Below are 71,872 nucleotides of genomic sequence, written 5' to 3' on the forward strand. Positions count from 1 at the left end.
CGTAACGTGAGAGAGAGAAAGTATGCAGAAAATGTAGCATTTTAATGTTGGTAACAGTTTTAGACCTTGCTGAAGGTCTTTGGACCTGTTCAGCTAGCTGGAAGTGTTGATTTCATGCCTCAGCGGCAGTTTCATCAGCCTGCTATTGAACTTCCCATGAGTATTTCGAGCAAGTTGTGCTTCAGCTGAGCACCAGCAGCTCTGAGACCTGAACAACACAGACCCACTGCCTGGGTCGCAAGCAGGCACGCTGCTCTGCTGTCACCTTGATCAAAAGAATCATGTGTATCGGCCCCAACATGGGGGGAAAAGCACACACACAAAGGTATAACTAAAGAAATCTGCATTGTTGGGGTTTCTTTAATGTGGTTCTTTGCTGCTCTGACTGCTTTTTCCCCGTGTCCAGCCCCGGGCGGGTGCCTGGGCTCGGGCCGGGACACGCAGTGCGCCGGGGCTGTGGCGGTGCAGAAGCGCATCGACTGCCACCCCCAGCCAGGCGCTTCCCAGGACGCCTGTGAGGCACGGGGCTGCACCTGGTGTGCCACCGACGTGGCCAACGCGCCCTGGTGCTTCTTCCCTGAGGACAGTCCCTTCGGCTACTCCCTGGGTGGGAACGCCGAGAAGACGGCCAAAGGCTGGAGGTAAGCGTGCGGCGGCTCCTTCGGTGCTGCAGGCTGGCCCTGCGTGGTGACCGCGCTGACCGCAGCTGCCGCGCTGGGGGCAGCGAGCCCGAGACCTTCCCCAAGCGGCCTCGCTGCCCTGTGCTCAGCTTGCAACAAGGAGGGTGCCGGAGGTGCTTTCCTGTGTGCAAGCCACGCGGAGCCGGGGTCCCGCGCTCACGCCGTGCTGCTGGTGAGGCAAGCAGGTGTTGGCACACGGTGGTCCCTCCCTCCCTGGGATCTGTGTCTCAGGAGGCCACGAGATCTCCTTGCTTTGGTAGCACCTATTTTATCCGTTAACAGCAAGGAGAACCTACGCTAACCTCAGAGATAATTTCTCTCGATAAGCCAATGGTTTATTTGTAAAGAGCTGGCAAGGAACAGCTGAGTTGCTCCCCCCGGCTGGCGCCAGGGCGGTCGCAGGCAGCTGGCGGTTGCGGTGGGCACCAGCGCGTGTTTCCGCCGCAGGGTACCGCTGACCAAGCGCCAGGCCTCATCCCTCTTCGGAAAAGACATTTCCCCCGTCATCTTAGAAGTGGAGTTCCAGACAAGGGACAGACTTCGGTTCAGGGTGAGTTTTTGGTGGGGGGGAATCACTTAACTAAAGCAACACACACTGACAGATGAGCTAACCCGCCCCCTCCCTGCTTGGCTTTAGCTCTACGACCCCAGCAGACAGCGGTTTGAAGTCCCACTCCGGATCGACTCCCCTGGGGTTACCTCCGATGAGGCCAGCTATGATGTGGAGTTCACAGATGATTCCTCGCGTTTCAGGATCAAGAGGAAAAGCACCGGCACCGTGCTGTGAGTACCAGACATCATTCACGTTGTTTTTCACAGAAATTAAGTGTGACAGGGCAAGCACTGTTTCCCCACGCCCTATTGCTTGGGTTGGCGTCACACAGGCTGGGTGTGGCACAAACACAGATTTATGCCGTGTGTTTGGAAAACGCTCATTATTAACAACAGTGTGTACCTGTGCAACAGACATTTATCTATGTGCATGTATGAAAAGCTGTTCAGCAAATCAAACAGCTTTTGAGGCTGTGATTTCACAGCTTGGGATGCTGGTAGACTCAACTCGTGAAAGCACTGAGCTAAGATTTTGAAATTCGAGGTGTTTTACTGCTTCAGGAATTGAGCACCAGATCTCCTGACGCTCTGCAAGAGTTAGGTCTAGGAAACTAAAGCTCGGAGGCACAGGGGCCATAAGCCTCTAACTTGCGCTGATTTCAGTGAACAGCATTTGTGAGTCTAGTTTGTCACTCTGCAAAAATGCCAGTTGTATTCTTAAGCTGGTACTGGAAGTTTACCTTCAGCAAAAGCTCCCCTCACTAGCAAATGTCACCAGGTGTCATGTTTTCCCATTTTCTTGGCTTCCACCAACACATCTCCAGTGTGCAATGCCACTTAGCAAGAGTCCCAGTCAAGGCATGCTCCCGCTAGTTGCATTTGGGGATGCTACAGCGTGGCATTAGCAGCAGTCTCTGGCTGTCTATGGTGACAAAGAACAGTGTTACAGACCGCTCTGAACTATCGCTGCTTGGCTCAGGCGTACGAAGGAGCTGCGTAGGACGCAGAAATACGGGTACTCTTTGCATCAGGCTGTGGTTGGGTCTATATTAGCATTTTAATTCAGATCAGCAGCACCTTTTGTCGTGAATCTCTTGATTATACCCACCTCTCGTGCATTGGCTAACCTTGCAGTGGTCCTGAGGAGCATGGGTTAGGTCCCTTCCACAAGCCCTTCCTGGCAGGCGTGCTCTGGGAGGACGTGATCCGGCTGCTGACAGGCTGCTTCAGAGCAAGCCCCCGACACGTGTGCAGCCGCTGGGTCCTCAGCACCAGCTCTGCCCATCTTGCACCCCACCACTAGTGCAAGCACATTCCCAGAAGGTCGTTGGGATCCAAGTGGTTCATTTTACACACTAGAAAAATCTAACAACCAATCAAGAAATGAAAAAATCAGCTCAGGTTTCCCCCCTCCCAAGAAATTCTTTGTTAAACAGATTTGAAACATAAGCATTACCTTGTGAGCAATGTGAGGCTGGCTTAAATCGTGTGACGCAAGTAAGACAGTACAGCCTCTAGAATGGTTTGAGTCTGCAGATGGAACCACCACACTGGGATTTTAATTAGCTGCCCATCCTTTCAAATTACGCACTTGTGGCATCTCTTTTTGTACACAACACAGTCAATTCTGTGAAGTTTTCTTTTTGCAGGCTATTGTAAGTGAATGCATTATGCATTACTCCGATAAAAAAAATAATTTAATTCCTCATTAGACTTAATAGCTTTGCAAAAACAGTGGGCTTACATTAAAGAGCCAGTTTTCTTCTCTTTATATTAAGAGATTTTTTTAAAGGCTCATTAATTGGAATGGTGATGTAAGAGGTGAATGCATAATGAGATATGGCGAGTGACTAGCTCATAGCCCGTCCCCATCTTCACCCAAACCCCAAGGGTTTAGCCGCGTTAGTCAGGGCATCCTCAGGCTTGGAGGTCCTAGCTCAGGGAAGGGCCCTGCCGTGGGGCAGACACAGGGTTTGACCCACCGAGTTGCCAAACGCACAACTCCAGCAAGGGGCAGAGGAGCACAAGCCGATCCCCCCTGAGCAGGTTTCCAGGAGGGCACACACGCTGGCCTGCCATAAGCCCAGGGAAGGCTCCCCCATACCCCGGCAGTGGGGTGCCCCTTGTCCCCCCAAACCTGCACTCAGCAGCGGTGCAGGTGTGGGGTGCAGCAGCGATGTGCTGCAGAGCCCGGGGAGGGCACTTGTGGTTAGCAGCATCCAGCACTCGGCAGCAATGCTCTGCTGGGGAACATCAGCGCTGGAAAAGCGTAGGCTGCCTCCAGGCAGGTTGAGGAGTGCTCCTGAAACCCATCTGACCCCAAAAAGAGGAAACTGGGGGTGAATATGATGTGCAGTTATTGGGTTTTATCCTGCAAACAGTGGCAGGGCTGCTACTTAAAAGGCTTTCAGCAGTAGCGACAGAATTTTGCATATAGAAAGGGAAATGATATATTCTTGGGAATTTTTGTTTCGTGTGAAATGGCACAGCCAGTACTTATAGACTGAAGGATGACATCCCAGCAGGGAGCCATCCCTCTCACAGCTGAATCGTATTTGGAGTTAAATTCCCTGTGAGGAGCAAAAGTGCTTCCCTTTCATTTCCTTGCCTGTCCCTCCTGTCAGAGTGAGTGAATACAGATGCGAAGGGAAACCTCCCCAGCCTGACTTAGAGGGATTTGCAACATCCTGAGCCACCAGAAGAGCTGTGCAGGTTGAAGTTTTCTTTCAAAACAGGAAAGCAGGTTATATATCTTGGCCTAAAAGCTGTGGGCAGCTGTATTTGCTTGACTGGGGAGGATGAACCCTCAGCAAGCCGTGTTACAGGAGACTCCCCACCAGTGACTGCACTGGCTGGCTGGGTCTGGTGGAGCACTGGTGGCATGTGACATGTTAAGTAGATTTTCATGTTACTTCAACCTGCCCAAAGGCAGGTTTGGATGCGTGGGAGGTGGGTCTGAGCGTGCTCCACAGCTGCAGCAATGGCTCAGCAGGACCTGCTGCGGACCATCGCCTTGTCCCCATCCCTATCCCGGGTGCAGTCACAGAGAAGGTGCTAAAACTCCTCTCTTTTCCTTTGGGCTCCGTCCAGAGGCGGGAGCGGCTGCTCCAGGGCAGCCAGCACGCCTGCAGCCAGGTGCCAAGCTGCACAGCCCGTGGCCTCTGTGGCTGTGCCAGGTTGGGGCAGGCTGTGTGGGCAGGTGTCCCTGAGAAACAGGCAAGCACGTAACACCTGGAGGGACCTCACCCTCCTGTTTTAAGATGTGAACGGCCGTGGCCTTGCTGTCCTAACGAACAGCTGATGCAATTGCTAATCTTCATATGCACACAAATATTGCTCAGAACAGCAGATGTGGGCAAATAAAGCTTTTTCAACAGGTGCTGCAGTTGCACTCCCCAGGTGTGTGTGGGGGGGGTAATAACTCATGTCTACGCCAGACTGGGTCCGAGCGCTCTGCTGGGCCTTTCTAATGTCTCTGAGGAGGGCTTTCCCATTGCAAAGCAATCCCAAATCCTCAGAAATCTGTTTTACATGGTACTCCTTATCCCTCACCAGAGCTTTGCACTGCTGGATGACACACCCTCCAAAAAAAAAAAGCCTAAAACCCCTCATGATCTGTAGCGTGCTCTGTCACAGCTGGCGGTCCACGTGGGGAGGGAGCAGCCTGTCCCGAGCAGAAATGTGGTACAGGTTGTAGTTGTTCTTTCAAAGTCCATGCTTTTATTTCTCTCCCCTTCTTTCCGTGGTGTAGTCCGGCCTGCTGTCAGCATCTTTGTGCCACAGACTTGGCAGTGATGGGGTGCTTGACAGCAGGTCCCCATCTGTCTGCTTGATGTAGAACCCTATCCCAGCTATGCCACTTGTGCACAAAGCCTCCTCCTCACGAGGAATGGTTTAATACCACACTGGGAATGTTGCAGGGCAGAGGCAGCGGAGACTTTGAGGTATTCCTGAATGTGCTTTACAAGCATTTCTCCTGCTTGCTGCATGTTGAGGAGCCTTTGCCGTAGCCAAGCCACCCAAGCGCCAGCTCAAGGAGGGCAGGACAGATTCAGGGCTCCATGTAATCACAATAACAGGAGAGAGGAATGAATTATGTGAAGGAGAGGCATTAACAGCTGATTGCAAACCTCACGCAGAGCCAGGAGCAAGAATAAAAGGCTGGGTCCCACTACATTTTCAGCTTGCTCCAAGGTAATCAGGTGACAGCCACTGCTTCGCCTGCATGGGGTGAAATTTAGATGGGGTCATGCAGGGAAATGATCCAGGTGCTGCTGGGGGGTTCTGGGACCAGCAGCTCTTGGGCTGCGTCCCTTTCTCCTTCCAGTAATGTTTCTTGGCTTACTCCCTCTTACCTTTCTCGTTCTCCTCCACTGCTGTCCTTTTCTCCGTCCTACCTTGCTCCTGCTCCTCTTCTGTACCCTCTCCAATGCTCCTGCTGTTTCACTGGTGGCCAGGGAAGGTCCTTCCCCATGCCATCAGCTCTCAAAAACCATGGGGGTGAAGAGGGGCCACCTCCACGTGTTTGCTGGTGATGGGCCAAGGAGGTCAGATGAGACCCAGGGGCTGGCAGAACCCCCACTCCCACGCAGATGTCAGGTGTTTTCTGTTTTGCTGGGAAAAACAGAAACCTGCAGCTGATTTGAGGCTGCAAGTCTTAGATCTGAACCATGAGGGACGGGGACTGGGGCCTGAGCCTCCCACCCCAGAGGCAAAGCTCCCAAAGTACCAGCCTTGTGGGGCGGTGGAGGCTGCAGGGAACCTCTCCCCGCTCCCACGATGGTTGGAAAATACCTGTTTTGGCAAATCGGTGTGATCAAGTGGCAAAATGTTTTGTCAAGCAATTTGTAACTGGCTTTAGTTTCATATATCCTCTCTCATGCTATCCTAGCTGATCTTGCAGCTCTACCAGTAAACTGGCCTGTCGCTGGCCAGGGCCCTACAGGAATAAAACCAGGAGAGAAAAGACTGGGTCGTAATGAGGCAGGTGAGGGAGCAAGAGAGAGCCTCCGTGTTGTTTCATGGCACGTGCCCTCAGGTTGAGTACTGCTCTCCTTTCTGCTCCTGCCACTCGCAGCAGCAGCCACTGGAGGAGAGGCAGTGTCGAGTGTGAGCATGAAGGCTTCAAGAAAGCACAGATTTCCTCAAGAACAGAGAGTAAAAGTCTGGGAACTGTTTGCTTTAAGGCAGCGATAAATAACAAAGGCATCCTCATGTTGCAGTGTGTGGCTACTCTGTGGGACTCGTTGCCCCAGGGCAGTACTGACACAGGAGGCTTAGCAGGGTACGCGTTCATACATAATAAAAAAGTCATATGTATCCAAAAAAAAAAAGCCCAACTATTTTTGTCTCTATGTTTCACAACATGAGCTAATTCTATCAAAACGGCCAGAAACTTCCTCCATAAGGAGATTATTGCAAGACTGGCTCTGAGTGACAGCTTATGCTTTCCTCTGTGGTATCTGGCCCGGGCCATTGCTGGAGACAGGCTGCAGAGGGATGGACTATTGATTTGATTCTCCACTTCAATATCTTTTCCTTCATGATGCCATACAAATAATGGAAGGTAGAACGTTTTTTCCAAGCCAGATAAGTGCTCCTTTCTCTCTATTAAAAGTTTGGAATACCTCGTTTGTTATCACACTTGGAAAGATACGGCAGAAATAACCAAAATCTAATCAAGATTTTCCCTAATTTCCAAAAAGGCTGCTGCAGAGTTCAGCTGCCTTTTTTATTGATTGTGGTAGTAAGCACAGACACCACTTACCATGAAGATGTTTTTACATAAGCAAGGCTATTAGAATGATTTATAACGCTATTGTCTTAAACTGTAATTTTGCTGAAAGCAACAGGAGCAAATTGTGTGCATCATGGGTAGCTTGAGTTTGCTTCTAGTTTGTAACAGCCATTATTTTAGTCTTCTAATCATTAAGATTTATGTTATGTAGGCGAGAAGTATTATAGGTATATTGCAAGTGTTTTTCAGAGCAAAACCAAAGAATTGTATGTCCAGCCACTTATAGGAGATGCTCTGATACCGTGATGATGAATACAGTAGAGGTAGAGCCAAATTGTGTCAATAAATGTAAATATACCTTGTAATTCTTTTTTTAAAATGTCATGTTTGTGGAAAATCTGTTGGTTACTCATGCTGACTTTCTCCACCTATTCGATAAATCACTGTAAAAGAAAGATAAGCATATAAAAATTCATTTTTGCTGTCCCAAATCCAGTGCTACCCCCAGACTTACAGCTAATAAGGCTTGTTGTGACACAGTGTGTCATGGTTTAAGCCCAGCTGGCAACTCAGCATCACGCAGCTGCTCGCTCACTGCCCCCTCCAGCAGGATGGGGGGGAAGAGGATTGGAAGGGTAAAAGTGAGAAAACTCATGGATTGAGATAGGAACAGTTTAATAACAGAAATATTATTGTATTAATAATAATATAAATAAAAATAAATCATAATATTAATAATGATGATGGAAAGGAAAATAACACAGAAAGAGAGAGAGAAATAAAACCCAAGAAAGACAAGCGATGCGAATGAAAGTGATTGCTCATCGCCAACCGACTGATGCCCAGTCAGTCCCCGAGCAGCAGCCCCCTGGCCAGCCTTTGCCATAGTTTTATTGTTGAGCACGACACTGTATGGTCTGGGCTATCCCCTTGGTCAGCTGGGACCAGCTGTCCTGGCCGTGTCCCCTCCCAGCTCCTCGTGCCCCCCCAGCCCACCCGCTGGTGGGGTGGGGTGAGGGGCAGAAAAGCCCTTGGCTCTGTGCGAGCGCTGCTCAGCGGCACCGAAAACATCCCTGCGTTATCAACAGTTTCCAGCACAAATCCAAAGCACAGCCCCACACTGGCTACTGTGAAGGAAATCAACGCTGTCCCAGCCCAAACCAGCACACTGTGGAAACATTTTTCAGCAGTCTGAGAGCAGTGGAAAATCATGGACATCTGGGCTCTTAAGACGATGCTCCCCAGCAGCTGGAGTGAGCCGAGGCCAATTATGTCTGAGGCTCATGTGAAAACAGGACCTGTGCTCGTCAGTCCTTAAGGTGCTTTACTGCTTTATAGGTGACCTGCACATAGCCTGTGCCCTCTGAAAAGGTATGCCCGAGCTCTGCCAGGAGGCTTAGACCCACTTTTCTGATAGCCATGTGAAGTTTCCACCTGAATTTGCACACAGATACTATATTCATTGTGCTCCCTTTCACAAGGCTGTGGTTTTCGAAGGGTCTGGAGGCCGAGAAAAAGAGATGTTAAGAGAGGACATTTTCTGCAAGTGCCTGAGTGGGACAGGCGTTCACACCTTAAAGCAATGAGCTAATTTCTCCAGGATGCATTGCAAGAAGATGAACAAAAACCCTCTCCCAATCTAAAATTATTTTCAAACATCCAGATAATGCATGATTGCATGTCCTGACAACGTGTCATATATGTGTCCCAAGTCTGATTCTGGAGGTTTTCTAAGACCGCCTTTATACACACCACCAGCTGCTTGCTCACAGCAGGCGAGTCAGTGCTCCGAGCCGTGGCACACGCTGCGGTTACTGGTCTCCAATGACCTTCAGCAAAACGAACTCATTCAAGCAGGTAAATTGTCACGACCAGTTCGTATTACAAAGGACTGATAATTGCACTTCCAAAACCCATTTTATAGGGGCTTTTAGTCATCCCCCCCTCAAACTTTGTGACAATGTTAGTCATAAGCTACACCCTCAGCATGAATGGGATGTTTTTTCTATCTGCCTACCCACCTTCCTTTAATGTTAGTTATTTCCCTGGTCCATCCCAGTTCCGTTCCGTTCCGGTGGCCTGGGTGCTGACTGCTGGATGTGAGACTGGGTCACTTGCTGGCCAGAAATGTGAATTTTCATACAGACCTTTTCAATCCTGAATGATTCTTTTTCTTCTGATAGGAGGTAAAAAAATAGAGAGGCTTACTCTCAAGTATGGCGCATGGTGTTTGGAAGAGAATGCTAGCTTTTGTCGTTCAGCCTTCCCAGACAGGCAGCAGGCAACTGCTTGCAGGCAATGGGCCAGGCAGACGTGTGGGGAGGCCGGTATGTATTTCCACAGGCAGGAGTGTTCCCACCACAGAGGCACCAAAGGGTTAGGACTTTCAGCAGTCAACCCAAGTGCAGCTATTACCCCTTGGGCAAAGAAAAGCTTCTCATCTTCACAGGCTTTGCCATGTCTGCCGGCTGGTAGGGGCTGAATTTTTGACAGTGAAAACCACTCAGCTATATTTTTAGCTTTTTTTAGATCACTTCTGTTGTCCGTCCTGTGACACTGTAATGGTGCATAGGACTGTCGGAGGAGAACCACACAGATCCCTGTGTACGTGGTGGTGTTTTATGCTCCCTCCTGTTTCGTTCCTTCTATCTGCTTTAAACCAGCAGGAGGGGAGGTGGGGGAGATATAATGTTTCTTTTATTGTCTCCAAGGGTTTAAGGAATGACAGACATAATTTTTTCATTTAAATGGTTGCTCTTGGCCAACACAGCACAAGCAAACACATAAAGTAACACAACAGCTTACCACAGTGTGCTGCAGAGCACAAGGGCAGCCACTTGGGAGGGGAGGCAGAAGGGGAAAGCCTGTCCATGTTTTCCCTCAGATGGGGAAAACATAATGGTGCCCAGAAAAAAAAAGAGCGCACCTTTACCAGTCTTTTTATGTTGTAGTTAATGCTATATTTAGTGCATGGCTGCTCTTGCAAGCAGAGATCTACTGAAAGACGAGGCTGATGGAGAGCGATGGCTGGCGGCGCGGCACGGGGGGCTGAGCAGTTGGGAGGGGCAGCCCCCGGGGAACTGAGTGATGGAGGGGTGGGGAGCGGGGCGCTGTTTTGGTGATGCCATGCAGAAGCTGAGTGCGTGACCGTGGCCTGAGGGAATGTATGAGATCTAAAACGGTTTCTCTGTGCCATTTAAAGATGCGGTGGGGCAGAGGGGTTGTTCCAAGGGTAGTGGTTTGCACCACCCCAGTGACCCTCTTGGGCAGGGAGAGGACTTGCTGAGTGGAAGGAGCACTTTTAATGCCATGGTAACACTAATTGCTCCCTAGGATGGGAAATGTCAGTGCCATAATGTGGGTACCATGAATGTACAAAGCCTCATGTCCTCTGAAGAGACATCATGGAGAGTGCTCAATGAGTTAGGACAGATATTTAAGCTCTTCTCAAAGTATTTCCCCTCTGGCATCCTTTGCTTTATGCATAACCCCATGGTCTGCTCAGAGCAATGACCATGCCTGCCTTGGCACAGAGCAGAGCTACGTGACGGCGTTCCTTTGGATAGGAGCATAGCTCCAGAGCCCCTTCCCATCTGTACACAGCAGCATCCTCTTGCAGAAAGGCCTCTGTTTGCCAAGGGCTGGATCCCATTCTCAGGGATATTTTGCAAGCGTTAACCTTGCTATAAGAAAATAACCTTATTCAGTACAGTGTGTAGGTGGAGGAGATGATGGAAGGGAGGGAGGGAGGGAGGGAGGGTTGCTGCTGGCAAAGAACCAAATCAAGACTTAAATACAAATTCTTATTTTTCCTGCTTGTGAGAAAGGTCAAATAGGCTTTTTAAAGAACGCATAGACCCTTCAGTACGTGTGCTTGGCTTAGGATTTGTCTAGGACACTTTAGGGATAGACTGTGCCTGCTTTTTGCAAGGAGAAGCAGGAGGGTGCCTTGGGTCTGTCTCTGGGCATCACCGTGAGTGGCTGTCCTTGCTTCTTCATGGGAGGACAGAGCTGCCTGAGGCCAGCATGGTGGGAGCGGCGGTGCTTTCCCAGTCCTCCCAGCAGTGGGGTCTTGTCCCCCAAGCAGGGGTGCCGGTGGCACGGGTGGCAGCCAGGTCTCACCAGAGAGCACTCCCCTCCTGGGGGTGGTGCTGCTCCCTGCCAACACAGCCTGTCTTCCACTTCTCTGATTTACCGGTCAATTTAATCAACCATTTAATTTTGTCAAAATCATTGACAAAAGACCACTAAAAGGAGAGTTATGCCACTTCTATGCTCTATGGCTTTGGCTCGTTTATTTTAATTAGCTGTAACAAATTCATGGTTAAACAAGGCTCAAGAGGGTGCTATCTAAATGTGGTACTCATGGCATACACGGTACCATTAACAAAACACTTCTCCACGGCTTGACTATGCTCTCCTCCATCTAGCTTGCAGCTCATTATAGCACTAGAGATAGGAAACAGAATGTAACACCTAATTAAATGTGAGCCTGTGTCTACAGTTGATTCGATAGAAATAAAGGCATTAAGCTGGTGAGAGAAGCAGGAGAGGGCCATCACAATAAAAACATCTAATTCAAGCAGAGTCTGGAGGAAGCTATCCCTCCGCTTTGGGCACCTGCATAAAGTCGGGGATAACAAGAGTATTCAGGTCCTGATCCAGCAAAACATTAAAAAGTAAAAACTAATAACAACTAAATGTCTGCTGCTCTCATTAAGGATTCTGAACCCCACTGTGTAATAACAATTTTTAGCTGCCCTGTTGGTTGTCATAGAAATAGCACAAGCAACCACTTATTTTGGTAATAGGATTATAGATAGTGTCTTCTGTTATTTTAGTTGTTCTTTTCAAAATTATACTGATGCATTCTATTGTATAAGTAGATGAGATATCTGCAGCCATTGCAAGATGAATTTAATGTGTGATAGGTTAAGTATGTCAGAGGCATGCACAGAATTCAATGTTTTTTTAAACAGAGCTACTCTCCAAAATGCATAAATAATATAAATAGCCAAACGTGAACTTAAAATGACGCATACCAAATATAAGCAAATTAATCGTGTCTCCCTCTATTTATCACAGGTGGGACAGTCCCCTGGTTGATCTGTTTTTCTCCAACCAGTATCTCCAGATTACAACTACTGTGCCGTCCACTTCAGTGTATGGGTTTGGTGAACACGAGCACCCATCTTTCAAACACAGCATGGACTTTGTTACTTATGGCATGTTCAGCAGGGATCAGGCACCAACGGTAATTCACTTTATGTAAGGTTTTCCCAAGCTTTTATCACCAAAAGGAGGTGGCAAGGCACAGCTTTTGCCAAGGGAGCACCTCTCTCTGTATGGTAACACTGCTAACGTGAACCAATGGTGAACACAGAGTGTCACAGGTTTTGTAAGTTTTAATTAAATGACAAAACCATGAGTCATTTTGAGGGGACTTTGAAACGTTTCATCAGAATCTTTCTCACGGCGTAGTTAGTTTTCAGATAAAAGTATTTAATGTGCCAAGATCTTTGTTCAGGAAAGCGTTTAATTTCATGCTTGCATCAATCCCTGTTCATCTGTACAAGCTGGACTTCAGCAGGACTCATTAGATGTTTGGCTAAACTCTGGCCAGTGGCTGATAAATCTATTTTAGCTAGCAAAGCAGTTTTTACCGGTGCCATTTTGGAGGGTTTGGCAGAACGTGGTAGGTTTAAGTCAGGGAGACTAAAAAAGTAGCATCTTGATGAAGCAGGAAAAGTAGCTCTTTTCTATCAATCTGACTTCACACCAGTTTAGATGAAAAAATCCCCAACTTTTCAAAACGAGTCTCTAACTATGAATGAATTTATTTCCTTGAATTTGCATATGTACCTAGCTGACAAAACCTATGAAGAAGAGCCAAGTCAAGCTATACCTAAAGCACTGTTTATGTTTCAGCCACTTGCCAACCTCTATGGAGTTCATCCTTTCTACATGTGTGTAGAAGCAGACTCCAATGCCCATGGTGTTCTCCTTCTGAACTCCAATGCACAAGGTAAAAAGATGTATGGGTTCCCTATACGGGCAGAATATAGAAAGATGGTAAATTAGTAAATATAAAAAACTGTTTTACTGATTGCTTTTTCAATGTGGTACAAATATGAGTGACTGTTCTAACTGAGGTTCCAGGAATTACTATAAGGTTTTCATAGGGATGCCATTAGAATGGCTGTTTGACAAGGTAAAGTATTTTCAGCAAAATATATGATTATTTATTTTTCTTTTTAAAATAGATGCACACACAGGGAAAGGTGAAGGTAGAAGAAATTTCCTCTGGGATTGGCATAACTGAATCAAATCAATTTAGGTTAGCCTTACATTCTGTCTGTGGAGAATAGTTTCATGTGTTGCCATGGTCACCTTACAGTATTAATCCAGTGGTATAATTTCAGAAAAGGGGAATCTTCACTGAGTCTATAAAATCAGTTTCCCCTGGCAGGCAATGACTTCCAATAAGCAGATTAAAATAGCATAGAGGAACCCTAAACACAAGCTTGTGGTTTCTTTTTATATAAACGAAACTGAGACAAATGGGTCTGCGCAACCTACTCTGTGTAGGGTTCTGTGATTTATTGCTGCACAGTGCCAACCTGAAAGCAGAGATTACAGAAACACTGGGCAACTGCTAGTCTATGTACAGGTCCTGTTTGCTCATCAAATTGTACCCACAAGGTGTCAGGTCGTGACTTGAAGCTGTAGCCATCTCTCCCTGGGGAAATATTTATGCACAGCACAGCCCAGCACGCATACACCTACGGCAGTATAGGACAGGACAGGAGAGTTCAGTTGGAAGGGACCTACAGTGCTAAAGTGTATTATTAAGGTCATTGTGCAAATGCCTCTTCAACACTGACAGGCTTGGGGCATCAACCACCTCTCCAGGACGCCTGTCCCAGGGTGTGGCCACCCTTTTGGTAAAGAAATGTTTCCTAATGTCAAGTCTGAACCACGCCTGGTGCAGGTTTGGACTATTCCTATGAGTAGTGCAGAGCTGGTTTGTACTGAGAACCTGTTTTTTTCCTTCCAGATGTTTCTCTGAGTCCAAACCCATCTTTAACTTTCCGCACTATTGGAGGGATCCTTGACTTCTATGTCTTCCTTGGACCGACTCCCGAAAATGTTGTTCAGCAATACACAGAGGTTAGTAGAAAAGTGCCTATGTCACATGGAGCAGTGCTTTGCAATGAACTCCCGTCAGTATCTGGTAGAATCAGCCGGCAGTGCAGCCAGGGCTTTGTCCTGAGCTGTTCATACAGCCCGTAGCTTCGGGTCTGTGGGCAACCTGGTGGGTGCTCAAGTGTGTGCGGACAGTCTGTCTGAGTGCAGCAGGCTGGCCGGGCTGGGTGCTCAGTGCATATCTCCAGCCTGTCCTACCGCATTGACAGCATGAATGCATTGAAAGGTTGCAATGATTAGAAAGAAATTTCTCCAAGCTTACTCTTCTCCAGGCTGTGGTAGATTTGTGGTCTTCACTACAACACCGTAACTGTGCTTCGACACTGTGAACAGAGAAAACAAACTAGGCAGAGCACAGATGGGAATATTTGGGAACTTTACATCTGCTGGACTTCAGAGATGTTGCATGAACTTCAAAGGCTTCAAGCCTCTATTTGCCAGCGGAATTGCTTGTTGATTTTGAAGCCATCAGCCCGTTTTTGCTAATGAAACCCCATGTAATTGCATTGGAGGGCACAGACATGAAAAAACATATACTGCTGTCTCACAGAGCATAACTACTTGCTTTCCAATTGCCCAATGTTTCCAAAGAACTGAGACTACACATGCAAATAGCTGTTCTGGGAGCGTACATGCAATTCTTATCCAGCAAGGGCCGCCCAGAAAAAAAGTAGCAGGTAACATGTTCCTCCTGCTCGCCAAATGCCAGGTGATGTATTAACTGGGCCCTTGCACGCAAAATTGCCACCTCAGAACCAAGCTCTGTAGATAAAGAAACCAGTGCCAAGCCGAAAGAGGATGGAGCAAAGCTGAGAAGGGCACGTCACTGTGAGAAGGGTGTGCAGATGCTGGGGATTAAGGTGCAACTGGAGGTGCTGAGCAGCCCGGAGCCGGGCATCCCGGAGCCGGGCATCCCGGAGCCGGGCATCCCAAAGCCGGGCATCCCGGAGCCGGGCATCCCAAAGCTGGGCATCCCCAGCTTGCAGGAAGGTTTGCGTGTGCTCTGCCTTCCCCTCCGCCACCCCACCAAGGGGCCTGAGCTCTGATTCTCAGCAAACATTTTGTCTTTCCTGGCTTTTTAAAGCCTTCATTTCCTGTGCTTGTCTTCTTTTAAAGTGTCTGAAAAGGGAACAGAAGTATTGTGGTTTGGACTGAGGGAAAAAGAGGATTTAGGCCAGAAAGAAAGTATTGCTGGGTTCTGTTCTGGTGATAGAAGGGAGAAGAAGCCTTGCTCATGATGCTGTTTTGGGAAGGCTGGAGCCTCCCCAGGGTGGTGGGCTCTGCTAGACCTTCCCTTTCCAAGCAGAGGTTCAGGTGTGCCTCCCAGAGAGGTGCAAGGCTGCATCCCGGAGCGACTGCTCTGTTGCTCAGAGGTTTCCAGCTCACTCTGCATGTCCTCCCCACCAGCCGCTTATGACCCCAGTGCCACAGGCCAACCAGCAAACCAGTTCTTGAACTTACACATTGGCAATCCAACAACAAAAAAACCCACAAAGAAAGAAAGAACAGGTACAGTGACTCTCCCCCTCGCTGCAGCTTTGATCCCTGCGATGAAAGCAGGTATTTCAGGGGAGTCTCTGTGGCAACGCGATGGAGATTAGAGCCATCCCTGTCTCTTTTCAAAGTCTTTCGCTGGTGTTTGAAGGCAGCATTTCTGTGGCTTAGCAGGTGGCCAGCAGCTGAAAATAAAATGAGAGCGTTCTCACTCCCCAGCTGATGGGTACTGGCAGTTCACTTTCCACCCCTGCCTCTCTGGAAATGGAGCTGGAGTGAAGAAAACAAGGTGAAGGGGAGCCGGTGGGTGTCTCCCAACCCGACATGTCACATGCCAGGACAAAAAATTCCCTGTTCTGTATTCCTCAAGCTTGCGCTCAGCTCTCTAGGGAATCTTAAAGAATGCATGGTAGCAATTTCACCGTGAAATAATAACTTCTTCAGTAAACATCCTGAAATTCCCAGATTGCAAATGCTACAATTACCATATTATTAGTCTCTAGGGTAATGATTTGACTTTTATGTACAGGATATGTGGGAAGGTGAAGAGGACAGAAAATACTTGATTTTTCAGTTGTATTTTCTGTCACACCAAGAGGACTCTCCCATGCAGTCATTGTCACACCCTGGGGAAGGAGAGGGGGTGGAAAGGAGCAGTGTGACTGATGTCTGCAAGGCGCTGCTCAGCAGCACCCCTCAGTGAATTCAGCTGTTTGCACGGGTCTCCTCTGGGAAGTGGTGTTTTGGGAGCACCCAGCTGCAGGGGACTGTGGTAGGGCCAGGCTGCTCTGCTGCAATGAGCTGCTTGGGAGAACAGCACCCATCTCCTGCCTGTGCAAACATCTGCCCAAAATAGCTGCACGGGGCTTTTTGCAAGGACCACCCATTGCATCCTCTCCAGGATGGCCTCAGTGGCGCTGCAGGGTGGCCAGGTGTCAGCTGGTGCATGGCTGTTGAAAGCAAGGGGGCTGTGTCCACAGCAAAGTGCTCCACACCTTCCTCAAACATTTTGTGCTGTTGCCTTCAAGTGCTGCTTCAAGACCTGAGCAACCCCCTGGCCCCTGCCACGCTTGTTTCTGTGAAAGATTTCAGAGCTTAGCTCTGCTCAGTACTTTTATGCAGTTCCCTCCAAATGAGGCAGTTATGACAGCATTGTAATGAAGCTCTTTACTGGGTCTCTGGAGTATGCAAGCTTTTTCCGTGCACCTCACCAGGTTGCTGCCAGCACCCAGGGGTGGCCCACGGGCTCTTGCCCAGAGCCACGGCTGCGTGACCAGCTGAGGGCAGGCAGGCTATGCCAAGAGCGGTGCTCCCTGCGTGGTGATCAGGGATGATTGCTGCTGCCCTGCCAGGGCCACCTCTCTGTGCATCCTCAGGGCAAGGTCAGGTGGCAGCAAAAGCTGTGGTGGCTCTGGGTGCCAGCCTGGCCCAGGCTGATCTGCTTTAAATGGGCTCCCAGAGCGATGCAGAGTGGGAAGTGATCAGGGGACTGGATGCTGGCACCTCTCTTCCCCCTCTGCTGTCTTGCGTGGAGCAGAGATGGGCTGTAGGGTGCATCCTGCCAGCGGCACCACAGCCCTAGAGCAGTGATGGCAGTGACAGGGCATGTGCTGGGCATTGTGCAATGGGAAGGAGAAATCTCCATCCCGATTCTTCTGCTCCCTCGTGTCCCTGAGCCCAGCTGCGAGGAGCACTGCTCCTGACACATCAGACAGGGTCCTGTCACAGCTATATATGTATTTGACAGTAATCACACTTTTCTCCTGCCTCACAGAAGAGGTCCGGTGGGCAGAACAGTTATATAACAGAAACCTCACTTTTTATGGCAAACGCCTCGGTTTGCAGGGGGATAGGAAAAAGTGGCAATAAGCTGAAGAACTCGGCCATTGAGCCGAGCCTAGCTGAGGGTCTATGGCCAGACCTAATGCCAGGCTACCATTGCCAAGTCCACCGATGGCGTTCCAAGACAGAGCAACAGTGCGTAGCAGTCGTGTGTGAGCTCCATAACAAAACACTCAGGAAAGTAGTAACTCAACAAATGGACATTTAACAGCTGTTGGGTTGAGTGAAGGCCATGAATTTATTACAAATTATCCAATGATAAGCTTTAAGAGAGCATACTGCACGTCTCCTGATTCTGTTTTGAAAGCAAATTGCTGCTTACTTCTTCCTTACAGAACCGCAGGATAGTTCTGGGTGGAAGGGACCTCAGGAGGTCTCTAGTCCAGCCCTCTATTTGAGAGGCAACATGAGGAACCTGTTTGTACCTAGAGTTTATCACAGATGATTCAGTAAGAGTCTTGCAGTTGAATTCTTGGGTTCCCCAAGAAAGACTAAGCAGCTAGTAAGTGTTTGTGCAGCAAAGAACAAGGTTTGAAGACCTTGGGATTGAAAGTCCTTAAAATTTTTAAATTCCTGAGGTTGTGAGCATCCTTTTAATGGTTCAGCAGTTGCAGAGCCTTTCTTCTTGTGCTCCTAAAACAAAGTTCAGCTTCTGTGCATAGACTTTGAGTGAAGGTTACCCCCTGCCTGCCTAGGTGCTCACAGTACTCACATGCCTGCTGCAGCCACAGGGGATGAGCTGGATAAAGTATCTGGGCCACGGGAGCACCTGTGTCATTTGGATAGTTGTGTGACTATCCAAACACACTATTTCTGCGTCTAAATCCAGGGCATTAGCCCGCTTGGACTTTTATAGTTTCCTCCTACAATTCTTCCTTAAAGAAAGGAAGTTTAAGCAAATATCAAGCTTCAAGAGTCATTTTATATGGCTAATTAAGGTGCAAGATTAGCAATCTTTCATGGTGAGCCCCCGTACCTGCATTCCTTTGTAAGCATGGGAACTCGGTTCCTTTGTAAGCATGGGAAAGAGTATCTCTCTCTACAGGTTCTGCGACCTATAGGACATAACTCTTCAGCCATCTCTCTCACATCGAAGTCTTTGGTCATGGTGTTAATAGAATAGGATCCTGGTTTACTATATGGCATTTTAAACTTAGTTGGTAACCTTGATGCTCATAGTAATGATGTTCTTTGTCCCATAACCCAACACAGGGGAAAGTGAATAACCGATCACCTGGGCACAGATTTTAGCTGCTAGGTATACATGTTTTCACTGAACTTTGTTCTTGCTACTAAACGCTTCTAGGTTAGCTCCTAGATTCATCAGGTCTCAGGTGCATCTGAAAAAAGGGGAAAAAATTATGTAAAGCCAAGTTATGTAAACCTGGAAAAACTAATTTATTAAACACCAGGAGCTATTTCAAAACTAAGTGCAGGAGGAATTGTGGAACAGAAAATAGGATTATTTTTTTTCCCCCCACTTCTGTACTACTGTATCTTCCCATTTATTTTTCTCAGTTTGGATACCCCATATGTTTGCTGCTTCTGCATTTCTCATGTTTTCCTCCCTCAGTTCCCCTGCCATACCTCATTTACCTTTTCTGATTCTATGGAGTCAATTTTGCCAGGCAGGCTTTCTCTGCCTACTGCATTTTATGATCATTTGTATGCAGAATGCAATCTATATGAATTAACTGGATCCTAAATATATATCAAATCCAACATGAGTTTTCAGGTTTGCAAAATTACATCCCTGCCTCTGCTGATCCATCTGTGAGTAGGTACCATATGTCAGTTACTTTATAAGGAAGCTTCAGGGGGATCCATTAGAGAGCGTCCGCAGCATAATTAGAAAAAAGAACATTTGTTTCCCCAGCTGCCCTGTTTTCATCCTTCCTCTTCAGATGTTTTGCTGATTTCAATTAAGCTTACCATAGATGCAGAGGCCTGGTGAACCTGGGGAACTAATTGCTTTAAAACTTAATATCTTGCTTGCAAGGTAGATTTTCTTCAGTTGGTTCAGCTGCAATCCCGAATATCCTCCAGGAATGCTGCCATGAAATACTGCCTTGCCATGGGGCAGCTCTGCAGTTCGCAGGTGGGACAGCACTGTCATGTAAGGGTGAGCAGCTGAACCTCAGCAAATGCCAGCTCTGGGGACGTGCCTTTTGGGAAGGACCCTGGCTGGCATGCTGGTGGCTACACTTCCACCTCCAGCCCCACTGGCATCCTCCTGGGTGCTCAATAGAAGCAAATCCCCATCCAGCTCTTGAACTACATTGTGTTGGCAATGTCCCAGGCTGACTGTCCTCCCCAGCCGGGAATGACCCAGAATATCGCAGGACCCAGAGCAGGGCTGCCCAGCGGTTCCTGCTGCCTCTGCCCAGGGGGGTCCCCCCCACGGTGGTCCCCGTTTCCCAGCCCGCTCACAGGGAGGCAGCGGATGCCACGCAGACATCCTGCCAGGGCACGGGGCTCTGTGTTCAGATGAAGCATTAATATTTATCAGCTGGTTTTCCCTCTTCCTCTTGTCCAAGGGGAGAAGCCTGTGCAAAAACCGTTTTATTTCATTAGGGAGTTCTTTTGTTTTGGTCTGTCTTTTAAACCTTGTTTGTAGAGGTCAGTCTCTGTTTACAGTAGAGAAAGCAAGGGCAAAAAATGCATCTGCTTTAGGAACACAAAGGGGTGGGCTTCACAGAGCTCATCTTGCAGCCTTGGCTGGTCTAAAACAAGCTCTGCTGCTGCCTTAGATGAATTTGTCCTTAATATGGTGAGTGCAGTTGTGACGGAGGAGCAGACTTCTTGCCCTGAGGCTTCCCGTGCCCTGCTGGACACCTCAGTGGCAGCTCACCGGGTGTCTAGGAGATCATCCTGAGCCACATTCAGCTCTCCATGGGAAACCCCAGCAGAGCTTGAAAGATGGTCTGGGGGACCAGGTCTATCCACACAAGCTGGAAATAACTAATGGCACGTGTAAACAGACGAGACTGCACTGTGGTGGCAACAGCATGTCTCTGCTCACCGCCCCCCGCCATGGTAGGGACCGCCTAGGGTCTTTCCTGGCAAGGGTGCAGTGGCGTGCAGTGAAGCCTAATTGCAGCTGCGTCATGAGGATGCTGCTGATAGCTGCTCTTGCTTCCTCTGAAGGGCTTAGCCTCCAGCTAAGTTGGAGGTAAAGCAGGTGTTGAGGAGGATGAAGAGAGTTAAGCCTGGTGGAATGGGACAAGTAGTAGGCATACAGGGCAGCTGTGCTGCTCAGCTGGAGCATCCCTCCTGGAGGGACTCAAACCATCAATTTCACCAGTTGTTCTGGCTTCCTCCTGCTTTTCCTGAGGTGAGACAGCAGTATCCCAACAAGCAAAAGCACATTGTAGCCACATTTGTAATTCCTAGTGCTTAAAATTTGCCTGTCTGTCCACAAGCCATTCTCATTAGGAAGCAGTTTACCCTGTTGGGGTGCATTAAAACACCCTCTGCTTTTCCCCACTTCTCTCTTGCATCTGTTTTTCTGACTGGTACAGTTTACACATCCCACCAGCTCTAGCATCTGTGACGTATTTTAGAGAAATTTCAAGTTCAGCATTGCTTTCCCAGGTCAGATCCTTACTTCCCATAGGAAGATGTGCCTTTAGGCATTGCGATCTCTGGAGAGCTTAGCAACGCGATAGATACAGAGTGCCAGGAGTGCCGTGTCTTATTTAGTTGAAGTAGATGGGGTTTAGCTGCCAATATGCAAGTTTTCTTCTTTTTCATTTCTTAGCGTAATTACCGAACTATGGAGCTCCACAAGGAAATAAAGGAGAAACAGTTACTTAACCAAAGGGAGTCAATAGCTACAACTGATTAATAAGCCACGGGTGCTTACTAGCGACCGGATTTTCATGTATTGCCTGCAAGGATGTTAGAAATACTGGTCAAAGGCTTGTTTTATGGGATCTGACTGCTGGAGCAAGGATTTCGAGAGACTTCCCCCAGAAAACACCACACCAGTGTTTGCTAACGAGGCATTGCTGGATTTCTGCTTATTTCCAGAACAGGCACGTTGTGGTTGCTCGCTGCTTGTCCAAGGTTACCAGAGCAGCTCTCACCAGGGGAAGCAGAGCAGGATGCCTCAGTCTCCTGTGCTCTCAATCGAGTTTCCTCATGCAATTTACAGCTGGATTATGTGGAGCCAGTGGAAATAAAATATTTATAAAACCATATTTGACTCATTACCTCATGTTTCAGTTGAGAATTTGTGGACCGAACAGTAAGTCTGACCTTGAAGAGGTTTGTCAATGCCTGGCAAGGCATTGCTGTTGGCCAGCAATAAGAGCAGTGGGTCATAAGTAGCAGAATTTCATCAGAGTGGTGTGTAAATATAATTAAAACTTCAGCAAGCTCAAATAAACATCAGACTCTGGATGAGTTAGTTCAGCTGGATGTGGCAAGAGCTGGTGTTGCTGTGCAGCGTCAGGGATTTGCCTGCTGTTGACCAAAGGGTTAGTGGCCTCGGCATGGGTCAGGCAGCGCAAGGCTCCACGCTGGGTTTCTGCCAGCGGGCACCATGTGAGTGAAGGCACATGCTACTGTGGAGGCTGAGGCCTCAGCGAGACCCGTGTTTAATGTTAGCCTGGGTTTCATATGCCGTGTCTTCCACTGGGGCGTTCTTAGAAGTGATGCTCAGTGTGGGTGACACTCAGGGCCTCTGCTAAGGACAAGGGTCTGCCAGAAGAAGCACTTTTTTGAAGCCAGGCACGCTGTACAGGCAGCCGTTCTGAGAAAGGAAAGGGCATTTCTTGGGTATGTGATACTTGTGCCCTGATCTTCATGACTTAAGTGAGCTGGGAGCCTCTCCTGGTGGTTCAGAATAACTTCTTTTCATCTCACCCTTTGCATTTCTGTATTCCTCATCCCTGCTGTAGGCCATTGGACGCCCACACATGCCTGCCTACTGGTCTCTGGGATTTCATCTGTCCCGATGGGGTTATGGCAGCATTGATGTTTTAAAGAAAACTGTCGATCGCATGCACTACTATGATATCCCATATGTAAGTATGATTTTTTTCACTGTGTATGCTAGTTTTGCAATCCAAAGGGAGATGAATAAAACTGTAATAGAGGAAAAGCAATTATCCTAGAAAGAGAATTGTAGAATGAAAGATTACTCATAATCTTATGTAGTGGTTTTGCATGTAATATCTTTATAATGCTTAAAAGACCATTTAAAGCGGGCTTTGAACATGAGGTTTAAATGCTGCTCTTGCTGCATAGCAGGCAATTCTGGTGTGGATTTACTGTTATGCAGTAAGAGGTGCTAGCATTTAAAAAATAAATTATGGTACTTCATGTCGCTGCTGAACAGTTGTTAAACTAGGACTTCAACATTTCCTTTTTGTCCATTGCTACCATGTAAGTTTATAGGAGCTGAATTTGACTTGACAATTATTTATTATTATTATAGCCAATCTCTTCGGTTTCATTTCATACATTACCTTTTAGAAATGCAGTTGCATACATTCTGATTTTGTGTATCAAATACTTAAATCATAGAATAGTTTGGGTTGGAAGGAACCTTTAAAAGTCACCTATTCCAACCTCCCTGCAATGAGCAGGGACATCTTCAACTAGATCATGTCGCTCAGAGTCCTGTCCTACCTGACCTTAAATGTTTCCAGGCATGGGGCATCTACCAAGTCACTGGGCAACCTGTTCCTGTGTTTCACCACCCTCATCATGAAAAATTTCTTCCTTATATCTAGTTTGAATCTACCTTCCTTGTTTAAAACCATTACTCCTTGTCCTATCACAACAGGCCCTACTAAAAAGCCTGTCAACAACTCCAACTCTCTCAGCTTTTCCTCATAGGAGAGGTGTTCCACCCCTCTGATCATTTTTGTGGCCCTCCTCTAGAGCTGCTCCAACAGGAGCTCCTGCTCTTGCTCTTTCTTTTGCTGAGGACTCCAGAGCTGGACGAAGTACTCATATAATGTTTACTTTAAAAATGTTTAGGATGTCCAACATCTTGATATTGACTACATGGAACGTCGCCTGGACTTCACCTATGATAAAGTGAATTATGCAGGTCTGCCAGAGTATATCCAACAGCTGAAGAAGGAAGGAATGCATAATGTCGTGATTCTGGTAAATTAACAATGTTGCTAATTATTTCTCCATTTATAAGAACTATTTACAGCATTGTGTTCATAGTAGTATCTAGGTGCTAAGGCATGCATGCTATTGTAGCAGGTTTTCCATTTTTGTCATTTGTTGAGAAGAGCTGAAAAACAATTTTCCCACAAATTTCACATGTAAATGTGTTGCATTTATCAGATTTCTGTGTACCAACACCCTCTCTATACCATAACATTAATTCTCTTTCACTTTTTCACACTCAGTTATAAGAAATTTTGCCTCTGTTCACAGCTGAGTTGAGGTAGGATTGCTTTCATGCTATTCTTTTCCCGAAAATGAACAAATGAGTTTATTATACACCAAAAATAGCTAAATAATGGATAAAAAAAATTATTCGTAATCATTCTGGAATGTTAGAAACTACAATCCACATTGCCTTATACTTACTTTTTATCTAAACTAATGTAAAAGACATTTTTTTGCATGAAAATTTGTTGAAAATGTGTTGAACCTGTAACCAAAATTGATGTATGATCAAAGGAATTAATTTGGGCAGATGAGAAAATGGGAGTTTTCCATCTTCCACCATCAATTTTCCCAACAAAGTTTGCTGTTTCTCTCCAGCAAGTCCCTATACAAGTCCTTGTGCCGAAATTACTCTTTTGTCACAATAGCTAAGTGCAGGCCAGTGGTGGCAAGGGATTTGGAAACCAATTAAATGGAAATTTAAATTAAAAAAATACAGAAATTAAGAAATAAATAAAAGTTCTTGATAAATGTGTGAGACCTTGCTCTTGAGGGTCCCCCATCAGTGCAGTACTAGGGGGGCAGCAGGCCGGGGCAGTCACACTGCCTGGGGAGGACTGGGGTGGGAAGGCTCAGGAGTACCGGGAGCCAGAGCAGTGCCCGCAGGGTGTGAAGCGTTGCTGCTGAGAGGAGAGGCATAGTTTGCTCTTTATAGCCACTAGGACAGGATAAGAAGAAAAGTGCTTTAAATTTCAGCGGAAAAGCTTGAAGGCAGACATTAGGATAAAGCTGCCTGTCTGCAAGCGAGCGGAGCAGGGCGCCTGCTGCCCTGGGGCCAGGGTTCCCTCTCTGGGCTGGTGCTGCAAACATGTCCAACAGATGCATCAGGGATGGCTCAGGCTGAGCTGACCTATAGGGGAAGGAGGAGGACACAATCCCACAGAGTCCCTCTCAGGACTTTTTGCTGTCGTTGTGGTCTTCTATTTTCCAGTCTAAATAGTCAGCACCTTTCTTTTGGGTGCTACTATTCTTACTTACCTCAAACTGCCAGCTTCTCATCCTTCTACTTTCTTTCTTGATAGACTTAATTTGAACAAGTGTATTCTCCCTTAGCCTTTTTTGCTAGGCTAAACAAACTGAAGTATTTTATTCGCTTTTTATCAGGTGAGGTCTTTAGATCTCATTCTAGTAGCTGTCCCCGACGTGTGCCCCAGTTTGAATGCATTTACCTGTGTAGCATGTAACTGGAATTCACAGCACTCCAGGCGATGCCCCCACGGTGTCTGGAGAATGGCAGAAATATTTCCTTCTTGCTGTTAAAAATTGTCTCATAAGACAAAGCCCTGCATCACTTTTACCTACATTATATTGGTGGCTCATACTTGTAAAGAGACTAAATAATCCATCTGAATCATAACGGAGAGGCCACTAATGTTTGGGCCCTAAGATGATACAGTCTTTTTATAACGAGGGCCATGTTCCTCATCTTGTCAAAGGCTTGTGGGAAGAGAGCCTAAATAGCAGAATCCTCAATTGTAGGACAGTTCCCTTTTCACTTGTGGTGGTGTATTAACGGAAGATAACCAAGAGCTACTGCAGTTGCATCATCTAAAAATCACATTATCTTGTCAAATAGATAGATTTAGTCAGAAGTGCCTCCCTTCCTTATGTTTTCCTCCACAATTTGTTTTAAAGTTTAGCGTATGACTTAGGATGGACTAAGCAGCACCACAGGTATCCATATCAGCATTTTCTTTTTAAAATACCACAGGTATCCATATCAGCATTTTCTTTTTAAAATACAGTTATGAGGTTTACTGTTCTTCAGTCTGCTGTGGGTTTTCTGGTAGTTTCGTTAAAAGTACTGGCTCTGTATTTATTATTGGTCTAATCTTCACTTTGTCGTACTATAATTGCATTTGCTTCTATGAATCTCAAACAAAACCCCACAGCCCAAGTGATCAATCACATATTGATAATGGAAATAGCAGCCTATATAGTGAGCACTGTTTGCCAGCAATCTGTCCTCAAAGATACATTCCTATGATGGTCCCAGTTCTTCTGCAGCTGTAAATCATGAACAGCTCCAGAGTGCAGCTGTGAAAACAGTTTCCATCAGTGAACATCCAAGGCATGGAGTTTAAACAGTAACAGATTACTAAGTCACTCTGATAGGGAACAACTTCAAGACAAAAATAGTCCAAAATTAACTGGATACATCATTGTAAATAACTAACAAAGTGGTAGATGAGCATGTGTGCTGCCAGGACTGAGTGCTTTTTCCAAATATTAGGCAGTTTAGGCTCCCTGTATCCTCAGTACCTCTCTAAGAAGTATCTAATCTCTTAGAGCCATAACATGAAATACCACCTGCCTGTTTATTGGTTTGCCTCAAAAAAGTTTGCAAGACATGTATATATCAGCAAAATGCCATGAGTTCGGGGTAGCTTTTCCCATGCACACTCTTGCCCTTCGGTAAATACATGGTAGTCACCCCTTAATCATCAAAGCTAAGATGCTTCCTGTTGTTTTGCACTTGCTGCTGGGTAAGAAGCTACAGGCAAGCAGTCACGGTTTAGTGGATGAGCTACATTATCTTCTTACTTGTGAGTTTAACTTCAACAACATTTTTGAAGCCCTTTCAGTTTCTCAGATGGCACGTGCTAGAGCAGTGTAAGGAGCTGTTGCTGTATAAATATGGCTGTTAGGCAGATGCAAGGAATATAACAATTCTTAATTCATGAAATGAGCTAATGGGAATTCAGATAGGAATTCCTTCTTTCCTCCTTCCACTAACCTGTAACTAAGGACTGACTTCTACTCTAGTTCTTTAGATAAGCTTGTGAAAAAGCTGATCCAGTTTGTCCTTAATTTTTTCAAAGCTAACAGGAAATACAGGTTGCACTGGTAGTGAAGCTTTTTATTTTCACTTCATTAAAGTTGCTGAAATTTCTGTCAAACTCCAACTGTTAGCATTCTTTAGTGATGTAAGGCATTCCTGTAAGTTGAGTCATGAGCTGGAACAGTATGAAGGGTTTCATTCCCAAGTGATGGCAAAGTCATGCTAACTGCAATCGAGGCAAGTGTAGCCTAGTTTGATACCGAAAGAGCAATTTTCTATTTACATTCCCTTTGAGTACTGACAGTAATGAGTGAGTTCCCCAAGTGTAGCAGATTGTTGCCTCCCTCATGATGACTTCAGGAAATGGGCTCTGATCGCAGTCACTTAGTGTCACGTAAAACCTCCAGTAAACGGACTTAGGGGAGATGGGTTCAGTCCACCTTGTCTCAGACCGCTATGGTCACAAGCAAAACGCAGATCCTGACAGCCAGCAGTGTTAATACTGGTTACCTGCCTGAGGATGGGACCCTGAGCTCTGTTGTGCCACCACTGCTGGGGTGGCTGATTCCACTTCCATCAGGAAGTCCAGTCCCCGTGCTTGCCACTAATGCTGAGAGCCCTCCGTGCCTATGGCCACCTTGGTAGTAGCGTGGTCCCATTACGGGAATCTCTAAATGCAGTCCTTCAGCACTTCTCTCTCCTGATTTCTTTCAGAGGCCACCTCCATTTAAGGGAAATTTTGTCTAAGACTGTCAGTACTTGGTTATCATTATTACGCTGAAAAATGTGCATGCTTCAGCTGAGTCAGAACAAATGCATTCTTTAGAAACAAAAGAAGTTCTAAAAGTAACAGTGACTACAATGTAAAATAATAAATGTTATTACTGAAGAGGAGCTTTAATAAAAGACCTGGTATACCTTCCATTAAATCACACTAAAAATAGAAACAGCTCAGAATGACATGAGTGACAAATTACTTAAAAGTCAATAGCAACATGGTCATGATTCAAAATAATGTTTGATAGCTTTAACATTTTAAAGTCCAGCTCTATGAGCTGTACAGGCTAAAATTTCCAGACATGAGTTTTTATGGATGTGCATCAAAATCTCTCTTTGGGGCTATAGGTAGAAGTGTGTCAGTCTAGGTAAGTGCTGGGTGACCCTGGGTCTCAGGACAGTCAGTTGGAGTTAAGGATGCTCAGCACCTCCTCTCCAAGAGCTGCTGAAAAGATGAGTTGGGGAAGATTTAAGAGACCTCAACTTCCCCACAAACAACACGTGAATGCACGGGAGGGTTTTGTTCTCTTTAGGATGATAGTAAACCTGCATAATGTATTAGATTTATGCACTGGGATAACCTTTCAGCTGAAAGAAACTAGAAATTTGGATTAGGAGTAGCTAATTAAGATGACTTCTTCCAGCCTTCAAGTCCCTTGAGAGACATCTTTTCCACAATTATAAGATAATTATTGCAGATGGACAGTTTTCTCTTTTCCAAAGCTGAATTATAAAACAAGTTAAAAATGCAATGGACACTTATATTCTTTATGGAGGTGACACTGGGGCTAGATAGTTGAACAGAATTTTGCACTTAAGGTAGGGATTTAGCAGGGGATTTTGTTTGTGAGGCATGGAAGAGTATACTTTCTTCACCAGGGCTTTGCTATCAGAGGGCTTACGAGTAAATCAGGCAATTAATTCAGGTATTAAAATGAGCTATAAAACATGCCTTTAAAGAAATTTACCATTTGGGGGATCAGATACTTTTTGTTCTTAAGAAGTTTATTAGTTAGACTTCTATCACATTTTAATTAAAGTTCACTTAAATGATTGCACAAGCTATAAGTGAATGGAAGAATTGTTTCAGTGGTGTTTTTCTCCATTGTGTTTCATAACGGAAAGGTTTTGCCTTAAGCAGAACCTGAGGGAATCACACTTTCCAAAAGAAAAGTAAAGATATCCCTTCTTCTAAATGGCTGCTATCTTCCTCTGTTCTGAATAACACAAAGCAGATAGGTGCTCCCAATTAGGGACATCTCACAGAGCTCACTTACCTCCTTTTAGTTCCAGCTGGCTGCTGAGCAGAGTTGAATAGTTTCTCCTCATTCGCTGGCATCTCAAAGTATTCCTAACTTGATGCATTACTGGCATGGTACGCCACCATCTTCCCCAGGAGTGGATTGGGCTCCCTTTGGATGAGTTTGGTGGCTACCAATGGCCATCCTGAGGCAGAGAAGCTGGTTTGTGTTAACACTGCTGACAGCAATGTGAGGTGGTGATCACCCCAAGCACTGAAAGGGGCAGCAGGGACAAGCTATGGGGTGTAAAATGCTGTGGTTTTCACACTGGGGAGAATAGAGACATATAGCCCCGCAGGCATGCGTGAGTTGGGTTACTCCGCACCAGACTGGAGTAAAACACCCTTGTCTGACATTGGATCTGAAGGGCAGGCAAACGAGGTGCTTCTGAGGTTGGATGTGTCCCAACTTCAAGCCCCTTGAGAAGTTTTAGTTATTCCAGCGTTGAGCTGCTGATGCCGGAGCAGCTGGAGTGAGGATTGCCTTGGAGGAAACCCAGAGGTGTCCAAGCATGGGAATGCCCAGCGCTGCAGCCTGCTCTGCCCAGCAGAGACCTCAGCAGGGGGGAAAGTAAAAACTAGTTCTTCTCCAAAGTCATTTGAACATAGAATGACTCATATCACTTTTGCCTTATACAAGAAATACTCATGCCGTATCTGTAATGTCTTTTCCTAAATTATTATGTGCTCTCAACTCTTACTAAATTTTAATGCTGTTTTCTTCCAATATTATTGTAATCTGCATTATGAATATAATCAATTTTTTTCCAAAATATACAAGTAGAAAAGTAGTTGTTACCACTGGGATTTTGATAATGGAAGTGTGATCATCATTTTCAGGACCCTTTCATAACTAAGGACGAAGAACCAGGCACTTACAGGCCTTATGATCTCGGAGAAGAAATGGGAGTCTGGGTGAACAACTCTGATGGCGTAACTCCTGCTGTTGGAAAGGTTGGTTTATTAAATTCTTTCATGCATTTGGTCTAGTGCTGCTTCAAAGTGAGGAAGCAGCTGTGTAACAGAAATGAGAGGATAACCAGGAATTGTACCTGTGAACTCTAGGCCTGGCCGCCTGGAGACTCGGTATTTCCTGACTACACCAACCCCAGGACAGTTGAGTGGTGGACCCAGATGTGCCTGGAGTTTAAGGATGTCCTTGACTATGATGGGATCTGGATTGTAAGTCTCATTATATTTGCCCTCCCTTCTTAAAAAAAAAAAAAAAAAAAAAAAAAGAGGCTTTTAACATGTATCTTACTCTCTTTATTAAAGGATATGAATGAACCATCCAATTTCTTAAGAGGCCAGTATCCTGGATGTGCTGTTAATGATATCAATAACCCTCCTTATGTTCCTAGTAAGTAAAGGCTCCTTGACAATCTTTTTTTTTTTTTTTTTTAAAAAAAAAAAATCTTGGATAGGCTTAGAAAAAAATCTCAGAATTTTTTTCTTAAAAAAGAATTCCATCCTCTCTTTTACCATCTTTCCCTGCCTGTTCTGTGTGTTCAGTTGCATATTTGTTCAAGACTCCACTAGCTCAGCTTTGGTGAAGTATCAAACATAAGCCACTTTCCTCTTTCACTGGGGCTGCCTTGTGACAGGACTAGAAAAACATCCTTCCCTGCCGTTCTCTGAGCAACTGGTCTGCATCAAAGAAAGTGCAAGATACTGTATACTATAACTCAGCTATGGATTTATGGAAGGAGTAACCCTTCTGCCTCACCATCACCACTGCTGGTCCCAAAGATGGCCAGCCTCTGCCTTTTCCACAAACCATGACAAGGAAGATGGCATCTCCTTGATGCCTTAATTCAATATCTTTTGTTTCTCTTAGGAAAGAAATTTTCATCATCTTAATAGAAATGGGCTAAAAATATTTTTTTTAAATGCCCAAGCCTATGGGAGACTGATAGGAATGGGAATACCTCTTCCAGTAGCTGCATTAATGACATGCACATTCTTTCCCAGGAAGCTATGAGTACTTATACTTAGTGCCAGTGGTCCTGGAAATTAATCCAGCCAACATTTCCCCAGGAAAGCCCAGCTTGCCCGAACAATGTTAATATGCAACAGGAAGTTGATACATAAATGAATTATTGACAGTGAAGTATGGGAAATGACCCCTTGTTCCCTTCAGGCTGTTGTACTGTCATGTGAATTCTTCATTTTATTTATTAAATCTCATTTCTTCTCAGTTCAAATGCAAGAGAAACATATACATAACAAAAGCATGACAAAATATTATTAAAAGATTGTAGATTACTGAAACTAGAAGCAGAGCTTTTAATTATGATTTTGGTATTTTCTCTCTTTGCGGGGAAACCGCTGGTTGTAACTCTTGTATACTGGCCCCATGGCTCTTGTCATTGACCAAAGCCAGGAAGTGGTGAGACATTTCCACCTTTGCCTTAAGTTACCGCATTTTTGTCAGCATTCAGAGCTTCAAAAAAAGGTGTGAGACTTTGGGGGAGACGGCCAAAACAACTGAGCTTCCTTTGCCCTCACAAATAAATGACTGAGTGACAGACCCGTAAAGAGGCTTCTGAGCCACAAAGCTGAGTTTTGTGGCAGCTAGTGTTGAAGTCTGAGCCGTTACAGAGGAGTCAGACTTGGAGACCTATATATCTACATGATGAGTAAGGATAATGAGGGATGCTGAAGACAGGTGTGTTTTGAGCCCAGTTTCTCTGGCTTGCTCCTCCTTATGCGCATATGCACCTACTTCTGTTTGTAGCTCACAGTGTCAGAATTGTATCATAGAATGGTTCGGGTTGGAAGAGACCTTAAAGATCATCTTAATCCAACCCCCCTGCCATGGGCAGGGACACCTGCCACTAGACCAGGTTGCTCCAAGCCCCATCCAGCCTGGCCTGGAACACTGCCAGGGATGGGGCAGCCACAGCTGCTCCGAGAAACCAGTGCCAGGGGCTCACCACCCTCATAGTGTAGAATTTCTTCCTAATTATCAATCTAAATCTACCCTCTTCCAGTTTAAAGCTATTCCCTTTTTCCTATCACTACATTCCCTTGTAATTCTCCAGCTTTCTTGTAGGCCCTCTTTAGGTACTGGAAGGCTGCTATAAAGTATCTCTGGAGACCAGTGTTGGTCTTTCTTCTGCAGACGGGAGCCTAAGGCATGTTTTCCAAGGTGTAGAAGATCTGCTTTCAACCAGTGTTTAAGGCCTATCTTTTACATTCCACTTTATGCCAACACTGAGCACGCCCTTGGCTGTCCAAGCCCTTGACTGGTGCAGGTGTGAGGTGTGACTTAAGCTGCTTAGTCCAACAGGACATTAGGACCTTCCTGGGATTGGCAGGGGTTTGGGAGCTTACTGTTGTCCTTTAGGTGACTGAATCGATGCAAGCCCCAGTCACCGTGCCTCAGTCTTTTTGACCATGTAGCCTCCAGACTCCTGAACTACATTATAACCATGATTACAGGTAACCATGGCTTGAACTTCCACAACCAGATGTCCTTCAAGTCATTTTTCCGTAAGACACTTTATACTGAAGATTAATATGCAATTGTAAAATAATTGGTATTACTGAGGCAGAATGTGAAATACTCAGAATAAGAATGAAGCACGAAAATACTACTCGTGGCAGCATTTTCTTTCATGTCCCAACTTAACTTTATGGGGCTAAGAATTAATTGCCACTGGGACATTAAGTGTGACTTTCCTCAGAACCTTAGTGCCTTCAAAGCCGTATCAGTCACAGTTACTTGAAAATTGCCTATAAATTACATTATTTCTGACGCAGATCAGTCACACTGGAGCCTTTGTGTCTGAAGATTTGAACACCAGGATACCAGCTGTGGTAGCACAGCAGAGCAGAGAGGCTAATGGGGTTTCAGGTACAGAGAAATGCACTTTGTAGTAATGAACTGCAGACACAAAGTGCAATTAGGCAGTGAGATTGCTTGCTCATGGAGGAATATTTACAATAACACGTGCACCTAATTAAGAATGCAGAAGAACATTTGAGAAGCTACCTTCTTTCTTTTTTTGAGAAGATTTTATAACATTTTCAACTCCATCTCTAAAATTAAATACATTGTATAAACCAAACATCTGACCTGACCAATTCCTGCTGAATTTCACATGACATTTTCATGGAGGCTACCTGCAGAGGATGAGAATCACATTTTCTGCATCAAATGGGCTTTGCCAGCATCTCCTTAACATGAGATCAAAAAACCAGGCAGCACCTGTGCAGCCAGTTTGTGCCTCATGTTTCCCCTTGGCTCAGCTAAACCAGCGCTGCACCAGCAATATCAGGGCTACCCCTGACTATTACTGAAGGCAAAAAGCTGCTGCTGCCTCCACTGCCTGTGACCTGCAGATAGAGAGAGTTACGAGATAACCCATCCGCGTGTGGGTATACCCCTTATAATCTGTCCTTGCTCTCTTCTTGCAGCCTATCGGGCCACAGCAGGTGGCACCCTGTGGACTGCTGCACCTCACGCTTTTTCCTCCCCTGCACACCTCCGACACTCATCACGCACATTGCTGCTTGGTGCCGTGCCATCAGCCCTGCTGTCTTCTAGTCCTAGATGGCTCAGGGGAAAACAGGGGCCAGAGCTGAGCTTAGGTGTGAATTTTACCATGACAGGGCAGAATCGTGTTGCCTATCTACATCTGCAGCTGAGTGATATGCAAACTGAGGTCTTGTGATTTCATACAACCATACAAGTTCCTCGGGCATCTGAATTTCTGGGTTTGTTCTTTTTTTTTCTTTCTTTTTTTCCCCAATGCTTTTGCTCTTAAGCAGAATTTGTCACTATGTACAAGGATATGTAGGTGTATCCTTAATTCAGCAATGTAGAGATTTTCTTTCGGGCTATTACTTACTCGATACCTTATACCTGTACAGATGTTTTGAATTATTTGACATATAAATTGGAATTAATGAGCAGTGTTTACTCTGTCCTCTAACTCTCCTGAGGACACTTGTGGTTGTCTGCCAGCAGATATTCATGGCTACATGCCAATCTCTAATCAGTGAAAGGTCCGGCACTGCTTCAGCTTTTCCTTCTCCCAAATCCTTTGGTGTTTTTACCCCTAAATGTGTAGAAATATGAAGAGATTTGAATTGTGATGTATATAATTTTACAGTGTTTTTTGTCATCCTCAGGCATTTCTGATCGTTCCCTGGCACAAAAGACATTGTGTCCCGACTCCAAGACTTACCTAGGAGAGCATTATAACACACACTCTCTCTTTGGCTGGTCACAGACAGCACCAACTTTCCAGTAAGTTTTCTAAGTATTTTTAAGCAGATTTTTAAGCAAGTGGTTGAAGTACATTTTTAAAGCCATTGATGTTACCTGGGAAATCTGTAATAGCATCTAATAAGAAACAGCCCCGTGCTTCGTTTTACTCCTTGTCATCTAGTAAGAAGTTTTCAGAAAAGAGAATCTTGGAAGAAGAAACAGAATCTTTTCTGATTCTACTTTTCTTAGTTAAAATCAGGATCTGCTCGTAGGGCCTAACCCTTCAGCTGCTGCTTTTGTATACCTAGAGCAAGACGTTCCTATCCTCCGATGGAGGTGCTCATGTGCAGCTGCTGCAGAAGCAGCCGCGTGTGGCATCAGGGGAATTTTCCCACCCCTTTGCTACTGTGGCCCAAGCAGTAGAGTTTCCATCACTGCTGGTGAAGGACAACTGCGCAGCTCCCCTGGCTGCTTCTGGAGCTGCCTGTGGTTCTTGGCAGGCAGCGTCTTGCATTTTGGCTTGGGGCTCAGTCGGTGCAAGAGGGCAGAGCTGCATTGCAGTACAGTTGCTGTGGGCTACTGTAAAACTCATTTTGCAGCTGGGAAGCGCTTAAACTAGCTGATGCAGGCAGACTGTTGCTGTGAAGCTGGAGTGACAGTGGAAAGCTAGCTGTGGGATTAAATCAAATGGGCAAATTATGCCTTTTCCAGCAGAGACTGAGCTAAAAAACAGACGAAGTTTAATACCGTGATGTAAGTGCCAAAGCAGGGGTCCTTGTGCTGGCTTATTTCAGTATTTAGCACTCTGTTTTCAGCAGTTGTATTGTGATAGCATCCAGAGGACATGGCTAAGTGAGCCTACTTACGGTGTTGATGCACTTGTATTTTATATGCCAAGCCTGGGGGAGGGGAAGCCCTGGGTAAAAGCCAGCAGCGGTTTGCCAGCTTTTGTGGGCCTGGCTGAAGAGCAGTCCAGCTTTCAAGAAAAGCAGAAAGCCCTCGAACCCTAGACCTCGCTGGCCACCCAGCCCAGCTAGGACGCATGGGACTTAGCATGGATTTTGGACTCCTACACCCCAATCTCAGCAAAGATCTTCCCATCGCTCGTCTCTCCACCAGGATTTGTCCTCTGCACACTGGGGTCCTCATAACCACACATTGTCTTGGTAACACTGTTCGAATAGAGACTTCGGAATTGTTTATCTACTTGAGCTGTCTTTTTAGTTTTATTCAGGCTCTGTGCCAGCCAAGGCAATTGCCTGAGAGAGACCCTATGAATTTAGCAGGAAGAGCTCTGTGTGCTGGCACATCTGCCTCAGCCCCTTCAGCCGCACGCTGTCCTGACTGCATTAATTCGGACCAATGCCGTTGGGACGGTGACTGCTGCATGGCTCCTTGCAGCCCCCCCCAAGGCTGGGCAAACCTGCCCCATTCCTGCAGCACTTGCTTCCAGGGCTCCTTCCAAAAGAAAAGCATGTTTTGCTCCACAAAATGTAGGGTCCTTCAAGGCTGGAACACCACCAAAAGCAAAGGCCAGATTCACTGCATAGCTGGGAAACTTTGGTGAAGGATTTTTCATACATATTCTTTTGGATTTCTCAAACATATTTCTTTTCAAGGCTGGTTGTATACCATTTCTGCATTGGCTTTTCACAAACAATATACTAAATCAAATTACTGACAGGAATATTTAGTAACCAGCATCAATTGCAGGATATTGGCTGAAAACGAATGGCAAGTTCATAATCATATAAAAAACAATTCTAAGAATTATTCTAATGCAGCCAGAGAATAGGAAATGTGTCATCTGACCCATGTCAAATGGCTTGAATTTGGATACGTGAGCTAGCAACAATCAGCTTGTGCGTAGCATAACACCAAGAGTTATTTGCACATGATATTCTGTAAATAATTTCAATCAACAAATACATTTGACAGTGTTAGGACCTGTTCAGCAGTGCTTCACAACAGACCAAAATTTATTCAATAAATTACTTGTTGCAAATTGTTTACGCAGCTCTGGGTCATAGTTGAGTTGACCCGATGTTGCCCTCATTAGCACCTGCATCTGCAAATGGAGCCAAAGACTTGTGCTGCCCAGCTAGAGGAGAGGACTCATGACATCCATGAAAGGGCTCCAAAATGTCATTTATACAAAGTGCATGGAGTCTTGTGTGGCTATGGGGTCCAGCAGTGCACCTACAACCCAGAACCAGCAGGTCCTGCATGGTTCAAGAATCGCACCTCTTGCTGCATATGGCCCATATGGTTAGTGTGTCTAGGCTTGCACGAAAGCTGTTGGGTTTTTTGCTGCAGAAACAAACGCTGAAGCACTTTGAAGGCTCTGTGCCATTACAGAACCAATACTGAATATTGGCCATTATGAATACAGGTCAAAGAGCTCTTCATCAAATTCATTAAGGAAATGGGGGTGGATGGCGAACAACATGATTAATATCTCACGCTAGAGAATATTGCCCAGAGAATTTATGTTGTGTTGCCTAAATCATATAAAATCAGAGATGTGTTGCCTAAATCATATAAAATCAGAGATGAATTTAAGTTCCTGCAATATATAATACTGCAATATCCTATGTTGAGGAATTTTGTAATGGATTTGATAATAAGGCATGTTGCACTTCCTTGATTTTCTGGTGATGGAGCAAAATTATTTCAAGAGGCAAGGAAAAATTCATTACACCACTAATTCTGTAGTGAAACCTCATATATCAAACAACGACAGGAAAACAGAGGAAATATTACATGGATGGAGTGACGTTTTGAATTATTACATTTCTGCTTTCTATATTGATTTTTTCTTAAAATGTTCAGGTATGGTTTGGATATATATATTTTTTTTACTCTTAATTCAGTTCCAGGATATTAGAACCTTATTTGCCAATACAAATCTCTAAATAAATCCTATATTGAAAAAAATACATATTATACTAGGTTTTAGGAACCTGTAGGGCACTAACTAGAATGTACTAACACAGAAAGGAAATTATGTTTCAACTTTTCAGTTTGAGACATGGCTGAGAATAAATTAAACACAAATTATTTTTTAGGAAAACTAAAAATACCTGAAACAAATTGTTTTGTGGATCAGATATATTTTAATCTTTTGGTCACTGAGTAAACCTTCCCATTATTTGCAGTTTTGCGTGCACATTTTCATGTGACTCAGGATGACAACAATACACCCTGTACGGGGTCTGGCTGAGCCCCGCAGCAGCCCCCGCAGCGCTGTGCTTGCGTTGGTAGCGAGAAAGGCGGTGCCAACACACCAGGGTTTGGCTGCTGCTGAGCAGGGCTCGCCCAGCACCAAGGCTGCCTCTCCACCATCCCACCCCTACCAGCAGGCTGGGGGTGGGCAAGATCTCGGGAGGGGTCAGAGCTGGGACAGCTGACCCAGTGGCCAGAGGGATATTCCATACCGTATGACGTCTGCTCAGATATGAAAGCTAAGAGAAAGGAGGAGGAAGGGGGCACATTTGTTATTTATGATGTTTGTGTTCCGGAGCAACCAGTATGTGTACTGAAGCCCTGCTTCCCGGGAAGTGGCCGAACGTCGCCTGCGGGTGGGAAGTAGAGAATAACAGCTTTTGTTTTCTTTTGCTTCCATGTGTGTGACTTTTGCTTTTGCTTCATTAAACCGCCTTTATCTTGACCCACAAGGTTTTTTTCATCTTAGTTTCTCCCCCTGCCACGTTCTGCAGAAGGGAGTGATAGAGCAGCTTGGTGGGCACCTGGCGTCCAGCCTTGGACAACCCACCACACCCCCCTTTGGATAAAATTGTGCCTGAAAGCTCGTGTTGATCATGTGACCCCTTCAGTTACCATTCTTATTTTCAATGTTGTTGTTGCATTTCTTCACAGTGTTGCCCAGCAGGCAACTGGAAAACGAGCATTCGTCTTGAGTCGGTCTACATTTGTTGGCAGCGGGAAGTATGGAGGTCACTGGCTGGGTGACAACTTCTCTCGGTGGAAGGACATGCACCAGTCAGTCATTGGAATCCTGGAATTCAACCTCTTTGGCATTCCCTTCGTAAGTCCGGTGCCCTTCAGGGAGCTGCTCTCTCATACACAATATCACTTTAAATTAACTCAAATGTTTTCTGAAATAAGCTGCTTGAGATGGCCAGCAGTAACGGCCTCCACAGCATAAGGAACTGCAGATTAAAAAAAGCTAAATGTCATCAATCTTGGCTGGCTGAAGAGAAACAAAAATAGCACAGTTAGATTCAGATTAAATCACTGCATGCCATCCAAACCCAATCTCTTTATATTATGTATTCTATCATTGAGGTCCCTTCATGTATTTCTGGTTTTGCAAGCTGGGCTGAAGAATTTGTAGTTATTGAAATGCAGTCAGATCTTCCACAGTGATGTTAATACTCTAGGAGCCAGTACAACCTCAGTCCTGGCAAAATCCATATCGTTATGGAGCATTCTTATAAAGTCACCGGAAATAGATATCTCTTTCTGGAAATAATTTTTATTTTTAAACTTGTAGTTTCTCAGTTTTGGGCCTCAGTCACAATCACAAACGCTTATCCAACGATTTTATTTTTTCTTTAGATTGGTGCTGATATCTGTGGGTTTAACTATAACACTACGTACGAACTCTGCTTGCGCTGGATGCAGCTTGGCTCTTTCTATCCATTTTCCAGAAATCACAATGCAGAGGGAAACAGCGTAAGTAGATGAAGTTACGCAAAGCTGTAATCTATGACTGTGGTAACGATGATGGGGATTTATATTACCTTCTCAGAAATTAACCTGCCATTCTCGGGTAAACTGGAGTGGTGGGTGAAAAGGAATGCTGCACCGAGAGCTGGAATTACACAGTGACGTGTAAGTTTTTCCCATCCATAATGTAAAAATGGCATAGAAGTGCTGAAAAACACATAGCATCTAACATCTGAAAGCCATGCAGAAATATGTGCCGTGTACTTTGAATGACAGAAAAGGTCTTCCCACACTGCTGGTAAGACTCATCCCCTCCATCTTTTACCAAATGAAGGCCTGATTTTATTTAAGAGCTAGTAAGTATCACCACATCTTCCTACTCCCTTGTTCAGTACATTTTTTGTTTCAGTACTTCTGTATCTATAATAGATATTTCAGGAAGGGAAGAGAGGTTTTAAACACCATCCTTGCTGTTTAAGAGCAAGTTTCAGACAAACGTCACAGTCAGAAAGTCCAGACAAACATGTGAGAACTCCAAGGAGAGCCAGCAATAGTGACAACATTATCAGCCAAGAAGCAACAAAGACTAAAAAAAGCCACTGAGCCCACGAGAAGAATGAAAACATGCAGTCTCTGTCCAGACTCATGCCCTGGCTTCGACTTAGCATAAAGTCCTTTCAAAACTTGTCACAGATAGAAAGAAGTATCAGGTTGTTTCTAACTATGAACAATTTGAAGGTCTTGCAGCCTTTGTTAAGTACACTGTGTTTATTTGAAACTGTGATGAAATGGTTCTGCTAGTTCAATAAATGCCTTTTTTTTTCCCCCCTCTCCTTCTGTAAACTGATCCCTGCAATGCTGAAGCTTGGGTTATTAGCTAACCTTCAGTTTTCTTTGAAGTTATATCATCAAAATGTTGCAACATTTACACCCCCAGAAAGGCCTCTGTCTCTGCGTGGAAGTATGGTGGACGTTCAGCAACTGGCCAAATGCAGAAATAATAAGCTACAGTGCTGTCATTAGGAGGGTCAGGAATTACCCTGTAGATCCCTGAGATACGCTGAGATATTTCTCTCCAGGAGAAAAATGTCTATGAAGTGTTAGCTGCTGCTCTTGATAAATACTCTCTGTTTACCTCTCCGCTAAAATCAGAGGTACCTTATCTATATATGTTTGCTTGGCCCTTTGGGCATGCAAATGGGGTCTGACCTGGGTGAGTGGGTGTTAATCATATATACACAATTAACGGGCAGGCAAAGAGTGTGACGGGAGCTGCAACTCAACATTGAGTGAATGACAGAAGATACATTTGGTTTTATTGGATTATTTAAATCCTTTTAAAACGCTGTGCTCACTGAAAGAAAAGAATAAGGCATTTTGGGTGACTCAGCATCACCAAAGAAGTTTGATTTTTTGTGAACTTAGGCAATATTTGTACAGTGTCAGAATACCGGTAAAAATACAGTGTGATTTTTGAAATAATAGATAGATGCTCTGGAGTTCAGAGTCAGCAGGGAGTATTATCAGTGACTAATTCTGATGTAAACATAATAATGGAGAAATTTAACTTAAATATTGAATTTAATTAATATTAAGTTAGTGTTAAAGTAAAACCTTAAATATCCACTTTGCCTAATCCATTGAGGATTTCAAATGGTTTAATTAATACTTTTCTTGTCTGAAAAGCACTAGATAATATAAAAAGCTTTGTTACTTCTGTTCCTTTTATGTTTCCTTATCCTTGGAATTCATCATACGTTCTTCGATTTTAATGAGAAAACTGAGTACTCTGGGAAAATTTTGCGAAGGAGGAAGGGAGCCGTGCGACTCATTAGCTGGCTCGGCTGAGTGCCGGGGAAGGTCAGACGGGAGGAATAACGGGAGGTGTAACTGTGTCCCAGCGCTGCCCTGGGCTGCGCGCTCTGCGCCCCGTGGCAGGGCAGAGGCAAGGTTGCCTCGACGCGCATCAGAAGCAGCGAGCGCAGGCAGATCGCTCCAGCCTGCCCTCTCCCAGGACAGCATCGCTGGCAGCAAGGAGGCAAGCAGCAGGGCTGACGCGTGGGCGTCCCCTCAGTCGGGGCATCCTAAAATGGTGGGCACAGGAGGAGAAATCAAATTTCTTGGTATGAATTAGTTTTCCCCACCCCGTGCAGTGACTTCGGTCACTCCTGCTGGCTTCAGCAGGGCCATGGGTTTACTCTTACTTTTAAATAGATTTGCCTTTATGTTCCTGGCCAACATAATTATGTTTCTGCCTTTGTTTTGCACAATATCAGTCTTCCCCTTTTCCTGTGTTACACCTTCTTTGTCCCAGAGGGCTTGCAGCTCCAGGATAAGCTAAGGTCTGGAGACAGGGTGTCTGTTCCCACACATGGACGTGAAAGCCCAGCTCCCCTCCCATCACGAGGCTAGGGGTGGTGGCAGAGGGGTCACGTACACCGTGCTGGGACCTGGTCTCTCTGAACTCATTGGAATTTTTCAAGTAGGAAAAATTTATGCAAATACTAACTTGGTGATAATGGGTGTTGTTCTTAATACATCTTTCAGTTTGCAAATCGGTGCTTTTTCTTACTTAAACACTCACTTTTGCAGCATTATGTCAGTCACAGCTTTCCTTAGGTTGCACATGGGTTCTCTGCTCAATTTGCAGTCCCTAGTTATAATGCTCAGTACAAATCAAAAGCTTTTCCTTAACAGGAACAAGACCCAGCAGTGTTCGGAGAAGAGTTTGCCAAGATATCTCGCACCACACTTCGGATCAGATACTCACTGCTGCCATACTTATACACCCTGTTCTTTGAGTCTCATGTTCATGGAAGCACGGTGGTGCGGTCACTGATGCACGAGTGAGTTTGGAGTCTCTCTTTTTTATCGTATTTTACCCACAGAAGTAGATGAACTTCTATATACAAACTAGTCAATGTCTGTTTGAGAATAGTCACAGCAATGTTGCTGCATGCTCTCCCTTAAAAAGAACAGTTTTACAATGAAATCTAAACAAATTACATGCACAAACACCCCCTCTTAATATATGTAATAGATTTTCATTAAAATATAACTTATATTTGTTTTCAGTGGGGAAAAACAACGTAAGTAATGAGAATTCTGAAAATATCTTATCTTAGGAAAATATGCAGGTTTCTTTATTTTTAAAATAGGAATCACATACCTGTATTTTCTCTATTTGAATGGAATCTATGAAATCTGTATTCTAGTCCAGAATGCCAAGGCAGCCTCAGACAGAGAAGTCTCAATTTTTCAATCATCCACAGCATTTGCTTTTTCCAATTTAGCACTTGCATCTGCATGCTATGTATGAAACTTACATCTGTGTCCACAAATTGCACAGACAAAACAAGAGAGATGTTTGAGCGTAGAAGCAGGTGCAAACCCGAGATTAATAAATACAGACTGAAAAATCACATGGAAAATGTGACTCAGATTTTTGGAACAACTGATTTTTTTTATCTTTGGAAGAAGCAGGAATCAAAGTGAGGTTTTGTTTCCCCCTCAGCAACTCTTAATTAGCTTTTTACCTGCTTTTGGTAAGTTTTCTACTTCAGAATGCTTTATGCAAAGACTTGAGCAAAAGGAGTGCAAATAATACATAGGAGAGGCTACTTACTGCCCGAACCTATGGCACAGTTTAGTCTCATTGATGCAAGCTACGTCCTGGTCTGTTTAAAGTTCTTTTTCCCAGTAGGTTAAAAACATTTTGGTTAAAGGGTAAGGCTTTTTTTGCAAATTAAACTGAGATTACACTAAAGTGCAGACCATTCAAGTATGGAAAGGATATGCATAAAACCTGTTTGCCTACTCAGCATAATGGCTAACTGATAAATTTTAAAAGTACTATCCCTCCCCTTCCTACTCTGCTACCTTATTTAAATGTGTTCGTTAGCGAGAGGTTTCATAGGTGCTCATGTCTTACAATGGGCTGTATGCTATTTTGAGTATTTATTTTAGCTCTGTTTTTGCTTCATGAGGTTTGTATTAATATTGGAAATGACAGAGTTAATTTTGGCATTCATATTAGCTAATCACTGCTATACAGAATTACTTTAGTGATGCTCAAGCTGCCTTTCTGACCATTCCCAGCATACTTTTACTCATCTGGGCCACATCTACATGAGCAAATTTCCAAATTTGCTTTGATTTGAATTGCAAAGCAGTTTCACATGCCCCAGTGGAGACTTCCATTGAGTGAAACTGAGCCGAAAGTTGTGCCCCAGCCATTGATGGCAGTTTAGTCAGCGATCAGACTGGGATGACTAGGAAATAAAACCTCTAAAATGCAAGCAGGGAGTGTAGGCATCGGGAGATCAGTACAAACTGTTTCACTACCCAGCTCCCACCTTGGCGGGCACATCACTTGCTAATGTTGCCATAGCTAGGTCCTAAAATGGCTTAAAAGTATTTCTTACTATTATGAGTTAATTTGGGTTGCTTTTGTTACTTAATGAGTATTTCTTACTATTTCTAATTAATATTCATTGGTTTAGTGGGTCTGCTCAAGTAGGGAAAGTGACCCAGATACTAACAGGAGGAGAAATGTGGGTTTTAGAGAGAGAACCAAAACAGAATTTTGGATGTATGGATGATTGAATTTTATATCAAACCTTTCCCTTACTTGTAACAAATACAAAGGAGATCTAAAAAAAGGGCATTGTTATTTTCAGGTGGAGTTCTTAGGAGTTCACAAGCCTTACTGTGAAAACAACTCTGCCTGGGCAAGGAGTCTCCAAACAATAGTTAACTCATATGATCATTTCATGTTTTTCATTTGATTTCAAATATTCAAGTGCTCATTTCAAATAACAAACAGGAAAACCATCCCAGTAGATTTCTATAAGCACTTTGGATGCCTCTGAGGCTTTCACTTGGTGAAACAGAGGTGCCGGTAGCTCAGGGGTACAAAAAGAGTGGGAGGTGGTAATCCATTACTGGAAGGAAAAGCTCTGCTTCATGGCAACAGGAAAAATAAGACAGAAGAGAGGCCAGCATCTAACCATCAGAAGCACGTAGATAGAATTAAGCACCTTTCACAGATCACGGATATGGCTTAATGGCTTATATTTTCAAAGTGAGGAAGTTCATTTGTTTGCTGTATTTGTGCTCATGGTTGCTCTAATTGCATGAGAAAATAATGCTGAGTTAGATGGTGAGATGTTTCTTTCCACATGCAAATAAGACCCACTTCTCTTTTGTCATAATGTCTTGATCAGCTTTTTCTCCTGAAATCTCCCACAACAAAGTATACTGAATCAGTATTTTATTACAGCAAAATTATAAATACAGAGAAGCTATTGAGATGGCAAGAAAAACTAATGTTTTATGTTTCAAAAACTTCAAGATAAGGTAATTCATCAAAAACCACACCCCACTTTAAATATTTACGAAGCATTATGTCAAAATGCAGTAATGACCAAGATTGAAGTGTCCAAAAGAGCTACTAGTTTTGGCAAAAAGAAACTCTGAATAAATTGAGTTTTCTTTCAGGCAGGGCCTGGGGCATGTCTTCAAGCACATTTTTCCCCCGAGTTCCATGTACTCCCCTAAACGTCCAATATTTCAGAAATCTGAAGTCTTTTTATTGCCGAGGAGGTTTTCCTCATTTGGGGTAATTCCTGTAAGTCTGGGCTGGGTGCAGTGCGTGCCTATGCCCTGAGCAGGGAGGGTGTCAGAGCAGGACACCGACACTGAGCTACTCTGCTCTGGCCACAGTACAACAGAAACCTGTCTTTAGATAGGGGCAGCTGCAAAGGCAGTTAAACAGTCACAGTAAATAATTTTTTAAACCAATTAATTTGGACATCCTTTGGGAAGAACGCATTAATATGCAACAGCTAGTGTGATTTTGTCAAAAGCAAATGGTGGTAAACCATCCCACATGCCATCTTTGATGAGGCAGCAGGGTTGTTGGGTGGGAAAAGGGGGCAGAAGAGCAGGAAGAAAGCAGAAGGTACAAGGTACCTTGATTTTAGGAGGGCTTGAAACAAACTCCACATGCCATTCTTACAAGCTAACTAGGGAAGGAGGATCCATTATGAATTTCCTCAGAGACAGGCTTGCAAATGACTGAAAGCATATTTAAATTCTTAATGGTTTTGTGCCAGATGAGTGGAGGTTCCTGAGATGGGGAGGATCTCTCCTCTTTGCCAGGTACTATTCCGTATTTCCATTAGCTGATGCATGGTGGCACGGAGACCTCTCCCCAGGCTGGCAGATAATGCCGAGTGAATGGGGCTGTAAGCACTCTGGAGGACATGACCAGAATCCAAAATGATTGCAATGTATTGAATGAAATGAACTTAGTTCCATCAGTTTTCATCCCTTCAGGAAAGGCAGCTAAAAAGCACAATATATATGAACTTAGTTTTGTGTTTGCCCTGCAGAAGATTTCTAATGTAAATTTGCGAAAGGTGTGGGAAGCCAGATTCAAGGATTTTTACAAATGCTTTAGTTCCTAGAGCACGGTGTTATTCCTCCGTGTTCCCTCTCCTGGTCCTGGCCCCTATCCTGCTCTTTGGCTCCCTCGATGAAGTCTCAACTCACTGGACAGAAATTAAGTTAGTAGTTTTCCCACAGCTGCTATTCTGAAAAGAAATCAGCTCCAGCATTTTGTGAGGGTTCTGGTCTACTCCAGTACGGTAGGTGCTACTGTAATTTCTGAACCTCTGTCCAGCTTTTGGCATTCCTTCAACTGGGAAAAATATCTGGCAGCATTGAAGGATGCATCAAGGAAGTAGATTTCTTGTCACAGTGAATAATATCAAAAATATTCTGCAAGTTCTACAAAAAGGTGAATTAATGTTGTGCATCTCACTTTCAACACTAGATTTACCTCTGATCAGCAGACTCATGGAATAGATACTGCCTTCCTTTGGGGACCTGCTTTTATGATTGCTCCTGTTCTTCAAGAGGCAAGTACTGTAATTAAAAAATGCCATCGTACTCAAATAAAAGAAACAAACTGTGCTTAGGGCACTGGATGACATTCAGGGCATGTTTGCTTAGGAATTCCACCCATTTCTTCCCTCCACTGTCAAAGCCTACAGAATGCATTTCTGAGCAGCACAGACAGTACAGAGCTGCCCAGTGCTTGAAGTGGGAGGATGAAAGTGAGGGCATGGCTTTTCCCTGCTACTCCAAGCGCTGAATGGATGTAAACAGGCTGGATGTTGTCCCTCGTGTGCTCCTGTTATCGTGCTGACAGCTCCCTCCAAGGACGCATGCAGAGCAGTAATTGTTAAGCTAGGAAGAAACATGCAGATATTAAAGCAAACTGGTTTCCATATTACCAGTCACCCACAGCGTTTTGGAACTGCAACATCTCAGGGGCTGTGATAGGAGTTTCCCAGCTTCACAGGCAAATACAGTCATTATGGAAGCAGTAATGGCAATGTTGGCTGCTAACGTGACAGGTTTTAAAAAGCAGCATTTTCCTATGGCTGTGCTGGGCATGGCTCTCACTGCTCAGCTGGACCAAGGGTGGGTTTCTCTTCTTGCCCCACTGGCTGCTGTCAGCATCAGAAAGGTATGTCTGAGAAGAGCTAGATAGTGTTTGTGATCAGCATGCTGTCAGAATATCTGATATGTTTTCTAGACATTGCTGATGATCAAGCTTATAAATAGGCCACTGTTAGTCACTTTTTTTTAACAAGCCCTTGTGCCTCTGTGAATTTAAAAAGAAATTCTTACTCCTGCACCTAAACCCATTCTGACTCCACTGAGGTGCTTCATCCATCAGTCCTTCAACTCCAGACTCCCCCAGGTTTCTAATAGCTGATGGCTAATGAGATTTCACAGGGTCTCAGACCAGAGAGATGATGTAAAATATGAAAGAAACCTTCCCATGAAGAGAGGCTGATAAACCAGGAGTGGCTTTCTGCAAAGATCTGAATGAAAGGGAATATTATAAAAACATATAAAATGATAGGGGGACTACATAAGGGATTCCTAACATTTCTGGGGGGACTGCAGCAGAAAAGAAAGGCCGAGTGCCTGTGGCTTGATGGGGGAAGCACAGCTTTGGAGGCAACACCTTGCTGGGTCTTGCAGTGGGAAAGAGGTGGCAGCCAGGGCTTGTGCCAGCTAGCAGGGCAGGGGCTGAGGTGAGCTCTAAGCCCCTCACCGTGGCACTGCGGGCCAGCAGTAACTGGGTCAAACCAGCATGGCACCAGCTTATCTAGAGAAGATGGGTCAGGGCCAGCTCTTTCCCTCTGGGTCAGGGCCAGCTTTCCCTTCATTCCTTGAGTCCTAGGGTGTGAGCAGGTGGGACATCCATCAAAACCAAAATGAGCCTTACACATTGGCGCGTTCTTTAGGGAGTCATGAAGGCAAGGCTCATCACAATTCAGATTACACACTTTTCTGCAGACCAGAATGTCCAGGGTTGTCATAATATTGCAGAGAAAATATGGAGAGAGGGGCATCTTGACTTTACAGGGTTTTTCCTTCAAGTTTTAAAGGTGCTTTGTAGATTAAGCCTACCTTTATTTGTTAAACAGCTAGTAAGATCTAAACAAACTACCACAACCTTCCTTACTGCAGCACTGGGACACTTTGCCTGAGATACTTAGCACTGTCCACTGTGGGAGATGGGCTGTGGGACAAGACAGATTTCCAGTTTAGCAATTGTTGCATTCTATTGTGAGATTTGCATACTGTAATAAATCAGTTATTTCTTAGTCCTTCTATAAATACACACATACATACATACATATATATATATATGTAAAAAAGCCCTAAAATGTCAAACAGTAACTTTGCCTTAACTCTTCTCCACCTTTACTCTTCATGCTTCATATGCTCCCTGGAGTAGACCTTGGGGGTAAACCATAATTCAGCAAAGGGGCAGACATCCATGTTGAGAATCAAAATTAATCTATGAAAATAAGCAATTTGTGACAAAAAAGGAAGTATGTTTTGATTTCAGCTTTTCCTGGACTTAATAATGCAAAGTGCCTTTAACATGATTTCATCTCTGCAGCAATATGATACAATGCACGCTGCAAAATGAAGTACAACAATTGTGCAATTAGCAGCACATTATTTATTATTGTTTACCGGCAACTTCAAATTGTTGCCAAAAAGACAAGTGTTTGTGTATCCTTGCCAGACCTTACACTTTGCCTATTTCTGCAACGGGAATGGTGCAAGAGGCACTGAGCAGTGGTGTCCCCACGCTCCATCGTCAGATGTGAGGATCTGTCTTGCAAAGGCTGCTGTAGACCTCACTGGGATTGCTCAGATGTCAGAGGAGTGCATCTAGGCCAGTTGCATTTGCAGTACAGAGAGTGATGTACTAGACGAAAATAATCATATGACATTGACTCATCCCACGGAATGTCAGTAAAATACCCCAGATAGGGTTGGTTCATCTATTTAGTGTTATGGGTTAGCCAGCACTAGTCCACTGCTATGGTAATAACTCAGCCATAATATTCAAGATTTGATGTTATTAGAATATTCAGCATACATCTCTCCATGCGCAAATATAATAAAGCTAATGTAATATCAGAAATGCAAAAAGAAAAAAGATTTTAATCACTTTATACCAATTACAGGGAGCAAGATCTGTGGATGTATACTTCCCTGAAGCACCATGGTTTGACTACTATACTGTATGTATTTTTAAGATACAGTTTCATACATTTTTTACATAATTTAAAATGGTACGATTCCAGCAAAATAACTTTTAGCAATGTTCAGCAGTATTTTTACTTCAGCATCTGTGTTTAAGAAAACTAGAGCACAAAAAGACTACACCAGGCTAGCCGGGAGAGTAAATTACACAGCTTTCAGTAGCATTTTATTTTCTATTTTTGGATTGTAAGGCTCTAAGAAACAGAGAACTGAATTTTCAAGAGCAGTCTAAATTTCAAGATTTCTTTCTTTTCCCTCCTTTAGCGTATGTTTTAATTCTTGTACTGATACACTTCCCTGCATAGAAACAGCGACAGAAACGTGAGTCGCGCTCCTGAGAGCGTGCTGCAAACCATTTTGTGCATGCAGTTTTGCACAGGCATCACTTTTGACAGAAGGCATATTTAGAGAGCAGGGTGAGGCTCTACTCTGAAAGATGCTTCCAAGAGATGCAGAACAATCAGCTCTGTGGAAAATGCCAGCCTCTTCCAGTTTCAGGGACTACAAGTATTGACCTTTCCAACACCATCCCCAGTATTGCATTTCTAAAAGTGCTCAGTTTCAACCTAACTATGCCCGGCTGCAATCTGCAGGGTAAGACCAGCGTTGGCTTCAGCAGCAGTAGTTAGGCTGATGCTAAGAGCTCTCAGAAATGGGAACCCAGGAGCATCAGGCTGCTCTGCTCTTAACTACCCTGAGCAATGCTGGCAGAGGAGTGGGTAGGACAGAAATGCTTTCAGAGGAAATTCAGACTTATTTGTAAAGAAGTTTAGTCATTTTCAGCAATTGGCTGTTGTCCTCAGATGGAGGTTCATCCAACCCTTTCCCCCTTTTTTTTTCATAAGACTGTGGCACTGCAAGGGCAAGGATTGCATTCAGCTCTCCTTGTTGTGGTTCCCTTTGAGCCCCTCTTGCTGGGCTGGGCGTGGGGATGGCAGCCCTGGTGTCCCTTGTCCTGCCCGTGGGGCATGCCCCTGGCAGTAGCAAAGCTCGCCTCCCAGCATTTGGCACGTACTTGCCATACACATGGCGCTTATCCAAAACCAAGGCTGGTTTACCATTTACAGAGGGCAAGAGCAAAGCCTTTCTGGTACCTACTCTGTACATAAACCTTGTGTACACCTGGTTTTGAGGCATTAAACCAGAAAAGAATGATGCAGAGAACTTAATGCTGGTTGTCTACACATAGATGAATTTCACTCATTGAAGGATGTAATTACTTTTTGAAAGGGGAAGACTTGTTCTTAAAAGAGAAGAAGATCTACAGTTTACATTCCCAAATGATTATGAATCACATACCTTAAACTGAAATGTGACAGGCTTCATATGCATAAAAAGAGGAAGCAAAAGTTCCTTTTGCTTTATGCACAGTGTCTTGATGAGTTTGGTGGTTTGGGTTTTTTTTTTTTACAATATAAGGAATAATGATACCATTTTTAAAGATGATTTGCTGTCTTTCGTTCACGATGCTTCTATCTCATGCATATGCATCACTGCAGGGGCTAGTTCCTCTTTCATGTTAAAAAAGGAACTTGAATAATACCCCTGAAATCTGCTTTTTTGTTTGCATTTTCACTGACATAATTGAGATGAAGATGCACCCCTTGGTCTCCTTTTCAGTTGTATATGGTCACAATGTACAGTGCCTGGATCTGTGGGTTTTTAAATTGCATTAACTTTTGTGGTAGGGTAATAAAGTGCCAAGTACCTGGATCAAGAACTATGCTACTGTGGCTGCCCCATTGAGCAAGATCCCTCTGTTCATCCGTGGAGGCTACATCCTGCCAGAACAGGCACCAGCCACGACCACTACTAAGAGGTAATGTCATCTATATCTGCCATCAAACAGCCATGGTGAGGGTCAGACCCACAGCCAGCCAAAAAAGCAATCAAAAGAGAGTGCAGAAGAGAGGCTATCTGCAGCTCCCAGCTGCCATCCCAGGTGATAAGGAAAGCATTTTTATCCCACTATTCAGACTATTGCATTAGAAGTCACCCCAGAGGTGGCCCACGTCATCATTTGCACAGCTGAAACCTACTCCTGGCTCTGTGGTTATGCTCGGAAAAGGTTTTGCACCTCTCACTGTCACGCAGACCGGCTGTCGGTCATTCAAAGTAAACACATGCAAAGGGAAAATGCAAAACTCTTCTCCTTGGATGAATTTATAAAATGCCACGGGCAAGGTGGAAAACCTCAAATCTCTTTTGAGGAAAATGATTTCCCCATGCCAATGGGTAATGTACTGGTCTTAAGTCTGAACCATGCTCAGAAGCTAATGTGAGTAGGGAGGGATGGGAACAGCACTGTGCAGCAACCAATCCAAACCATAGTAACGTGGCACTGGCGAACAGTTGCTTCCTCGACTGCCCAGTTATCATACACTAAGGCCACTAAAGAAGGGAAAACTGGTCACACAAGCACTCAAAAAGTGGGAATTCTACGCTTCAGTGGCACAGAGCAAGGCAAAGTTTTTGTCATCATTTCAGAAGACTGTAAATAACTTGGAAGGGGCAGCGCCCACAAGTTTGTATTGACACTTCTCAATGTTTGTCAACAGCCGTCTGAACCCATTTGGGCTCATTATTGCCCTAGATGACCAAGGAGAAGCTTCCGGATCTCTCTTCTGGGATGATGGTGATTCAATCGGTAAGCCTGGTCCCCTGCTATGAAGCAGTGTCTGTATAGAGGGCTCTCCTCAGGCCACCCTTCCAGCTGTATGACGGCGCTGACTTCTGCTAGAAATAGCTGGAGAACCGACCCCAAGTTGAATGTTACAGAGGTGAAACGCAGATTGCTCCTAAGTCAGTGTTTTGATATGAGAAAGGTGTGACACGGAACAGCTGGCCTGCTCGTGGCGCGTTCCCCTGAGATCACCCTAATACTAGAGGAAGAGATTAAATAGCCCACAAATCGTCTTAGTCTGATGTTAGCCACTCACTGCAATTAATGTGAACTGCTTATGGATTTTGCTCCATTTTGATATCAATCCTCCTTGCTCTGTTTTTTGACAGATACTATTGAAAAGGAGAACTACTTCTTGGCTAAATATACATACAGCAAAGTAAGTAGCATGCAAGGTACCTGCATACATACAGATAGCTAGCTGTATTTTAGTGTGGCCATTGTAAGGTGCTGATGTCTGCTGTTCTCTGGAAAGCTGCTTTCTTACAGCTCAGCCTTTAAACCTGGTAAGCCACCTAATGCTTTCATTTACAGACAGCTACAAAATAATCCAGCTATGATGCTGTAGTTCTGAGTTTGCTTCATTATCATAGTGACACATCGTTAACGTCCCCGCTGTGATGTGAACATGAAAATTCAGCTTTTCAGCTCTTCTTCTTTCCCTGCCCCCCCCACCCCCCACCCCGAGTCACAGCTTCTGGGTACAAGGGACCTTTTTCCTTGTCTTCTTCCTAAAGACACTTTTAGTCTGATGGCTGGGAGAAGGCTACATTCCTCTCTTCAGGATATCCCAGCAACTCCTTAACTCTAATCACTTGAAGTTCTTATTTTGTGGCCCAGAGAATTATGTAGCCTCACTTCTTTAGCTTGTGCTTCCTTGTCTGACAGCACAGAGATTGCTCTCATGCTCGGTCTCCCACGGAGCTCTTCAGCATGCTGCTGGCAACCCACTGTGCTGATCAGCTGCCCCATGCAGCCCAGGAATGGGTTAGCTTAGGGTCAGCGCACTAACGCCTTTCACACAGTGCTCACTTCTGTGCAGACGTGTCCTGAGAAAGCTCTATAGAAAAACCCAAGTGTCTAGGCTTCAATTGTGAAAAATAGTATAAAATAACCTACCATAAGTTCATGAGTGTATATGATAGTAAGCTGTGGAAGTTATTGTAAAAAACCCTACCCAACTTCAACAATATATACAGATCATATTTCATCTACATTCCTAGCATTTGGTAAGAAATAGGATATTGTGTGTAGACCGTGGCATGGTTTTGGTCAAAAGCCAGCTGAACATGAGCCAGCAGGGTGCCCAGGGGGCCAAGGAGGCCAACAAGTGTGGGACAGTGTGGCCAGCAGGACCAGGGCGGTGATCGTCCCCCAGTACTGGGCACTGGTGAGGCCACAGCTTGAATCCCATGTTCGGTTTTGGGCCCCTCACTTCAGGAGGGACATTGAGGCGCTGGAGCGTGTCCAGAGAAGGGCAACGGAGCTGGTGAAGGGTCTGGAGCACAAGTCCTGTGGGGAATGGCTAAAGAGGCTGGGGTTGTTTACCCTGGAGAAAAGGAGGCTCAGGGGGGACCTTGTCGCTCTCTGCAACTCCCTGACAGGAGGCTGTCAGCAGGTGGGGGTCGGTCTCTTCTCCCATGGAATGAGTGATAGGATCAAACAGCCTCAAGTTGCACCAGGGGAGGTTTAGTTTGGATAATAGGAAAAAATTTTTCACCGACAGGTTGTCAGGCATTGGAACAGACTGCCTGGGGAAGTGGTTGTCACTATCCCTGGAGGTATTTAAAAGACGTGTAGATGTGGTGTCTAGGGACGTGGTGTAGTGGTGGACTTGGCAGTGTTATGTTAACAGCTGGACTCAATGATCTGAAAGGCCTTTTCCCACCTAAATGGTTCTATAATTCTATGATTTTCATGCTGTGTATTCCTAAAAGCCCCAAAGTAGTCTACAGAAAATATTCAAAAGAATAAAATCATGTTAACCTCTACTGTGATATTGCTTTTACAATGTATGTCTTCCAGGAGCAAGAGCAAGCCAGGGTAAGCCAAAGGATTTTATGATGGAGTCTTGTATGTTTGTGAGATATTTTGCTGGAACTAATACCACATACTTAGACTTTAAATTTAATTTTTAATGTATTTTCTTCTTGGTTTACCAAGAAAAAAAAAGTTCTTCTTCAAAAAAAAGGATATTTTAACAGCAAAAGGAAGAAAAATCACTTCAGCTCTCTGTAGTCTGTGTATAAGTAATTTATTGCAGGAAGGCTACAGAAAAACAATATCGAGTTTTATATTAAATCCTGATCTGTGCAAATTAGATTGTTGATTCACTGGCACTTCCATTTCTCATTGCTCATATTTGACTTCTGCCTGTAAATCCATGACTGAAGTCCCTATATGCATTCCAATAATCTCTAATGTTGATTTTTTATTATGTGTTTATAAAAGAAAACAGTCCATCTCAAATAGCAAATTGCAGATGTATGAGAAATATATGAAGTCTTGGTATTTGTTGCACATTTGTATAGTCTTAAAAAATTGTTAGTGAATAAATTAATCAGACCTAGTCTTAGGAGAACACACAAGTTTTGTTCCCTAAGACATTTACTGATAAGGTTTGACATTGCAAAATTTGCTCTGAACCCAGCACAAGTGTTGCACAAGTAACAGCAACAGGATTAGACTCTCTCATTTATATTTTCACGTAAACAACCCAGAAGTACAAAGAAGAATTCAAGGCTAGTGCAGGCACTTGAGAACGACTCAAGTTGCCTGGTACTGTCTCACTGCGATTGGCATTTTAGTTCCCTTGATACCTCCGTTTTGACAAGCATAATGGCTGAGTACCCCAAGTCAAAGTGCCCCATATATTAAAATTACCAGTCTAGAAAAATACGTGAGCCAGATATGTAAGATCCTCTGTACTTCAGGAAGGAGCAGGGAGAGCCATAAACTCTGCCTTCATCCCCAGATGTGGCAGAGAAGGCAATGTGCTCAGACTGTACCAAGTGAGTCCAGACTACGCTAAAGGGATGGTGACGGGAAGGCTTGCCCAAGGAGATGGGAGCTTCTGAAAGGATGGATACGCTACCCACTGGGTACCTGAATAGCCTGAAAGCAAGTTCCTCCTAAAACTGGTCCAATTTTCAGGGAGAAAATGTGAGGGGGAAAAAAAAAAGGTGAAGTTCATAGGACCAGAGCAAGATAGTTAAGAAACAAAAATCATGACTGCTGCTCAGAAGTGCAGAAGGAAATCCTGGCTTCTGACCTCACATCTAAGGCTTCTTTTTGCTTCGCATTTATCGGGCTTTCAGTGATATCCAGAACTCAGAACCTCCCTGGGTCTAGTTGCTTTAATTACTGGATGCTTGGGGAGGAGAGGGTCACTCATTCCCCCAAACCATCACTTCCCTGTCTCCCCAACACCTTCAGTTCTAGTTTTTGGTCAGAGGGACAGTGGTGTCTACTGCAGAGTCCTGGCTCAGGGCCTCAGAGCTCGAGTGCAGCCTCATTTAGTCATACAGTTGCAATCACTGAGTTCAGCATCACACTGAGCTCACTGGGTCTATGTGGCCACCTTGAGCTAGATCTCCTGCTTAGCCACAACTGAGGCAGCAATAAATCACCGTAGCAAGGTGGTCTCTCTATACTGAACCTCCCTTTATGCTGCAGCTCTGCCAATGGGGAGAAGACACCTCACATAAGTACCCTAACAAATTCTGCAGAGGCTTTTAGAGGCCTCTCCCCATTTGCTCCTAATAGCCAACACTCCTTATTTAGGCAGTTTAAATCAGCGTGCTGGGCCTTAGCCCTTATTTTTAGTGTGGATGCCTGAAATAAGCAGTCTAAGCACAGCCCTGACTTACTAACACTGTGATCTAGCTTCTGCTCCCCTCCTACTGTGCACCATTGAAATAACATAAGCTAATTTATGCAAAAGGTTCCATCATGAATTTCTCCTTGGCATATTTTTAAAAAGTCATGATTGCATAGTAATTCATCATTTCCTGAGCAGTGTAATTCATCTTTATTTCCTTAACAACTTTGATCACATAACAAATGCAATGATTCCTCTTCATTGCTTGCATGGGAAATGACTGTCGCTGGTGATCCAAATGAATTTGTTTAATGACTTTGTATGTCCTCTTGGTTTATCCCTAAATACAGGATATATAGTAAATAAGAAGTACAACAAACAAAGCTCTGTGGACCTGTGCTCCTTCAATGTCCTTAAAGCGGGGATACATATAACAGCAATTTCTAGCAGGAGCTGTGGGGATGTGGGGCATAAAATAGGGGCAAAATATCTAGCAGGTGATGTTTGTGGAAGATGCAAACAGTTTAAAACAGTTCATTGTGGATGTTAATTAAATCTGCCTTAGGGTCACTAATTGAATCTCCTTATCTGGATTTTGGCTTTGCTTGTACCCTGTAAATGGGTACAAGAACCAAATTTGCATTGATTACAAGTAGAAAAAACATGTCCAAGAAGATTCCAAATGAATGGTGTAAATGTTATTTTGTTTCTTCATTTGGTAGTTTATAATCACACACGAAACCATTGTTATATAAAAATGGATGTGACTGGTTTTTCTTTATGATCTCTGACTTGAATATCTATGTTGGAAGACATCCTATGTGTTGATTGACAAAGATGAGACCACAACAGTAACAGTATGCAGTAAGTCACCTCTAAAGAGTTGTAATGGCCCTAAAATGTTCTCTGTGGCTTTTTCCAGGGAAACCTGAAGACAGAAATACTTAAAAATGGCTACCGAGGGGCTGACACTCTGAAGTACAATAAAATTACAATTCTTGGCCTGAAACTGAGACCTCATGCTGTTGCTGTGAATGGAAGAGCCATCCATGGAGATGCTTTCGCTTATGAGCTGAGTGGGGTAAGAGCTGCACTGAGCAGTTATGAAAAACTTTGGGGAAAGGGGGATAGTCAATGAATAACAGGAACAGTTTCTCATCCACACCTCTTTACATTTCCAAGTGTCACCAGATACAACAGTCTGAGTTGTAGGGGGTGGGGGCAGGGGAAGCAAAAGCAAGAGTTGTTTTAGGAAAGTTTAATCTTCGCTATTACACATATGGTCTCTTCTGCTTAATGTCTGCCCCTTACACAAGTTTTTAAACTAATGAAGTAATGAAAAGAAGATCCAGCTCCACAAACTGGGGGGAAATGTTAGCAATTTTATGGTCATTATTATCACTCTGGTAACATGAGAAAACTTGTCGACCCTCTCTATCAGCTGCTGAAACGAAGTGATAGAGAACTTTTTTCACAATTACTTAGTGTCCAAAAATGATTACAGCATCACTGGCTCTAACGAGTGTCACCCTATCTTCAGAGGAGGGAAGGGCAAATCTCAGCTGTACCTTTGTGTTCCTAAGTGAGACAACAGTTATGGTTTCAGCATCTTAAAGCTCTGAGTCTCAGGTCAAAAATGCATGACTTGCTTGTGCAGTGCTCCCCCAGCACCAACAAGAAGATGCTCCAAAGGGGACAGACTGAACACCCCTAACGAACAGCTGCAACAGCCTCTGTGGTCCCAATTGCCTTTTCCACAGGAGAATAGACAAAAGGAGCAACACTGGGTAAACTTCCTTTGCTCTGGTCATTTATCCTACATCTGTCACCAGCCACCAGGCTGAAGTGGGCTGTGCACACTTTGCATGAGAAGCGTTGCTCACTCCTCAGCACTGGTCTGCATCTAGGAAACTCCCAGTACTAACACTAAGATGCCACTAACTCACCATTCAATCAAAGATAGCTGAGGAACAAGCAATGGATGTCACCTTTTATGCTACTTTACCCATTTGGCTTAATGATTTAAGTTTATTTGTAACCAAAGTGTGATCCCTATTATACACACCTGATTCTAACAATTATTTTATTGAAGGAATCTGTAAAGGAAGAAAAATTGCTAAGAACAAATTTCTGCCTTGGAGAATCATAAAAAACTCACTTTCAGAGACGATGTCATAAATGTGTAACCAGTATTGCCTCAAGGGAAGAAATTGTTTAACAGCCAAACTGCCTCTAAGCAAGTTGAAAGCGACATAAATGTGGCAGGGTAACAAAAATACTCCATTGAGATGTGCTTGAAGGCACCAGTCACAGAAATCCAGAAGATAACTGCATACTAACAGCATCACATAAAAAAGATGATTAAGACTAAAAGGCTTGTCACGGAAGTATCGTTTAAAATGTGATTTAAGCACAAAGATTATCTCAGTGACTTAAAAACTGCTTTAAATAACAGAGAAAAAACCCACCAAGCTGCTGCATTAGGGAAGGTCCAAAACTACACAAAAATTACATCATTTAAACCAGCTAAATATATTCCTCTCACAATTCTAAAAGATTCAGTCAAACCTCTCCCACCATCCCCGTACAGATGTTGTAATGCCATTACCTATAATCCTCTCATGTTTGACTCTCTATGAAAAAAATAAGCGCTAGCAGCTTGGGTTTAGATCTTGGAAACTTACAATCCATGTAATTAAAAAAATAACAAATTCTAAAGGGCAAAATTGCCACTTTCTCACAGGCTTAATGAGATTACATAGTGTATAATAGTTTAACAAGCACAAAGACTGTACTGTTTGAAGGGATGTAGTAGAAAGTAACTTCTACCACATTGCTTTTGCTATACAGAAAGCAAATTTGCCTAAAAGCAGTGCTTAAGTGCATAATTGAGCCGTAGTTATTTGTATATAAATAGAAGCAGTTTGCTTGGTAATAAGCCACTTCTTTCTCTCTGATTCATGCAGTGCTACCCTGGTCTGACATTTGTAATACTGCAGCATCTTCCTATTATTAGCAGTCTCTTATCTTCCCCCCGCCCCGCCCCTGGAGTGTGGTACCCTAAAAGCCACAGGAATTCTATTATGACTGCAGCAGGAACATTGGAAGAGCACATCTGTTGGCCAGGCTTGTGCTGGCAACAAAATGACCCGGGCACAGGAAGGTTCTCCTTTTTCTTCCACTTGCATTCTCTGCTGGGAGGTGCAGGGAGGTTCCCAGTGTCCATAATTCCCACAGTCCGCGCAGTAGTGAAGTCTGGAGAGGCCTTTCCGGCTGCCTGGCACTTTTAGGTTAGAGTTTGCATGGGGTTGTAGTATTTTTGTTTGGATCCAGTGCTGTATTTGAATAGAAGGAAAATTATTCAAGAAGTGGAATGCCTACTTACCAAGTAGTGGGAGAGAACTGTTTTTGATGAAAGATGACAATATTACATACTTTGAAGAAGTGATCTAAACATAGACTGTTAGAGTGATGATAACATGAATTTGTGGGTGGGTAAAGAAATAGCTAAGAGGTGTGAATGGATATCATGCATTTTAAGAGATTATTAATTCTGAAACCTAAAGATAAAACTGGTGAAGTACTGGAAATGGAAATTATGTGAGTAGCATAAAGTACATCAGCTTTAACATTGAACAGAGAGAGCAGGACAGGTATTGTATTTATGATTTCATATTTAATTCATTAATCAGTTTTAAACTGTTCCTGAACTCCTAAAAGGGATGTTGAATTGGATAGAGCAGTACAAAGATGCATACTTGCCTACCAGATGATGTTAAGGGAATCATGAAAGTCTAAGCTCAAGTTTCCCTTCTTATTCTCTGCTTTGAGCTGGTCTTTTTTCAAGGATTTTTCATTATTTTTCATATTAGAAATAATTTTTTCATTATTTTCCTGTCTTTTATCTTCACAGAAACTCACTTTACGGATTTCTGCCCCACTTACTCAGGAGCTCAACATTGTTATTTATTAGAATGGTCAGAAACAACTGGCATAATTTAGCATCCTTGGCCCTCAGATAATGATCTTACTTTGATTTTAATGTAAAAAAGCGTTTATCCATAAAATGTTGCTTATGCACCTGATTACTGATCTTTTCCTATGTAGTATTCGTAAAGCAGTATTCTTCAAATAAAATTTTCAGTAGTAGTTATTGATATTACCATAAACTGATGTGTCTTTGAAATATCATAGAAGAAATCATCCTGAAAGTTTTCTCTCACTGCAGATGGAGATAATTGGAAATGTTTTCTATGGGACCATATTCTGGACAGCATACACTGTTGTTTTGTTTATTTTCAAACCTATGGTGGCAAAAAAAACACAAAACCAAACCAACAAAGGAACAACTGGATAGTCAGCTTAATGCACATAGCCCTGTTCTGCGGGAGGTGATGTGTGTTTGTCAGGAGAATGCATGGGAAACAGCTAACCAAAGGCTGGGGATGCCTAGACCTACTTTGTACTTCAGCTATTTCTAGCTGCTGAATGATGTCCCAAGACTGTAAGAAGCTCCAGCTTGTGGAAATGGTTCTGAGTAGTTGTTGGTATTTTAATAATATAATATATAATCTGCCATAAATACATTATATAATGGATAGCCTCTATAATATAATAAATATTAATACAATATTATATGACGTTACAAAAACAGCTGGTACAAAGCAGCCGATAGTCCAAGACTAAAAAATTTACAGCTGTAGTGATCATTCACTTTTGTGTCCTGAACTGCGATAAATGCAAACCCAGGCATGTCTTGGTATCCAGTGATCATAAAGAGAATTTGTTGAAAACTTGGGGGATTTCTTTCAGGAACCTGGTTCTCTCCAGACACTGTTTCCAGTGTTAGAGTAGCTCTTACCACAGCAAATGGTTGGTGCCCTTAAACGTACACTGTGACTTCTGACAGGAGGGATCCACATCATGGCAGGGTCAGAGCTTCACCAACTCAGCTGTTCCCATGCTTTTGACCCTATGCTAAAAACCTCATTTTACCTTTGTTGATATTTACTTATGAGAAACACGAGTCACAATTTGTTTTAATAGTAAAGAGGTACTCCAGTAAAGGAGGTTGGGAAGGGGCTGTGATCCAGTTTGGGCTGCTAGCACCAGCTCTCCCTTCCCCACCAGCGATGTGCTGCCCAGAGCACTGCAGGCAGTGTTAAGCTTCATCTCAAGCTCCTTAAGGTGCTTGTGACTCTGCCTGTTCCTGTCTGCCACCACAACAAAAATGTACAGAAAATCATTCTCCTGGCAGAAATGCCATGTCAGTTCCCAACAGATTAATTCTGCTTCCAACACTCTGCAGGGAACGGCCTCAGCCAGTCTACTCTTGCCAAAATCTCTCCAATGCCACTTCTTTGTGGAAAACTGCTCCTGGCATACAGACAGGAGTGCAAGCGCAGCACATTTCACCAAGGATGTCTTATTTTCACAATGATCAGTTCTAGACCATTCAACAATAAGGATTTCATCCGGGTGTTTCTACATGATCACATTTCTTCTGAATTAGCCAGGACACACAACACAGCAGTATAAGTGTCTCCAGTTTTTGCCAGCTGCAGGCAGACAAATGCAGCTCTGGCTGGCTGCTTTCCCAAAGCAAGTCAGGTCTTGCGGAGAAACTTTGAGAGCTGGGTCTCTTCGGAGCCTCTGCTGGCTCTGATCTGAATAATGTGGAACAAGCAATTTGCTCATCAGCTTTTTCTGTGGGAAGAAGCTCGAGAAGATACAAAAACGTGTAGCTGAAGATAGTGAGAAAGTGTTGAGGAAGAGCAGAATATGGGCAGTGGGGTGAAAGCTGATCTAAGGTGAGGGATGAGACAACCATCTTCTTTGCTTAAGGATACAGCACATAACTAGACTGCTTGATGAAATAACACTTAAAAGTATGCCCCTCTGCATCCGTGGCCGGGGCAGACTAAGGACCTTGTGCAAAGGAAGGATGTCAGTATGGTTTGTGAGAGCTCTGTGTATTTGAGAGAGAGGAGAGCAGGAGAACCTCTGCCAGAGCAGACACCAGAGGCAGGCAGCCAGAAAGAGCAGTACTTGTCAAATAAATCTGAGGAACAGCAGAGACCCAGAGGACACGTGTGTTCTGTGTGTCACGGGTCTGCACCAGGGAGCTCAGTGGGGCCAAACAAGCCAGAGGCTCCAGCTGGCACAGGAGGTGCCAGCCCTGCTGTCACCAGCTGCACACGTGTTGTCCTGGGGCTCGGCCACCCTGCCAGTCATCCTCCCCTGCTGCCTGTGCCAGTCGCGCGGCTGCACGCCCCGCGCGTGTTGCAGGCACAACCAGAGAAAGCTGCTGGGTGGCCTGACAATGTGGGTAAACCAGACCAGTCCTGTGCAGGATCCAGCCTCTCCTGCGTCCGATGGATAGCTTGAGATGAAGACTCCTTCGCAAAGATGGCATCAAAGAGGTACTGCTCTCAGTTTTCCCCAGAAAGAGGGGATGCTAGCATCTCACCGTGGCAAAAGAGCAAAGAGAGAGATAAATCTGAGCACCAAGTCAGAGAAAGCAAATTTGTAAACACCCTGGCTGAAACTGGGGGGAGGTGATGTTTTGGTTTGTTTGAGGGGAGGGCTGGTTTTTTTTAGTGAGGAGGGTTTGCCTCTAATCTGCCTTACAGTGGCTAAAAGCAGGAGTGGGAGATGAGAGGGCAGGTGGTAAATTTGCTGACAAATGGAGAAAAAGGAGATTGGTGTGGAAGTTGGAGCTTGGATGTGGCTGGAGAGAAGGGAAGATGTCACCTCTGTGAAAAGCTCTTTGCTGTACAACCGCATGCAGCCAACCAGTGCTCACAGGTTTTCTGTGAAATCAGTGACTAACCTAGCAACTCCATATATATCTTAATAATATAAAAGCAGAAAAATGCACTCCTACCTGCATCAATATGCTGTTCAGGCTTGTATTACAACCTCAGTTTTATTCCTTTCTTGTTATCTTGCTCCTTGTAGTTTCAGTGAACACAACAGGAAATCACTAGACAGTAACACAGCCACCTTGGGCTCTGATTTCACATATTTATTTCGTAAAAGTAAGCAAGACAGCCCTTGGTCAGCACTTGTGTTGGGAACATCAAAGAAAAACAGTTTGTGCACACATGTGTGCATATCTGGCTGTTCATCCTATCTAAGCATCAAGGTGCAGGTGTAATTTTAGATCTTCTACACTTTTTTGAAGTTCTGATTACCCTGCTTGTTCTTTCCCATCCCAACAATTTCTTTCTTTTTTGTTTTTGAGAAAAGGATAAAGACTTCTACAAAAAATACAGAACGAGTTATAAGTGATATGAGCTGGATCCAAGAATCTACAGTCAAATATTTTACTGTCTTTTAAGAGTAGATTAGATTAAACATGAACTTCCCCAGATGTTGGTGTGGATTAAATTTGTTACAGATACAGATCTTCAGTGGAGAGAGAACATCTCAGGCTGGGATTTAAAAACATTCGTAGTCAGCTGCTTTCTCCAGCCTGCTTTTGTTAGCCAAGAAACCCACCAGCTGAGTCCTTCAGAACCTGAAGGAGCTGAAATATAAAGGGAAAAATCCTACTTTGCATTTCAAAACCCTGTTAATTCTAGACTCCTGCCTTACAACGCCCTGAAGGGAACACGGAAAATCACCAGCCAACGTACAACGTACAACGTACAACCACAAAGAAGATGCCATTAGGTTCCACTTCTACAGAGAAAGAAGTAAACGTTCTCCATTGCTACTCCATGTACACTTCTCTTTTTATTTTTTTTTTCCCCTCTAAAATGGGTGATTCTAGGTTTAATCTCAGAGGATCCTGCTGCCTGTTCTTGCAAAAGGTTCATGCTGATTTTGTGTAACATGAAAAGATGGTGGCAGTCTGGATCAGTTACATTGAAAGGAGCAGCACAAATCAAATGAAGGGGACACACACAGAGGGCTCTGCTGTGCTCAGTAAGCTGGACACAAAACCCATGTTTTGGTATGGCCAAATGTAGTATTGTATGTCTTGGAACAAAGAACAGACAGAAGAAGATGGGACACTGCTACAGCAAAGAGACGCTGGGGAAGTTTTGGGGTCCAGTTGGATGACCACCTGAGCATGAATTCCCAATGAAAGGTTTAATCAAAAAGGAGGTAGAGCAACCTCAGATAGACAGACAAGTAAAGGAAGAGATGTTATAATTCATTTGTTTGTTATACTGGTACCATCTGTCCCATCCTGGTGTCAGAAATGTGTAGAATATACTGAAAAAATAAGCTTGCTACGAAGAAAAGCCAAAAAAACCCAAAAACAAACCAACAAGTCTGAAGGACTAGAAAAATGCCTTTTCCAGGGAGAGCACCAAGGAGCTCAGCCTGTCTCTGGTGGCCAAGAGAAGGCTCAGGCCCATGAGAGTCTCAGTGTAACTGTGGGGGCAGAAATGCAGTGGCAGAAGCTCTTAAAACTAGCAAAGGTAAGAGTCAATGTCTGGTAATGAAACTAGACAAATTCAAAGGCTGATATTTTAACTGTGGAAACAGCTTGTCAAAAGCTGTAGCGAATTCTCCTTTAGCAGAAATTTTTAAATGAGAAGGGGATGCTTTTCTGAAATAAATGCTCTTGCTCAATAATTCAGGAATTTTTTGGAACTGTATTGCTGTCCTGTGTCACACCAACTGATCACAGCAGTCCCTCTTGGGTTTGCAATTATGAATAATGAAAGGGGTGTTTTGTAGGTTTTTTGCAAAGCATATTTAGACTTCTGTGACAAGTCAGTGCTTTTGAAGGTCTCCACATAGTTACAAAGATCATAAAATGTCATTGATATAATTGGCTTTTTGGTAAGTTTTGATAAGTAATATATTTTGAATGTTTAACTTCTTGTGAAGATTCTGACAATTACTTTTTCCTATCACCAGGTGTAACCAGAATCTTCTTGAAAGTTAAAGCAATTCACTACCATTCTCATGCAGGGACTGTTTGCCACCTGGGTTGCCAGCGTATCCAGAACAAAGAATAATATCACTGGGTCTGTCATGAGCATGAAGTAGAGAGCAAGACAGCCCTACCGCAGAGCTGCTGCCTGGCTGTGTGGAGCAGTGACCCCTTTCCTGGCCCTTACCCCTTGCCCAGGGGCAGGTTTGCAAAAAACCACTGAGCTGCTGGTATGATGCAGAAAGGTGAGTGTGATACCCACGCAGGCCAATTACCCCTGAGGTGTGAGGTAATGTCACCAGGAGTGGATATAGGAACAGTCAGATGTCAATGCTCAGCACCATGAAGCAAATGAGAATGCAACCTCCCCCGGATGCCCCCAGGTGCAGGGCCCCTGCCCTGGGCTGTGAGGTGGCTCCTTGGCTTCCCTGCTCCTAGATCTGTGGGTGCAGGTGGCTGGCGCCCCAGCAGCAGCACGTAGAGACCTGGCTGGGAGACCTGTCACTGTGCTCACTGCAAATGCATAAAATGCAAATGCTGCCATGGAGGATTATGAAACGAAGGTGAGACAGGCACATGGGGCTCAGAGGGAAGGAGACTCCCAGGGCTTGCTCTTGTGGGGAGCATTTCCATCACAAGGAGAAAAAAGAGCCGCCAAAGGATGTGCTGACAAAATTCAGGTCTCTAGCGACTAAGAAACTATAGGGATTAAGACCAGAACAGATGCAGAATGCTGCCTATATAAGCCCTAGCAATGCTCCCAGGCCATCACAATCAGCTGGAGAAGCCCCAAGAGTGCAGAGGCAGGAGAGGGGCATGGCTAGCAGGAGCAGAGCCTGGGAGCTATTCTGAGCAGCTCCAGACCTGAAATAGAGGGGGATTTTCCTAGTGACCCAGAAGGGATTGTGTAGACCTTGTAACAACTAGATAGCCTTCACAGGTTGTTGCAAAGTTGCACCACAGAGGAAGACCCAAGTGGAAACAATCCTAAAGTAATGAGAGTTGTAGGTGAGTCTTCTCTCTTCATTGAATTTTGCTCAGGAGATTGTTGCAGTTGCAGCTTGTGCTCAAATATATTGGAGCTTCAGGGGTTTACCAAAACCATTTCGGGGTGCTTTTTGTAACGAAAGGGCCCAGAGCAACCCAGCTTCCCGCTGAGGGTTTTCTGCTCCACTGCTTCTTGGTTCATGCTGCTTCACCTGTGCTTCCTGAGCACTCGAGCACTCGCTAGCAGCCTTGCCTCCTCCTGGGGTATGTGACCAGAGCACCTGTGGGATACAATAGCATCTTCTCATGATCTTGCTGATAGCTCAGAAGGACTACTCTGCTTCCTCCCACCTTTTCCCTCCCGATCCCCCATGTAAACATACAAGTGTAGGGGGGATAACGGGGATGTGCAGAAATTAAATGTGCTGCTGACCTTGTACAATCTCCTGCAGACCCTGGGATTATTTGGTGCATGAATGACCTCCCTCTTAGATGGAAAAGTGCTGTGACATACAGCCTATTTCTTACTTACGCTATCATACCTAGCGATCAAACAAGGATTGCAAAGCACTGCAGAGCTGGGATACTGCCGAAACTTACACCTGAAAGGCTGCTCACATTAGGAAGGCTGCTCAACATTCTACCCTTTCTCTTCTTTGGCCCTGCTTTTACTCCTTGGTGTCCCCCCAGATGGAGCTCCTAGTTGACCTTGCATCTTCAGGAGTGATTAGACTACATTGTGTCTGCCAAGTGAGACGTTTCCTTAACAGGACATCTGTGATCTCTGAATGCCAATACCAAAACTGTCATGAGAAATATCCTCTCAGTTGCTAGATGCCTTCTCCAGATCCTGTCTTCATCCATAGGTGATGGTGGATATTGAAGTTCCTTTCAGTCCTGCCATGGTTTCCTGCTCTAGATCTGAGCTTTTTCCTTTAAATGTTGGTTCTGATGCCTTCTCCAAGCAGTAATAATACCATTTTGGGGTATTTTCTCTCTCTATCAAGAGTCCAGATCACAGATTTGTAACACTTCTGTGGTAGGCCATGAAGTCACAATAGTTTTCCAATCATCCATAAAAGGTCTCTAAACTAGTTTTAAAATGAATTTTAAACCCCAGATAAAATATAGACATTTCAGCAGAAATTCAGAGGAAGCAAAAAGGAAAGCAATAGTGTTCTCTGCTCTTTGAAAGGGTGTTGATCAGGTTTTTTCATCACCCGATTACGCTTTCTGGAGAATAAATCTGAGAAAGCTGAGATAAAAAGCATGGCAATTACTGGATCTATATATAAGCATATGTACATATATATAAAACTTTACTCAATAATTCTGAAGATACAAGCAATGTTCCTCTCTTTTTTCCTTCCATGGGCGAAGTCTGAAAGGAAAACTGTTATGAGCCGTTGCCAAGTTGGTAAAGACAAAAGAATACTTCCCTAATACTGATGTGATTTTAGATCAAGCAGCTGGAGGTGCTGTACTTTCTGGCAGAGAAGAAGCAAATTTTTCAGTAATCTCTAAAAGAAAATAACATAGTGCACAAACTATGCAGCATTTCATTATTTCCTAATCTGTTTCATGTGATCATAGAGGTTTAGAGGCTAGAAAAGGAGAAGGCATTTGAAAAACTCCAACTTAAAACTTCTACAATGTTGGATTAGCGTGTAGCTGAAAATCAGTGGAAGTGAAACCAGTGTTTACTGGGAGGTGCCAATAGTCTGTTTGCTGATATGAAATAGATGCTTCCTGTTCTTCAGTACCTAAAGGGAGTTTCAAACCATGAAGCAACAATTTGAAGATGGCTGTTTATGTCTTCAAGAGCTCTTTTGTATGTGGATGAACCTTCTTTCGTGTATGCTTACCAAAGAACTGTATTTTTGTGTGTATTATGTGTACTTTTTTCTTTCTTAGTGAATCACCTGCAGCTACACATTTGAGCCCTGTTTTGAAAAAGTAGCTATATATATTTTCATAAAATACACTTGCACATTAAATGTTCATGTCAAGCTGACAATAAAAATAGAATAACAGAATGTTTTATTTAGGATTTAAAAGGAGATTATGAAACTGCTGTTATACAAAATATTTGCATACATTCTTAATTTTAAATTGTTGGAGGGTTAAAATTAATATTTTGGGTGATGCACAGCATTCCTACTGACTTTTCTGCAAGTGATGTGTATGACAAAGGTGCCCCTTTATTAGCATTTCAGTTCAGATGAGGAGCAAGCTTTTGAAGTGAACCTCCTGAATGTCTCCTTTTAGTGCACTTCGCCCTGGGAGCATGTGAAGCAAATTTCTCCCACATGAGCTAAACTAGAATAGGTTCTCCAGGACGGCATGCAATGCACTCCAACCACCAGGGAGCATTCAGGCTATATGGAAGTAAATCGTCCATAAAGTGGATGGAGTAGGTTTTGGCTCTTCAGCACCTAGCCTTTCCATCTGTAGTTCGGTCCTATTGCACTGTATTACTTTCTAAGGTAGACATTGGCTTCAAGGATGTATTTAGCTCAGTAGTTGGGCTAAATAGCCTGAAAGTTTTTTGAAGTTTCCCCTAAAGATTAGTAGAACTGGTGGGGGGTACAGAAACAAATCAGAAAAAATAATTACAGATAAACTTTGGATTTCTGTTTCCGTTTGAGCTCATCCTTATACGCCAGAAAGGAGGGGTAAGACACACATGTTGTGCCTTTTTCCCTTCTGAAACCTCATCCATAACAGAAATTTGAAAAACTTTCAGCCTAATTGCTGGAGAGACAGTGTGAACCCAGCACTCCCAACAATGTTAAAATACTCTTAGTGCTCTTCCTTCTGCTTCATTAGTTTAGCCTGCTACTGCCTATTTTTCTGGGACAGTGAATCAACTTTCATGATTCCTGTATATATCTATATATCCATATGTATCTATCTATCTATCTAATCTATCTATCTATCTATAGATATCTATAATACTGTTACGCTGTTTTGTTTTGAGGTGCAGGGGTCTCATCAGCAGTTACTGAAATACTTTATGTGCTTTTATGAAGGACATCCTTTTGAGCATTACTTCAATTTTTGTTTTAATGATACCCACAGATCTGTGAAATATATTCTACTGTAGGCAGTACAGGTACTGGTAACATGGTAGTTTTATTAACCTACATCAGATATTCTTTAATAGCCTTCTGGTTTGCTGCATTTGGTTTCCAAGCAGAGCAGTTTCTCTCTCATTTTTGTGTGCTTTTACTGCTCCAAATCACACCCTTTAATTGCAAATTTTGTGAGACAGGACAACTGTTGATTATTTGTCTCTGTGTTCTTAATAGAGGCGTTATTAAACATAACATCTCCTGCTGAACCTTACAAAGCAATAATTATTTTATTATAGGTAGATCTCAAAATCCACCTCTTCAAGCTCAAATGCTTTCTTTATGCTTTCTTTTTTTTCTACCTCTAGAAAATAGGAGATGCTCTTTTAGAGACAGTATGAAATTAATCTTCCCTGTAGTTGTTATTATCACTGACATAGTTACAGTAAGTGTTATGTGCTATTTCCTATGCAAACAATGCTTGCGTACGTTTAACAAGTCAAACCTATTACAGTTCCTTTTCTTAACGCTGTTTGTTTCATACCATTTAGGACTAGAAATCGCTGTGGGCTTATTGGTATGCACTATGCTTTCTTTGGTCTTGGTGAACACAGGGAATAAAAAAATACGGAGTGAGATTCCTCCTGGTTAAATGCAAGTATCTGCAGCCCAGGTTTGGAGATAAATGGAGTGCCCCTTGGTGTCAGTGCGGACAGCGGCGCCTCCGCAGTGTCTCGCCCCCCTCTGAAGCATGGTCCTGCTGCTGGCTGGGTGAATCCCACACTGGATCTCATTGCTGGCATTTACTAGGTCTCATCACAAGAGGAGCTTAGACGCCTAGCCCCGCATACACACCCGCTCTGTAGACTGATACTAGATGAGACAATTTCCATCCAAGTAGTTTCAATTGAGTTTCATCTGCTTCTAAATTGCAGCTATTCAGATCATCAGGCACCAGACTGGAACTGGATTGCAAATCCCGCTGTGATATTTTTTTCCCTAGATGAATCTCCAACAGAGTATAGGAGGGAGGGCTCCTTCTTGAGATGGTCCTTCACTTCCCAGGAATTGATCCCTAGAAGTTCCCAGCTGAGCCAGCTTTGCATAGCCGGTAAGAGGCCCACAGTCTTCCATACACTGTCCTTCGTCACAAAATACATGGTGCTGCAGAAAAATAATGTAAATTAAAACACTGAAAAGTGATCACAAGGATAAAGTAGTTTATGCTACTCATCCTATAAAAGTGTTGTCAACAGATAGGAAGGAAGACTGATTGTGATGAGTAGAAGGATTATGGGTGGGGGTGGATTTATGAGACGGGAAAAGGGGCTACAGTTTTCCTGTTAGCATTGTTGAGAATATCACAGCTGGTCACATATCAGTAGTTTTATAACCTTTCCTCTCCTTCCCATTCAACCTGTGGTTTTGCTTGGTTTGGGGCACCTAGCACAAAATCCATTACACTAGTTTTAGAGTCATCTCTGTTCTTGGAGTTCCTTTGAAAATGAATGTTTAAATAAAATTGATCTGAAGAAATAAAGAGCAAGGCTAGTGGTTTAAGCATTAAATTTGGGAGATATTTGCATCCTGTACGTATGACAGCAATGACTGTCAAACTGGTTTGCCCAGCTAAGGGATCTAGAAGACCACTGCAGGGTACCAATTAAAGGTTAGCTCTAATGTTTTGTGGGATAACTGGTTCCTTAATCTTGCTCTGACCACCAGCCCAAAACAGGCAAGTCATCAGTCTTACTGATGCTGCCTAACAAGTTTGCTCTTTCCCTGTTGCTTCAGTACTGCAGCAAATGCTACAGATAGGAAAAAACAGACATTTTAACTATGCAGTTGAGGTTTTAGGAAAACCAAGGAACTACGACTACTTCTTGCAGAGATACACTGCACATGAAAAAAAAACAACCCACAGTCTGAAGTGTTCTTTTACAAGGATATTTTTGCTTTTTGTTGGTTAAATACTAGTACGGGGACATATTGTCTGCTAGGGCTTTTTTCTTCTCAGGTAAGCCTGAGCTGTGGGGAGACCAGTGGACCTTCCTTGGGAGCAGCAGGCTGTTGTGTAGAACGCACCCACTCTGGGGACCTGTAGGACAGTGGGAGCTGCTGAGTACAACAGACAACATGTCAGGCCTTAACAGATTTAAATTGCATAGGTATTTTGTAATATTGACAGCATTTCTGTTAAAATCAGCCAAGGTATAGGATGGGAAAAGCCTGGGCAATCCTACAGATTTACAGCAAATAAGTGCTGAAGCAAGAGTTGACAAAGAAACCCCAGGGAGAGAGTGACCGAAAGCCATCTTTAAGAGACAGTATTTGGGGACACTCCTTTCTGTGGCAATGATTCTACCGCATTTCTGCACATCACTGAACCTTCCCAAAGAGCTGAAACACCCCAGGCACTGCCATGTGATAATCCAGCAACACACCCGAGCAGCCTGCAGCTGAGCGAGCCGAGCAGCCACTCTGCCTGCTAGTGACATTGCAGAGCAGCTTGCAGGCAGCCAGCACAGCTCATGGGGACAACTGGCAGAAAGCACAGCTGGCAGAAGCAGCTCAGAGCCAGTCCAGTGGCCATGGGGTGGTGAAGAACCAAGTGGATTTGCTAAATTCAGCTTAGAGCACAGAGCCCTTTCTAGCTTCTCTGTACCAAAGCAGAGTGGTGACATGTTAAGCTGGTAAAGCACCAGCTAAGCTCTGTCTTTTGGGACAACAGCTCGACCCCCATCAGGTGCATTATACGATAAAAAATGAGGGATGATTAGAGGAGCAGGGTTGTGCTGCATATTTTTGCTCTTTAGGGCGCACCAGCTCAGGACTGCAGCCAGTATGTTCTGAGAGAGAGTAGCTCTGTTTGCAGTAAATTGTTTCTCACACAATCCCTTAAATGTTTAGATTATTTAAACTCCTGTGTGCAAAATATTGTTTGTCAATGGGGAAAAGTTTTCCTGACTTAGGTGCTTTAATTTAATATCCCTGAGTCTCAGGCTGACAGACTCCTGTTCTGTATTTCCTAAGGCCCCTATTCATTTGGTCTCCATTTCCCCCGTTGGACATGCTGCTCTCTAAAACAGAGCTCTGTATATTAAACATACAGTCTGTATCTTTGCATCTTACAGGCATGTGTTTGCATTCAACTACATCACACCATTATTCCAGGGAACCCAGTTTACCATGAAATTCCAATGACTTGATAGATCTACTTTTTTTCCTATTAATGGTCTCCATTATGTTTTATCTGTGAAGTTTCCCAGTAAGTGATAAATACGTTGAATAGAACTGATCCTTGTAACATGCAATTGTAAATGTTCTCTAGAATTACTTTCTGAGTCATAATCTTTTTAGCATGTGCTACATTCATTTTGTATAGTGCTAATTTTTAATCAGCACATCATTTGGTAAGAAATTATATCAAATCCTTTAGTAAAATCTAGATGTATTACATTGCATTGTCTCCATTCACTGATTTTATCAATAGAAGTAATTATCTGGCATTATTTGTTTTCTGTGTGCTCTCTGTTGTGCATCCTCTGCAGTTATCTTCAAAATCCACATGGTGAACCTTAGTCTAATTTAATCTCTTAGAGGCAGGAACAATTCCAGTATTAAGACAGTGCAGAGCACAAAGGGAATTCAGAGAACTACTAATAATAACCGTATGCTGACTATTCTTCAGCTTTCTGCTGTGATCTGTTGTTTCACATTTATTGCACTACTTCAGCCAGGACAGAATTTGAAGTACCAAGTCCAGAAAAGGACTTTGGTACCTACAGGTTACATCTTGAAGTGTCCATATTACAGGATTCTCCCTCAAAGAAGAATTTTAAAACCTATGTTAGAAGCCCATACTTTTTAAATGGAGCATATATATACATGGATGCCTGGAAAAGACAGCTATTTCGAATTAGCCTTTAAGAAACACTGAAAAAACCGGCTGTATTTGAGATCCCACCGCTCCCCATGACAGATGAATTTTGCTGCACACCAGCTCACTATCCCAGGGTATGTATTCTTTTAGAAACAGAATAAGAATCACTCTTTTCCTGTAA

At 44.0% G+C, this 71,872-nt stretch overlaps 1 protein-coding gene across 2 annotated transcripts; it reads left to right on the forward strand.

Moving 5' to 3' along the window:
* The first annotated feature begins 348 nt into the window (after positions 1-348).
* LOC130150682 (sucrase-isomaltase, intestinal-like) lies at positions 349-59,020 on the forward strand. 2 transcript variants are annotated; one of them, XM_056341848.1, is made up of 22 exons: positions 349-641; positions 1,128-1,230; positions 1,318-1,463; positions 12,055-12,223; positions 12,898-12,994; positions 14,027-14,139; positions 22,416-22,541; positions 23,503-23,634; positions 29,631-29,744; positions 29,856-29,972; positions 30,066-30,150; positions 33,930-34,047; positions 37,888-38,056; positions 38,590-38,706; positions 41,398-41,546; positions 45,539-45,627; positions 48,274-48,326; positions 50,037-50,167; positions 50,907-50,995; positions 51,361-51,410; positions 55,774-55,932; positions 58,765-59,020. In XM_056341848.1, exons 1-22 carry the CDS (start codon positions 364-366, stop codon positions 58,822-58,824), a joined length of 2,664 nt encoding a protein of 887 aa, XP_056197823.1. In that variant the 5' UTR covers positions 349-363; the 3' UTR covers positions 58,825-59,020. The 2 variants fall into 2 exon arrangements, with proteins under 2 accessions (XP_056197823.1, XP_056197825.1); XM_056341850.1 differs by lacking the exons at positions 51,361-51,410; positions 58,765-59,020 and having other exon boundaries at positions 55,774-55,926.
* Positions 59,021-71,872: the final 12,852 nt, after the last annotated feature.

This window comes from Falco biarmicus, chromosome 5 (genome assembly GCF_023638135.1).
Source record: "Falco biarmicus isolate bFalBia1 chromosome 5, bFalBia1.pri, whole genome shotgun sequence".
In the NCBI taxonomy this organism is placed as follows: Eukaryota; Metazoa; Chordata; class Aves; order Falconiformes; family Falconidae; genus Falco; species Falco biarmicus.

Bases quoted from the DNA above. Each gene is read 5' to 3' on its own strand.
- LOC130150682 (XM_056341848.1), top strand. From the start codon at position 364: ATGTGGTTCTTTGCTGCTCTGACTGCTTTTTCCCCGTGTCCAGCCCCG. The intron at 22,542-23,502 runs GTAAGTATGATT...AAAAATGTTTAG, and splicing joins ACTACTATGATATCCCATAT to GATGTCCAACATCTTGATAT. The intron at 51,411-55,773 runs GTAAGTAGCATG...GGCTTTTTCCAG, and splicing joins CTAAATATACATACAGCAAA to GGAAACCTGAAGACAGAAAT.